Source organism: Camelus bactrianus, chromosome 20, assembly GCF_048773025.1.
Source record: "Camelus bactrianus isolate YW-2024 breed Bactrian camel chromosome 20, ASM4877302v1, whole genome shotgun sequence".
In the NCBI taxonomy this organism is placed as follows: Eukaryota; Metazoa; Chordata; class Mammalia; order Artiodactyla; family Camelidae; genus Camelus; species Camelus bactrianus.
The window spans coordinates 5502136-5574224 of record NC_133558.1 but is presented as its reverse complement, the minus strand read 5'-3'; positions in this window follow the sequence as shown (position 1 = coordinate 5574224).

Genomic DNA, 72089 nt, shown 5'->3' with positions numbered 1-72089 from the left:
GATGCAAACCAAAGGGCAACGTCAGGACGTGTGAATCGGAGAAAAGCTGTCACTGTTCCCAAGAAAAGGGCCCGGGATTACGCACAGTCCCATTCAGGGGGAAAGGATGCAGCCTTTGCAGTCAGATGGGCCTCGAGCCACTGCCAGCTGTGCGCCTCCACTCATTTGACTGTGGCAGTCCCAGGTACAACGGGGGCTCATACTGAATACCAGCCCGCGCGCCGTCAGGATTAAATGGAATAATACACTTGAAGTTAGTGACATAAAAGAAGCACTCAGTAAAGGGCGATTATGATCATTTTCACATTTTATTAAGAAGGAAAATTCAAATCTGCATAAAGAATAGCATAATGTATGCCTATGGACCTGCTGCCCAGCTTCAGTGACTAAAAATGTACAGCCAGTCTTGCTTCATCCAAACCTGCATTCACTTCCATCCCTGTATTATTTGGAAGCAAACCTTCGACATTACTTTTCATCTTTAAATAGTTCAATATGTACCTCTAAAGGATAAGGATTCTTTTATAACCATAAATAGTAACAATTCTTATTATCAAAAATCTAGTCAGTGTTCAGATTTTTAAATTGTCTTATGCATATTATGAGGGGTTTTTTTTTTCCTTTAGCTTATTTGAATCAGGATCCTAATAAATTTGGTTGATCACTGTGGTGGTCATGATAAAAGTTGCAGGCATCAAGTGGTGGAACTCTGGAATAGAAATAACTTTTATAAGTAATACTAGCCGTTGCTAGAGAGTTTAAAGTTGTAAGAATATAACATATGACTCATGGACCAAGTCAAATCTCTTCTTTCTCTTTCATTCACTTCAAAGGAAGGATTAACTCAGTTGTCTTGGCAAAAGCCCCCTTCGTGATACCTGTGCCGGCCTCGTCCTGCCGTTTCTCTCGGTTTGCTCTGCGAACAGGCGCCGTAGGGTCAGGAGGGCCCTGGGAGGTCTGACTGAGGAGAGCTGCGTAGCTGCAGGTGAGGCGAGAGTCTTAGCGCTCGGCTGTGCTGGCGCCCTGAGCAAACCCAGTGTTTGTTTTGATGCTGAGGTTTTGGGTGTCAAGCATCGTCTGCTCTCCGTCTGTAATCGTACCCAGCGACAACTGAGTTCCTGCTAACAGTGTTTTGCAAAGTCTAATTTCCTCTAGAGACACAGTTATTTATAAAGAGCAGCTAAACAAGGAAATGGCCCAGATCTTGGTCTTGGGCTTGGGGAGCAGAGTTCTGTCATGGACTAGCAGCTGGCAAGTAAGTCAGGGTGCGAGAACTGAAGAGATAACATGAGACTCATAGGCGTGCAGTCCATAAAGCTTGTAGAGATGACACTTATCTGTTTTGTTTTCCTCCCATCACTCTCCAGATAACAGTGACCTATTTACATATAATAATGCAATTTTATAATTAATATCAGTCCCCCTGTGTGCAGTATAATACATATGTATAATATAAGCTTTATATATATATATATACCTGTCTATCGCTCTATCTATCTCTATATCCATGTATCCCCGTGTCTTCAACTGGAGATGAGTAAGGTGGCATACAGGTGACAAGGGATCGGACATGTCTCCAGCTGTGGCAGCTTCCTAAAGCCAACTGTGTCTGGAGTGATGTGGTTGAAAGGAATAAGAAAGTTGTTAAAAACTGAGTCAAAGAAACAGATGGAAAAAAACATGCCTTGTTACTACTATATTATTCTGTAAGTGATTAATCCTAACTTATCTACAGATAGGATTCTTAAATATTTGTAACATATCATGTATTAAAATTTCAGTCCCTGTTGAATAACAAGTAATAGATGTGCTTAAATAAATGAAACCACCATGCAGTTAAGTTCCAGTTTCACTAAGGTTGATCCAGACCCCGCTGAATTAAGCTGTACATAAGGCATTATTTACATCTGTCCACAGTTGTTCAAACAAAGCTGAAAAGGATAGTGGTTCTCTTACATTTTGTAGAATTGCAATAAATTATACATTTTCAAAAGGAAAGTAGATAAATCTGCTTTGGATACAAATTTATTATGTACAATGATTTAATAATGGTTTTAAGTGATATTTGGGGGGAAAATATGGGGAGAGGTAATCAAATCTGAGGAAAGTCCTATTAGAATGAGGATTTTGTCTCTTTTTCATCATACAGAGAAGTTTCTGGTATGTGGTGCTCAATGACCATTTTGTCATGACTGTATACATTTAATAAAGCCATGATCTTTCTTGATAAAGATAGATTTCCACCAAGTGACCAGTATTCTGCTGAATGGCACCAATAGCCCTCTGATTTTGCAAGAAAAAAAAACAGTAAATCATCTGGAAAGACTTTCTCTCCCCAGCTCCATACCCAATTCATCACCAGGTTCTGTAGAATTTATATCCTGGGTGTCACTCAACTCCACTGCTAGACATCTTGTCCAAGGTACCATAATCTCTCACCACAACTACCCTACTAGTTTAGTCACATAGATTCTGTACACAGCAGGAGAGTGATCTTTTAAAAATGCATCTCAAAATTTTTTCTCTCATCACCCACTCGCTCACTTACATCTCTTCCTTCCCCTTAAAACCTTGAAGCCCCTTAAGATAAAGACCTAAATACTCAAAATCACCCACAGGACCTTGCTATGTCTTCAGCCAATCCTTTGCCTTGTCTCCCTTTCCTTTTCCAGGGCAACACACTGATTTTCCCATCAGTCCTCCAACTGAACACAGTCTTTTCATCACAAGGCCTTTGAATATGGTGCTGCTTAAGCCTTGAACACTTTCCCTTCTGCTTTTTTTTTAAGTTAATATTTATTCAGTTCATGCTCCAGATCTCAGTTCAAACTTGACCTCTTCAGGGGTGCCTTCTTTAATCCTCCAGGACAGGTAAGTCCCCATTATTTATAGATACAGAGTGGCTCCATTACCCCAGAATACCAGCCCTGCCCCCCATCCTCAGTCATCTGTAGTCCTCCTCAAACCAACAGCCCATGTCTCCCTCTGATCTGTTTTTTCTCCCTTTAATTTTGTTTTCTCCAAAAGATCACATAAAACACAGTATGTAGTCTTTTACATCTGCCTCCTTCCACTTAAAAGGATTCATTTTAGGTTCATCTATCTTGTCGCGTGTATCAGTTGTTCGTTTTTATCGCTCAGTTTCATTCCATTGTATGAATGACGTACGGTTGAGTGACATGGTGACTATTTCCACTTTGTGGCAATTGTGAATAAAATCAGTCTAAAGATTCACTGACAAGCGTTTTGTGATCATCGGTTTTCATTTTACTTGGATAAATACCTAAAAGAGTGATTATAAGGTCTTTCTAGAACTTAAGTTTACTAGAAACTGAGACAGCATTTTCCAAAGTGGCTGCAGTGTTTTTTATTCTCACCAAAGATACTTAAGAGTTTCAGTTGCTCCACATCCTTAGTATTATTCGTCTTTTAATTTTAGCTAGAATTCTAGAGAGTTCATAGTGGTTTCCCATTGTGGCTTCAAATTGAATTTATCCAATGACAAATGATGTTAAGCATCTTTTCATGTGCTTATTTACCATCCTTATGTCTCTGGTAAAAAGTCTAAGTCTTTTGTGCATTTTTATTGGATTCTTTGTTTTTTTTATTGTTGAGTTGTTAGAGCTCTTTATATATTCTGGATGCATGTTCATTATCATATATGTGATGTGTAAATATTTTCTCTCACTATATACTTGTCTTCTCATTTTCTTTGCAGTGTTTTTGAAGAGCAGAAATTCTTAATTTTGATAAAACTAATTTATAAAATTTTTAATAGATCGTGCTTTTGATGTTATATCCAAGAAATCTTGGTATCATCTAGGGTCACAGAGATATTCTCTAATGGTTTTATCTGGAAGTTCTACAGTTTTACATTTTCCTATTAGGTCTTTAATCCAATCTTGAGTCAGTTTTGTGTAAGTTTTGACTTATGTGCTGTAATTGTTTTTTCTTTTGCATATGTATATCAAAAATTTCTAGCACCAACTGTTAAGAATATTCTTCCTTCTTTAAGTGGTCTTTGAAATCTTCTTGAAAATTGATTGACCAGGTATGCTTGGGTCTGTTTCTGTGTTCTCTCTTCTGTCTCATGGATTTATTAGCCTATACTTTTTGCAATACCATTCTATCTTGATTACTGTGACTTTATAGTTAGTCTTAAGATTAGGTACTGTGAATCCTCTCACTTTATTCTTTTTTTCTCAAAATCCAGTATTCTTTGCCTTTCCAGTTTGTCAATTTCTACAAAATATTCTGCTGGGATTTTTATTGATCGTGATATGATCTAAACCTAATTTCTTCCCAAAGACCCCACCCATTTCCAAATGCCATCACATTAGAGATTAGAGCTTCAATATATGAAATTTGGAAGGACACAATTCAACCCATTTTCATATCATTCAGCTCTTCCAGGCCTGCATAACAAAGGAGGCTTTCTGGAGACTCTCACTCTGCCACCATTCTCATTCGTGAGCTTCCAGTGAGGTCTGTGGGTGTAAATCACCTGGGGTGAACTGCTCTCAGAGATGCTGGTTTCTTGCTCTAGTCTACACTTAGCCTTTATTAATTCATTAGAAAATTCAGCTAAATTCATCTGATGGTATAATGTTGTTTGGAATCTACCCTAGATAAGAAAATGTTTGTTCTCTCTCTCTCCTTGGAGATGCTTATCTTTCATTAGATTTTGAGTTAGTTTTTTGTTCTGTAATTCCAGCTCTCTGACTGATTAAAATAAATTGTGGTTTTTTTTTTAAGTTATCTCTATCTTCTTGTTGTAATTTTGGGAGCAAAGCTTTTCCAGCTTTCTACATCCTAAGCAGAAGGTAGAAAGTCCCCAGCATTTTAGCAGATACAAAAGATTTTTAAATCCATTTTTAGATGTTATTAAAAATATACAGCATAGAACCAAATCAAATGATATCAGAGAGTCTTATAAGCAAGTACAAGTGTAAATTAGTGATTATCAGTGAAATACAGATCCAAAAGTGAGAGATCAGGGAATGCATGGTAAGGGTTACTTTTTAAGAGGAAGGGCTACTCATTATTTAGGCAGTATCTGAAACTACAAAATTTAAATGTATGAACAATGTATGTTAATCTCCTCAAGAGCAGGCATATTTTGTTAAAAATAGAACACACAATAGTCTGCAGTTTAATTGTTAGTTTCAACATCTTTAACCATGTATGAGCAATAAAAGCCAGCAACATTTTGTTAAACTAGGCCACACATATTTTCCCTTTCTTGTCCTTTGCAATAAAAACAGTGATGAAAAAATGAATAGGAAGACAGTCTGAATAAGATGGAATAAAAAGACCATCATCCTCACAAATGTTGATTAATTAAGGATAAGGCAGACATCAAGCTGTACTGCTAAATGTAATTTTAGAGAGGGAGTCTCAGTAAGAGATGTCACTGTTGTTATTTGGTTACAGAAAATACACTGAAAATTTCTCAACATTCCAGTATGGAGTACAAGACAACAACGGTTGTTTTGGTAAGCAAACAGTTTAATCTTTGTTAAAGGGTTTCAAAGTCCTAAGTCAAGAATGAACTATAATTCATCATTCAGTTCGAACAACACAAAGTATTTGGAAGGGAGAGAGAGAGCAAATAAGCTATCTAGCTTTCTATTCCTATGAGTAAGAAACCAGTTATCAGAAATTCCATATTGGTAAAATCTTCATTTCACCATAGGTCAATACAGAAGAAAGAAAACATTTTTCTACAAAGGTCTATGTTGCTGTCAGATGGCAGCACATTAAATTGTTTGAAAAATCCACATCCTGGCGTGTGAGTATTTCTCAAAGCTAACTATTCATAAAATGTTGACGTATCATTACTGTAACTGTCAACAGACACAGATCCTGGTATGATCACATGAAATTCTATTCTCAAGGAGACCAGAAATCATAAGACTACACTGAGAATTTTCAGAATACTAGTGCTCAAAGCAAGGAAATGGTCAGATTTATCTAAATATATAAAAACATGATTAAAAGGAAGAGCTTCAAAATAAGAAATTCTGAAATAGTCTCTAAATCAGAGATTCACGTAGTATCACAAGTCACTAGAGGGTCCTATTGTATTTACCAAACTTAGTAAAGCATACAACTTTGCAGGGTATAATTCCTTTTTATATGTGGAAATTTCATATAAACTTTGACTGCCTTAATCATAGTTCGAAACAGTGATACACAAAGTTCTTTGATGGTCTTGGAATATGACGCTTTGCCCAATTTATTTATGCTATATTAAGGTGGGGATTTTAATATTTGTTGTTAGACACTTTCAGAGAAATGTAATTGGAGGAAAAGTATAGATTATAGAAATAGAATTCCTCTGGCTGTTCTCCAGAAAAGGGGTATATGCACAGAGATGCTCCCCAGTATCTGCATGATGATTCACATAGCTGAGGGCTTGACTGAATGTACACAACACAAAATTTCAAAAGAGCTAGAAGAGATCATATGTAACAGGGCTGAGAATGGTACGAGATTATGCAAAGCTGAGAAAATTTGAAGTTCTAGCCCAGCCTGAAGAGATAGCTCAACAAACGTCATAATTAACTAGTGGAGACTCAAGAAGAAATGCCTAAGAAGTAAGAGCCTTAGCTTATAAGAAGAAACTTACACAACTAAGTTCAAAAGTAAATAAATCAACTCTAAGAAAATTAACATAAGCATGATGGGTCCAAAATGATTGTTCAATAACTTAATTGCCCACCAAAACAAAACTCAATACTTCTTCAAGGGAGATACCATATTCCACACTGCTTGCATTATTATAATTTCTAATATAAAATAAAATTTGGTAGATGTTAAAACTAGAAGACAAGAATGTTAAGGCAGATACTATAAATATTTTCAAGATCTTAAAGGAAAATATGGTCTTAATTAATAAACAGATGGGGGTCAGCAGACAAATAGAAACTATAGAAAACAATAAAGGTGAAAATTCTGCATTGGGAATTAAAATACCTGTAATGAAAATTGACTGGATTTTATTAACAGCTGATCAAACACAGCAAAAGAAAGGGTCACTGAAGATGAAGATGCATGAGTAAAGTAACCTAATATGAAAATACAGATTAAAAATATTAAAAAGATAAATAGACTTGTATGACAGTTAAGTGGAATTCCAAAAAGAGAGGAGGGAGAGTTAAGGATACATATTGTAATATCAAGAGCAACAATTTAAAGAGTATGAAAATGAATATATGTATATTCATGTATGACTGAAGAATTGTACTATACACCAGAAATTGACACAACATTGTAAACTGACTATACCTCAATTAAAAAAAAATAAAAAAATAAATGCACAAAGTATAGCTAGAAATGCAGTAGAGAATTAAAAATTGAATACTAAATTTTTCTTATTATCCTAAAATAAGAGAGAAAAATAGAAATAGAGAAACAACAGCAACTGAGATAGATGGGACAAACAGAAGATAAATAGCAAAATTACATAGATTTAAATCAATAATATCAATTATTATATTACATATAAATGGATTTCCAGGAATAAAGGTTGATTGTTGATTCATTCTTAGTAAATCCATTAATGTAATCAAGCATCTAAAAATATCAAAGGAGGAAAAAAAATCATATGACTGAAAAACTGAAAATCCTTGACAAATTCCAAGATCTGCTTCTGATGAAATTTTTTTTAAATTGAAGGGCATTTTCTAAATATGTATATGTATATGTATATGTATGTATGTATATATATGTGTGTGTGTGTATATATATATTCCAAAGGTTTTTCTCCAAGGTGAGCTTACCCTTGATTACCTGGAATACTTTTTTGGAGTTACTACTGGCTTACCATTTATGCTTACCCTATATGGGCAGTTTCCCCCCAGTTGAAGTCATCCATTAGAATAGATGGTTCAAGATTTGACCTTGACTTTAGAAGAAATGTTCAATGATACTATCACATCCTTGCAAGGCATGTAGGTCAGCATCTACTCAAAGGTGAGAGTTGTTGTGGATCATAGCACTGGCTCAGACTTCCTCCTAGTTTGTCAAGGTAGAGTCTATGCAGTTGCCAATACAACTTTCTCAACCTGGTTTGATTCTTAATTGGGTCAAGTGGAAAAGTCAGTACAGAAACGTAAAGAGAAATCCACCTGGCTATCTAAGGGAGACTCTGATGGTTTATGGGATTTTTTTCAGTTAACTGGATCTGGAACCCTATAGGAAATTACTGAAGTCAATGCTGCAGGCTACCCTCAACCTGCTGTTTGGAGTTCTGTTGAGTGTAGTCTGAATTAACTATTGCAGGAGACAAATTGAATGGGTTTGTTCCTAGCCTCTGTTGATCAGATTAATCAGAGTGGCTGATGACGTGATGTACTCATGTGGAAATTTGCCAGAAAGCAAAACAGAGCAAAGTTCAGGTAGGTTTGCTAGTAGACCATCAGGCGAGAAAAAAGCAAAGAGAAAACTTCAAGTTCTTTAAGCTCAGGGTTCCTCACTTATGATGCAAACCCATATGCAGAATTCACTGGAGTCCCTCTGCATTGCTTGCATGAGGCTGGAGTACTAAGGGAACTAACTGAAATACGATACTCATGCTTCTTGCTGTGCTGTGAGTAATGAATGCCTTTTTAATGAACTGGGATTCTTGTCTTCTGCTAGCATCCATGAAACAATGGCAAGATAATTTACCACCTTGCAAATGGGGAAAAATCCCAAATTCTTCACAGTTACTGATACAAGGATGCAGGGAAAAATCCTAAAATTGTATACCAACAGACACTAATGAACTGAACCATGTTTCAAATCAATAGTATCACCACAGTTAAGGAACTGGGGGATGAACTAGTCCAAGTAACTTTATAACACAATATTTGACTATGTCCTCAGGCTAAAGGCAAAAAACTTACTATTTTATTTTTCTTTTCACAGAAGCGTAGATTAGCATTGCTGAAACTACTTCCCGTGTATTTTAGGATTGAGCAAACAAATAAATATATTATGGATAATGAAAGCCAGATTTCTGACTGTCGAAATGGGGAGTTAAAAATTAAATAGGGAGTTACTGAAATTAATGCATCAGTGTGAACTCATGGGTTTTAATATACAGCTATTAGATTGATGGGTAGATAAATAGATGAAAATAGATATGAGTGCTTATGTACATGGGTATTTAGATGTTTATGCACATATATGTGTGTTGTATGCATATAGATGCGTCTTCTATTTCTCAGCTCCATCCACTGACAGGGCCTGAACCCAGTGGTATCCCATGAGCAATGAACACACCTAGCCCCCAGACCTTGGTCGCTAAATACCCTTCCCCAAATTAAGTCACAGGGATCCATGGTGTAATAACTAATGCCAAGTAATACATGTTGTCACAAATAGCAAAATTGTCTTCATCTCTGTGGCTGGCTGATCTCCCGTTGCGTGTGTGTGTGACCACTGATGCACACTTATGTTGTGTCTTGGCTATGGTAAATGATACTGCTATGAACATAGAGCTGCATGTATCTTTTCGAGTTAGGGTTTTCATTTACTTTGGTTAAATACCCAGAAGTGGAATTGCTGGATTAAATGGTAGTTCTCTTTTTAACTTTTTTGAGGAACCTCCAGACTATTTTTCCACGGTGGCTGTACCAATTTACATTCCCCACCAACAGTGCAGAAAGGTTCCCTTTCCCCCCAGTACTTACCCACGCTTATCTCTTGTCTTTTTGCTAATAGCCATTCTAACAGGTGTGAGGTGATATGTCGTTGTGGTTTTGATTTGCATTTCCTTCATGATTAGTGATGCTGTGCACCTTTCCACATACCTTTAATCTTGCACGCTGGTCTCCTCTTCCTTATCTCAGTGAGCCTGTCAGCTCAGTCTGCTGGTGTGTAATTCCCGCAGCCCTCCTTTGCTGCCCCCTCCCTACTACATCAGTACTTAGGGATGTCTCTAGTGGTCTGTCCCCTAGGTAGTAAGCTGGTGAAACTGTGGAGATCATCCTCTCGTTTTCTTTCACTCAGGGATCACCATCCTGTACTGCCAGCTATCCATTGTTTAAAATCCCTTGTTTCACATATTTTGCCCAGTTCAGCCCATTGTTCAAAGTTAGAAGATGAATCCAGTCTCCGTTACTCCATATTGGTTAGAAGAGGAAGTATGGTGCAACCACTTTTGAAAAAATGTTCCCAGCTAAGCTAAATTTATTCAAACACTGTGACCTAGTAATTCTACTCCTAGGTATTTTCTCAAGATAAATGAAAACATATGCTCACAAAAAGACTTGTAGGAGAATTTTCATGGCAGCTTCACCCATAGTAACCAAAAACTGAAAACAACTCAAATTCCAAAGGACATGGAAATGTATAAACAGATTGTAGCCTATTCATACAAGACATGTTCCTCAACAGTAAGAGGGAATGATTTACTGATGCACACAACAACATAGACAAATCTCAGAGATCCTGTGCTCTGTGAAGCAGGTCATAAAATACTACCTACACTGCGATGAATTCACATGAAGCTCAAAAGCAGACAAGACTAATTTATAGTAAAAAAAAAAAAAAAATCAGAAACTGATTGCCTGTGAACGTGGAAATTAATTGAAAAGGGAAACAGGGGAATGTTCTTGTGAGATCAAATAACCTGTCTTTACGGAGGTGTGGGTTATGAATTCCTGAATTTTGCAAAACTCATCAGATTTTTAATTTAAAATATGTGTATTTTATTTGATATAAACCTTCCTTTAAAAGGAACTTCCATCAGATTTTAAAATTTAGGCATTAGAATTGCCTTTCACAATGAGATGAGTTGGCAATTCTGAAATTAATGTCTTTAATTTCTGTATATTTCTATATATTGTAAGCTTGGGAAAATTGTTAAATATACTGAGGATAATTGGATCTAAGACTCTCATTGTTGGAGAAGAAAGTTGTAAATACGGAATGGAGGAAGGTTAAACTCTACCCTGTGGTATTAGATTATACCTGGAGGTATCAAAATAAATCCACTGTTTTTAATATAAATATAGAAAAGAGTAGATATATCTACATGTTCTCTGCTGAAGAAGCAGTGACAAGTCAATATTCCTGGCAAAGACCCAGCACCCATCTTGGTTTCCAAACATGATTTTTCACTAAAAGGAAACTTAGTTCCTTGAAATAAAAAATAATATCCGTGCTGGAGTATGAAAAGTACACAATGATTCTAGAACATTCTATTGAGCCAGAAACCCAGGAAGTGCTCAAAGAATGATGGAGATATGTCAAAAGGATATAGGATACAGTTTGATGAGGCTTCCACTGGTCAAATCAGACAATTTGTGAAGAGATGCTTAAAGTTCTCATGTGTGTGAACTGGCCACAGAACACCATTAATTATAACTGTAGAATTAAGTAAGGCTTCATGCATTTACACTTTTAGCAATACATGGATAATTAAATCATTTAATGGAGAAGAAGGGAAAGCTCTTGCTTACAGTAAAAATTTAACTAATAAATGTAGAAAGATTGATGGAGTAGAAACCAATCAATGGATGCCAAACTGGTGAGGGAGGGTTTGATGAGGAGCTTGTAAATGTACACAATCTCAAAAAATCACTCTACAAATTATGTATGAATTACCAAGAGGAAAACAGTGAGTTCACAGTAGAAAGATCTGATGGGTATCACTTTAGCCAAGTAATCAGTGCTAAGATCTGTATCACTGGGGCAGACTGACACCATGTGCCTCTGGTTAGGATGCTTTAGGGAGGACCAGCATCACTTCTCTGTCATACCTTCTGTATCTATTTGAGATCTCCAGAGAAACAGAACCAATAGGATATAGGATATATTTACATAAAGAGGGTATATTTACATAAAGAGATGCATTTTAAGAAATTGGTTCATGCAGTTGTGGGAATGAGAAGTCCAAAATCTACAGGCTAGTCTGGCAGGTTGGAAACTCTGGCAGTATTTCTATATTACAGGTTTGAGACAGAATTCCTTCTTCCCCAGGAAACCAAAGTTTTGCTCCCAAGGACTTTAATTGGTGGGATGAGGCTCACTCACGTTATCTTGGCTAATAGGCTTTATTTAAAGTTGACTGACTGTAGATGTCAGTCACATCTACAGAATACATTCATAGCCACGTCTAGATTAGTGTCTAACCAAACAACTGTGCACCATAGTCTTGCCAAGTGAACACATAAAATTTAACCATCACATCTGTCAAAACTTCATAATCTGAATCTAACTTTAAAAATTAGATAAATACAAATGGAGAGATATTTTATAAAATAACAGGACTATATAGCCTTCAAATATGTGAAGTAAAACACGGAAAGGAAGAAGAGCTAAGGAACTGATTTAGGTTATGTGGACCAAAGACACATGACAGTTAAATTTAAAGTGGGATCTTGATTTCATCTGGTATTGTATGATGAACATTGCTGGGACAATTTGTGAAATTAGATTACAGAGCGCGGCTTAGACAATTTTCTAATTCTGATAATTCTATTGTGGTTATATGAGAAAAAGTCCTCATTCTTAGGAAGTCCACACTGAAATACCTGAGGTAGGGTGCACACTGTTTCCATTTCATCCTATACGCTAGGCAGAATAATGGTCCCCCAGTGATGTCTGAATCCCAGCACCTGTGGACATGTTTCCTTACGTGATGAAAAGGGCCTTCGCAGATGTGGTTGAGTTAAGGATCTCAGGATAAGGAGATCGTCCCAGATTAGCTCAGTGAGCCCAATGTAGTCACAAGGGGCTTGTAAGTGAAAGAAGCAGGAATCCGAATCTGAGAAAGAGAAGTAAGGGGAGAGGTGGGGCTCAGAGTAATGCAATTCCTAGCTTTGAAGGTGGAGAGACCCCCAGCCAAGGAATGCAGGCAGCCTCTAGAGGCTGGAGGAGTTATGGCACCTTTAGAAGCCAAAGAAGGCACGGGACAGATTCCCCCGAGACCTTCAGGAAGACTCTGCAGACATGCTGGTTTTAGCTCCAGAAGACCCATTCTGTACCTCGGAGCCCCTGAACTCTAAGATAATAAATCTGTGCTGTTTAAGCAACTGGCTTTATGGTAATGTGTTACAGCAGCAGCCAAAAACTAATACACCCTCAAATGAGTCAGGAAAAGTGTGCGTTTATTTGAAACTATATACAGAAATAACATAAAATAAAGAAAGCAAACATAAAACATCGGCAAATTTTGATCAAGTCTCTTGGAGTTCTTTGTATTACTCTTGCAAATTTTCTTTAAGTTTGAAGTATTAAAATGAAAAGGGATATGGATGTCATTAGCTTTTAAAGATGGTGAAACATTTACAATTAAATGGGTCTATAGAATTCGCTTCAAATAAAACAGGGAGGAGGGAAGAGGGGGGCTATGAATAGACCAGTGTTTACTGTGGGTTAATGCTTGTTAGGAGCAGGCCACATGGAAAGGAGTTTGAGTGTACCCTTTTGTCTGCTTTTGCATGTGTTTCAGATTATTCTTAAAAAATTAAAAAACAGGATGATTTTATCTAAAAATCTATGAAAGGGGAAGTGATGCAACGCAAACATTGCGTGTATCAGTCAGTCAGTCTGGGGAGTTCGCAGCCCCAACTGAAAAAAAGTGTTCTGAACTTAACACTAGTGTCATATCAGTTTAGTATATCTTATTTACTTGAACAGATAAAGCAGGAAACAAGAGATTTTCCTCTGAGTATGTCAGCCAGTAGGCACGAACCTTCCTCCACTGTCACTGCTACTCTCTGCAGCGTCTACAGTTCATTTTGCTTTTTCTTATCATAATTGTAGGCACTACTGGGAGTGTTTAGAACACTCTTGAAAATAGCAGTGCTTGAAGAAGCTGGATGCCACTTAAAATACGAACCTTGGATAAACATCACATGCCGCTGGCCTTCTTACAAAATGAGTTTGTTTCTTTTTGGCTGCCAGAGCCAGTTTTCTTTTCCTCGAGCCTTCTAGTTAGCAGGTAGTTTGAGGAGACCATTGGGAAGGGACAGATCGCATACATTTGGATTACCGTCTTCGTGTGCTTCACCTGTCCCCTCTTTTTTTGAATAAATATACTCAATAAATATATTGAATTTGAATAAGGATATATCTACATACAATTAAAAAAGAAAAGTAAAACAATTGAAATAGGTGGACCTAACTCTTTGCCCTTTCCCCAACGAGAGAAACAAGTGAGAACACGCATTTCTGGGCCAGATTCAAAGAATTTGAATTTTCCATTAGCATATAATAGGTTTAGAATATAAATCCCTTTGAGCGTGGGAATCAGTGAGGAAAAAAGCCACCACTCTGCAAGCTATTGCTCAAATAAGCTCAAACTGTTATTTTAGAATATATCGTGCCTGTAAAGAGGAAGATAATACGTTTTATGTGTGTCGATTTTCCTTTTTTTTCAATAGCAAGATTTTTTAAAAAGCCATTTCATCTCCGAGAGATTGAATGACCACGTTTGATGACGAGCCAGATGGCAGCCGCTCTCTAGCCCCAGTGCCAAGTAGCATGACAGGAGCTGCAATTTACCTTCCGCGGTGAGGCTGCGCCGGAGCACGCGGCAGCTGCGGGCGAGCAGGCGGCTGGCGGTAGGTGCAGGCACAGTTGGTTCCCTCCCAGTTTGGATGGAGCAGGTACGAGGCTGAATCAGTACCCAGCAATTATGGAACTGGCATGCACTGCATTGTTTACTCACAGTAATATTCCTACTGGACTTTATTAAAACACCATCTGTTGTCAGGGCAGACAAAGAATCCAAACGCAAATACAGAGCAAGACACAGGCAGGGAGTGAAGGTGAGAGCGTGCCTGTGCGGGTTGGAGTCCCGCTACAGGACGGGGGCCGTTTCTAGGAGGCCACGCTGGAACCTGAAGGTTATCTTTTAACACGACATCCCCCCCACCCAGATTCCTGTGTATCAGTCTCCACTGTCAGCTAGGCCCAGACAGTCTGTGGTCCAGATGAAGCCGGCCGTGTGTGACTCAGGCTGGAATGGAAGGCAGCGAGTGTATGCATAGGGGCGGAACCCAACCACATCAGCATTGCTACAGATTAAAGCCAAAATGAGGGGAAGTAATGCTGTCCCAGTGAGTGATGCTCCGAGTGAACTTCTCAGATAGTGCTCGGAATATGGGCTGAGTAATAAAGGAGATCTGCCAATAATACTCCCTTCAGGGCACAAGGAAGAAGGGCTGTTTTTTTTTACAATCAGCTGTTTTCTCTCACTCTTTTCAGTCCTGCAGATGGGGATCAGATATTTCTAATACACAGCTGGTCTCTACAAATGGCCAAGTGTAATTTTTCGTACACCCGCCTACAATTCCAGGTGAAATTAATTAGTCAGAATTCCTCGTCGGATAATATACTAATAAAATGTGATGCAAGTAATTAAATATGCAAGTATGAGAAAGACAGCATTAAAACTCCGTTGTGTCACTTCAATTTTACAGAAAGACATCTGTCTATTTAGAAATTGAGTGCAAAAGAAGGCTTCACAAAACCTTAAAATGAAAGTGTAAACAAACGCCAATCCATGTGGCAAAATGAAAGATGCAGAAAACAATGGTTCTAAAATAAGCATTCAGTACCTTCTGGGTAAAAGAGTTGGCTCCTTGAAAATATATATTCAAATATTATAGATTAGATGAGTTTGGAGCATTTGGGGGAAGCCAAAAGGAAAGCCAATGCAGGGTATGATGTCATAGCCTGCTCTGCCTGACACTCAGACCCCTGAGATTCTTGCCAGGATATGAGCGGTCATTTTAATTTACAGAAATGCTGTTTACCACTTTGCAAGCCGTACCAATATTTACAGAAAATTCAATGAATGAGTGAAAAGAAACAGCTGCGACTCCTTCCACCTCATTGCCCACTTCCTCTCTAACTCTCCTCCTCAGTACTGTCTTATTTATCGTCATTTGTTGAGCAGTGGATTGGATTGGCAGCATTCAGTACACCCGCACCTGTTTGCTAAATAGTTCACGATTCCTGTTACGAATTTTTCCTTTCCCAAGTGGACTTGGGAAAGTCCATCCACCGTGATCGATGGACCATATTCTGGATTTATATTTTTAATAGGCTTCAAAAATGTGTGAATATGCCAGTTATGCATTATTTTCCTAAAACTACATTGAAGATGGTTTTAAGCCTGTCCCAAAGACCATGGTTTTATACCAATGATATTTTGTTGTTTGATGATATACGTATGCCACAGTATCAGTTACTATAGAGGATGTTTAAAAAGACACGATTCTTACTTTCTGAGAACTTAAAACTTAATTGGGAGATAAGATGTACACTGAAACAGTGGGAAACAATATTAAGTTACATATGATGAAGATGAAGCCAACTTGCAAAACTGCAGGAATTCAGAAGGAGAATCAACCAAAGAAGGAGTTATAGCATGTCTGGCTTACCTGTCTTTTGAAGGTTGAAAAGATTATGAACAGATAAAGAAGAAAGAAGAGCTGTGCGAAGTCTAGAGGAAAATGAGGCAGGCACCCTTTGCAGAAAAGAACTGGAAACGAAGGAGTTGGGTCATCAGGGAACACTAAACTGGGTTGTTGACCAAAGCAGCAAAGGCAATGACAGTTTAATGAGAAATACTTTTCAAGAAGCCCCGATGGTTTACCACACCTCACACAAGGAGACCTGCCTTCTAGGGAGCATGATGAAGGTTTTCATGATGAAGAAATGGAATATCTTTGAAAAAAAATTTTAGGCTCAATCAGCTTTTAATGTACAGTATTATCTGCAAAACAGGCTGTATAAATATTTGAAGACCAAAGTTTACCAGGAAAGAACGGATCAGTGAATTGATCGTAACAGCTGCAAAATATGAACATTAAGAAAATGGTGCAGAAGCCAAATGCCCGTGTTGTAAATTTGCTCCTGCTCTATGGAAAAAATTCTGTGCAGATTCTACGCCAGCAACTGTGTCAAACCAAATGAGGCGGCATATTTGATGGTCATCATGACCTGAGCTACAGCAGGTGAGCTCTTTACCAGGGCAGCAGAATGATAGATGTTGAGCTGGAGCCATGCTTGAAAGGTCAGTGTCTAAGGTCAAAGGAAAAATAACCACCTCTAGTGTAAGGTCTAAGGATGAAATCTCACCGCACACAGAATGAAGGTGTTGTGACGTCTGAAGGCAGGAAGAGCTGGAGCAGGTCAGGAGATGGGCGTGTGAGTAGACTGAGAGCAGAGGCCGTGACAACTACGTGGTCATCAGAGCCTTGACTTCACATAGCACTACATAGAGATCCAGGCCCAGGGTTTCCAGGAAGGGAGGGAAGAAAGGAGAGAAGTATGTTGCTGTTTTACCCTAGGGTATATATTTAATAAAGGTTTTTCTTTCATCCTGATAGAAGTTAATCCTACTTAAAAGCACAGGCTACCTGTCCTCACTGTCTTTGAATTATATCACTGTTTACTCCATTAGCATAAGAAGTTAACAGATAGATGGACATCTACATGGAGTGATTAGAAAGATTAAAAGAGATTTTTTTTAAATAAAATATTACAAAAGATTTCTTTCCACAAGATAGTATTCAACCTCCCACTCCCATTTCCCCCTGTGCTCAATCTCTCTAATGCTTCTCCACTGGGAAATCCAATGGGAATATCTTCTGGTTTAGGGATCATGCTCGGAGAAGAGCAAGGAAGCTTCCCTAATCCTTTAGCCACCACAGTTCCTTCCATCTTCCATGCCAGATGTGGTTCTCCTTCATTAGAGTTGGTGTCTTCATACATCAACCATTGGCTTTTGACGTTAATTCATAACACGGGCTCATTCCTTTGCTTGCAAGAAAGATTTAGTTTGAAACCTTCAGAGTCTAAAGGGAACGCTGGAACAAAACATACTCATTAAAATGTCTGCTGGCTTATGGCAAACAGCTATGCAAACAATGTAGTGTTTTCTCTGGGGTAGTCTCTTCAATTTCAGTAATTCTTTCCTTACATACATGTGCCCATGAGCACACATGCGTGCACGCACACAAAGACATGCACACACACACATGCTGCCCTGAGACTCGTAGCCTTTGGTCAGAAGCAAACCAGAAGCCATGAATGCAAGGGGGCTGTCACTGGTCCACAGCTGTGCTGTCGAGTAGCTCAAATAGTGTGGAGATGACAACCTTGGGCTGTTACCACCCGCAATCCCCTGTCACTGGCTGGCTCCCCTGGGTGAATAGTTTTGGAAACAATGGACTAAAAATATTCCAAGGTTTATATTTATACCAGAGTAGAAAGTTGAGAAAGCCTCTAAAGCTGCTCTTCATGTCCCTTTGTATCTTGGACTGCTGGAAGAAATCTCCTCTCTCCATGATGCTGGGTGCTAGGAGGAATTGCAGGGCTTCGGTGTTAGACAATTATGCAAACTGTGACCGTCAGACTGCCACGGGCTCCTTCCCACAGCCGCTCCCTATTATACTGATGTGCCAAGAGCCTCTGGACACAAATACAGTCTTCTTTTCTTGTGCTCTTTTTTCAATGGTAGTGGTGAGTATTTAGAGCAAGGGGTTCCATGGTTCTCTTGATAGAAAGACACTGGATTGAAACATTACCAATGTGATGATCAGAAGTAAATTCTAACACGTCAGCACAGAAACCAAGACTGTCAGGGAGTAGTCCAACTGTCATGAAGGCAAAGTTTCCAGAAACCTCCTTTTTGAATAATTGCTCAGAAGTGGGAGTCTCTGAAAGTAGTCTTCAAATAAAGTTATAAAGTATGAGAATATGTCTTTATATTTAGGAGACTTGAAGCTAAATCTCTGTTCCTGGCATTGCCAAGTTACTGCAGTAGGGAATACACTTTTGCTGTCTTCCTCATCTGCTGACTATATCATAAAAGCAAAGGAGTATTCTTGCTTCTGGGGCTGGAGTTGGGACATCAGTCTCCTTATATCTTGAAGTATTGGAGAGTAATGAGACCTCTTGGAGAGGACTGAGTGAGTAAACAGCACAAGACAGACTTAGAAAAAGGTACAGATTTTTCTAATGGGAAGAATGTAACACAGGAAGGATAAAAGAGGACTGGAAGGCACAACTTCACTTGGACCACGTAGCAGATCTGAGTATGTTTTGAAACAGTCCATTAATGTGTTCTCAGACATAAGCAACAACCTTAGAACATGATGTTACCTGGTGAGGACTTATTCATGGTGTTTGGAGACCCTCTGTTGGGAAGGACGAACTTGGGCTTATGTAGAATGACATGGCTAATGCAGCGATAAACCGAGTCACTGGGGCGGTCCTGACAGGGAGTCGTCTTCAACATAATAAAGCACTTCCTACATCGGATGAGTTATAAAGAAAACCTGGAATGTTATCTCTAGTCACTTTGAAGTCCTGGGTGGAAAACCCAAATATATGAAAGCAACTTCAAATGGAATGTTGTGAATTGAGAAGGAAAAAGCAAAAGGATGTGGAAACGAACCACTGATTATGAAGATGTTATCAAAGAACAGGATTTGGTTTTTTGGATTATGCCAGAATGATTGATTCTTGGCAGGGCTAAAGAATAACTAGCAAAAACAAGGAAGAGAGTGACCAGATCAAAGGACTTTTAAATTGAAAATGTAAGCAAGTATAAGAAGAATATTCCTGAGAAAATTTTAAGGCCAAAAAGTGTAGAGCGGATGTGCAGAGTTATGCAGACGCCTCAGAAAGCTTCTATATGAGTAAATAGAGAATACATAATTAATTGGGCTTGAATTTCAGTGGAAAGAATTAAAGAAGACTCCAGAATTCAAAAGATAGGATAAGACCAAAGTTAAAATATGGCTGCCAATGGAAAAATACCTTATTTGAAAAATAAAATAAATAGAGTTGGAAGTAGAACAAATCCCTTTAATAAGAAATATGCATAGATGAAAAATCCCTTAATGTAGAAAGCACACTGAAAAGCAATGTGGTAGAGATCAAAAGCAATAAAAAAGATTTTGGTACAGAAGTAGACTGCAGAATATCTTGTCTGATAAGATTACAGATAAACTTTCTCAAATACAGATTAAAACCTGGTGCAAATGCAAAATATATTTAGAGTCAGAGAATTCAACTGCTGGGATATTTATTCAATCTTACTCTTCTAAGAGCAGAACCTATGAGAAATTCTCATCTTGCATACAGTTCCTTAAGTCAGTAATAAGGGAAACTTTTATTCCAAATTTAGTTCTAACCATCATTTAATAATTTGAAGTAATGGGGAACTTGGAGGAGAATGTCCATGTCATTTTCATCTTTAGTTATCAAGGAAATAAATTAATGATGAAGATAGTCAAAGAAAATTCAGACATGATCAGGTTGGGATGAAACAACATGTCACAGATTCTAATGAAAGGTAGATTTGGTTTTAGACCTCCTGAGCTCAACTACTTTCTATCTAACTGACCTTGACCAAGTAAACACTTTTTATTCATTTCTAATGAGTAGTTCACATATATGCAGAATAGAGTTTTATTACTGTATGCTGCACTAGAACAGAAAATTTGACTTCAGGAATTCTGTATTTCTTATACCAAAAATGCCACTGAAATAGAAAATTACTGCAATAATTCAAAATGTGGCAATTAACTATGTCTGCATATGGGAAGAGGGAAAATGGTCATACTGGGCCAGTTACTAGGCAACCACGTTGCAGCACCCTATCTCACCAGGCTGGGGAGAGAATAAAGAAATAATGCTTTCCTATGAGACCTTATTAACCCCTTTAAAGGGACACATCACCAATGCAAAGATGACAAGTCATTTCTTTAACAACTTGTTGGTAAATGGTGTTTTGCATTTCTGTGATTCTTCTTCCCATTTTCTGGCATTAAATTTTAACACTTCTTGAGACATAGACCACTTTGGAAATCGTGAAAGCTACAAAAAAAAAAAATGAACAAATGAATATATAAAAAGGCTACCAGGTAGCTGTGTATGTACTGTGCCATGGCAGCCCCCTTACGGATCACAGGATAAAACTAAACACAGAAGCGGATTACTGCTGATTTTTCAAGTGTCCACTCAAAGTCTAAATAAAAATATGTATCTATTAAAATACAAGGCATATATCAAAAGCCAGGGAAAATATGAATGTTTTCTAAAAAAAAAAAGATACATAACATATTCCAAAAAACATTACTGGAAGGAATCTCGCAGTTGCCAAGACCTAGTGGGGATGTGGCGGTCATCCAGAGAAGCATGTTATTTTTGCCCAGTTCTGTTTGAAAAGTAAATTAGACCCACAATTTCATAAAGAATGATTACAATTCGTGAGGGTCAACATGTATTTTATAAGCCTAAAGAAAAAATAACCTCTGCTTTGGAAGATCTACAGCTGTTTTCTTAAATATTAATCCACAACCACCTCATCAGAATTACCCAGGGGGCTTTTGGAAATGCAGATTCGTGGACTTCCTGCCATAGTTACTGAATCGAACTCTCTGTGGTGATGCCCATGAATGCATACTTTTTAACAAGCAACCTAAGTGATTCTTAGGCAGACTAAAGTTTGAGAACCACTTTCCAGAATCTTAAAGGTCTTCATTAAGAATTTCCTGATACCTAAGCAAAGCTTCAATCCCATAATGATGTGAAATTTCACTTCGCTAAATGAAATATACGCCCAACCCAGATCGCCCTATTTTGGGGGTACAGATACTTTTTATAAACTTGACTGTATTGTCTATGGGAAGTTAAAAGAGCTACAACCCTAAGGGGTATAAAAACTACACCGACCTATGATTGTCATCTTGTCCGGTTAATAAGAAGTAGTAACAATCATCATCTGGGGAACTGACATGAACTGTGGTGACCATATTCACCTTGACAGCTGAGCAGTAGGATCTCCAGAGATTATTCTCTGAGAAAAGCGTAATACTTCAAAATGAGTGGTATTCAAAGTTAAAAAAATTTTTTTCATAAGCATGTGCACAGTGTAAGTCCAACAAAACTTGAAATGCAGCTTTCATTTGACTTTGATGATGGAATATAAATAATGGAATAGAGTGGGATATATTTTTTTCTCTTCCATATCACTTTAATTTTCCAGGTTTGTATTCTTTTCCTTTTTTTTTTTTTTTTTTCCCCAGGGATAGAATAACATGGGGAGGGGAGATTTGAGAAAAGAGAGCAAACACAATGAGGCTGCCAACTGTTCCAGAAAGGAATGTTTTTGTGGTACAGGAGTCCATTAGGGATTCAACAGAGGCACGTAAACTAATTACAAGAGGCTGAACAGCCCCCCTCCCCTGAGGACGGCATTCAGTATTGACCTGCTAAAAAGATACACCCCAAACACACGCATTATCACAGGCGTCAGGGCCTGCTCTGGACCAGAACACTCGGGAATCCACTGGCACTAGCCTTGTCCCGTGTGCTACCTAAACGGAAGCATCAGTGCATCCGAGGAGCAGTGCCCCATGCCATGCAATGCAAACATGCTGAAGCTGTGTAACATTTGTGCCAGAACTTTTGCATCATTATAAATCATCTCCCAGCTCTTGCTGGGGCAATGAAAAGAAATTGCTGGCATATAAATGTAAATCACTGCATGTCCTCTGGAATAGAATAATAATCAAGTTGATTTACCAGCAATACACAGTTCCCTGAGAAAGTCGAGAGGGAGGAGTGGTTTTAATGGGGTGGAGGGCTTAGCTTTTACTGAACCATGCACGTGTAATTAAAATCATAGGCCGTCAGCACTGTCTATCCCAACCTTCTGTGTAGAAATTGCATCAATCTCTGGAAATAGACCGGAGGGAGAGAGGGTAGAGAATGAATTCCACAGCCCGTATCCGTATGCTGTCTGATCTCCTGTCCTATTGCGGCCCAAATAAAAGTATTTGCTCTACGTCAGCAAAGCAGATAACTGCTCATTTCTACTGTTCCTATAAGTGTGTGTTAAGTACTTAGGATGGGAAAATCCCTCTGGACTTTAGACTCAGAGTCTTGAGAAGTGATGTTGCTTGGCTTAGATGGAAAGAAATATCTCTCTAAAAACAATAAACGTCTTCATAATTTTGGTGCCTGTGCAAATCTGAATGTTTCCCTTTCCTCCTTCTCTTCCTCCTTCCCCCTACCTGCTTCTTCCTTTTATTCTTCTTCTTCCTCTTCGTTGTTTTCTTCTTCTGTTTTTCTCCAGGACTGTGCTTTGTGTTCAGTCCTAATGAACAGGTAAATAATTCAAGAACATGGAACATTGCTTACTTTCAGTATTAGGATAGCTCTGTCCATAACACAGTGACAGATGCAGTCATTCTGGAAAGCCTGCTCTAGTCTGAACACTAATCACATCAACAAATTAACAGGGGAACTACAACGTTCTCAATATCCTAGAAATTATAAGTTTAGGATCTTCATTTGACAAGCCACATTGGAATGGATAGACTCACGAAGTTTACCCACAATTTCCCAGAAGATAGTAGAAGTTCTAAGTGATTCTCTTTCCACAAAAAGAAGGTCACCATGATTATAGACCAATGAACCAAACTATTTTATGGATAAAAAAGCAGTCTGATAGAATGTTTACACCTATGCTCAGGTATCCACATTTTCGACTCCCCCTCCTAAAAGATACATTTTTTTTTTCTGAAATTCAGCCATCAATTCAACGAGGAGGTAAACATAAGTCATAGGCCTTATAGATGTTTGAAGGACCTGTGACCAATTTGCCCCCAAATTCAATTATCTTACTTGGATATATCACCTTTAACAGGTTTAGTGAATTCACTTTTTAAAAATCCCTTTCTCCTCATTTTATATTCTCTGGCATTTTTAGTAACATTCATGGGTTTTTATCTATCTACCTACTTATGCATCTGTATATGTACATGCACGTACATAAATGTACCTAAGTACATATGAACATTTATAGTAAGTTTTTATTACCTTTATTATTACTACTATTATTAAACATTCTTAAATACAATTCCATTATTATACTTGAGAATCATTTGTTAGAATAGCTGACACTTAACATTTCTGTTATTTCCTTGCACAGATACAAGCATACAGTAGCTTTGTCCATTAACATTTATTTCTGTGTAATTAGATCATGTGTAATTAGATGAAATGGCGTACTTCCTGAATGAGCAATTAATTAAACTTTTGGAGAGTATAATATTTATTATTTACTGATCATGGCTCTAAAAATATCTGCTGAGGTGGTTTTTATCAGCAAATAAGTCTTAAAGGATTTCTCTTAGGAGAACTTCTACGGTATGTGGTTATAGTAACCCTGCTTTCCACAATTTATTATGAGGAAAAATCCAAAAACATTGAAGCAGCCCATGGAAAAGACATTCACTGCAGTATTGTCTTCAGTAATGATAAGTATTCAGCTACTAAGGGAAATAATTGTGACTTATCATATTCAATAAATATACAACCTCTAAAAGAGTTTCACAGTACTAACTTTGAGAACTGGCTAGCAACTGTGAAAAGAAAGCAGGTGAGATAACTATGGAAAAATAAGAGCAACAGGTAAAAGTGTATATTTTTGCTATATTACACACGCCTGTAGTTAAAAACTGTGCAAGTGGCAGGAAAAGTAGTAGATTACTTACAACTGGTAGTTTTTACAGCTTTTATCTCCATAATTTTTAGTCTATTTTATATAGATATACATAAAACAAAAGTTATGTAACTATTACATATTATAATATATAATTCATATTATATATGATATAATCTGTATAACATAATAAAAATTTAATATATGGAATCTATATATATAACTATTTCAGAATATCAGGCATTCATTTTTGCAGCAGGTTAGGGCACCATCTGGGCATGTCTTTAGCAACTTCAGAGGCCAATTATCTTCTTGAGCTCATACAATTTTTTTCTTCAAATGCTGTTTTAATAGATGAAGTTGCACTTTCTTCTCTTTTTCTGCTCTGGCCTTTACGCTTAGCAGCAGATTCCTTGTGTTTGGGGAGTTTCGCTTCTTCATTTTCTCACCGCCACCACATCCAGAGTGATTTCAAAGTATCTGGGAAGAGAAAGGCAGCGTCCCTCAGCAAATGCTTAGTGCTGCGTTAGTGCTCTGCTGCCGTGTAATAGACAGCGTCACACCGAGTGACTGGGAACACACACATTTTGCACCTCGCAAGTTCCCAAGGGCCGGAGGTTGGGCCTGCGTTATGTGGTCTTCAGTCCAGAGTCTCTTCAGGTGGAGACAAGGTATCCAGTGGCGCCGCCATCCCCCCTGAGTCCCGGGGTCCTCCTTTCAGCCCCACTCAGATTGCTCGAAGGTTTGCAGCTGTACGACTGAAGTCCACACTTTCCTGCCCCATGTCAGTCGCAGGTCGCCTTTGGCTCCTACCATTCCCTGCCCCGACCCTGACTTGGCTCCTTCAAGAACAGCAGCCGGAATGACCCCTCATCCTCTCTAACTGAGTCTTATATTGCATAACGTTGTCATGAGAGTGACTATCCCGCCGTCTCGCTCAGGTAAGGGCACCTAATCATCATGTTTGCTGAAGGCAGGGGTGGTCCATGGGGCCTGCCAATAGCAGGTGGGAATCTTGCAAGTCATCTCAGACTTCTGCTGCCTCTGTTACTTCTGTGTTGACTACACAAAGAATAAAGACATCAAGAGCTTTCTTTTCTTTCTAAGAGAAATAAATTATTACATATGGTATAAACTTTAGAAATCAGAAAACTACAGTCTTTTTGATTTCTGTGGAGCAAAGAGGAACAGAAATGTAGAATATTCTTTAATGCAGAGGTGCAACATCTTTCCATGATTTTGGGGAGGCACCATGTTCCCATAGTGAAAAACTAAGTAATGACAGATTTCACTTTTATGAAGAATTTTTTTTTATTAAAGGCATTAACTTGCTAAGAAGATGATGTCAAGTGAGTTGTTATTCTTTATCTTCAGTATTCTAGGCTTAATTCGCTTGCACTTCCTTACAGGCGAGTGTTCCTGATCAGGTGTATCTCCAGGGCAGCTTCTGCAAAATATGGCAGATGTTTCAGTAGTTAGGGGTGTGCTCAGACTAAGATGCATTCAAATCCCTTTCAGCTCTAGTCTAATACAGGATTTGTTAATACTTATATGACAGCCCATTTTACTCTTAAAGCATGCTAAGTCCATCAGCCCCCTGGGTGCACTTCTCAGACAGGTTTTTATCTGCTTTCCTCCACTGTGCAGATGAAGCCAGGAAAACTGATAGGTTAACTGCTTTTTCTGAAGCTTCATGACTCATCAGTGATGTAACTGGGATTCTGATTCAGCCTATAATCCTTTGCTTGTGTGTCCATAGCGACCATAAAGGAGAAGTTGAGCACTGTACTGTAAGTTTGACTTGTGAAAGGAATCTGAATAAAACTGAGACAATGATGTGAACTTCCCACTTAATCTCCCCAATAGTGTTTCTTTGAGGGAAAGCAGGTCATACTCTTAACTCTTTTCCTCGATGAATTTACTGAGTCTTCAGACACAAACACAGACATAGGGGGATGCTTAATGTTCCTGGCTATCAAATGTATTGCTTTAATCTCCATTTAGGAACATGTTTTTGAAAACCCGTTCTAGAACCTACTAAACAGTTTTTCCAAGTTGACTTCTTCCAAAGACAGTAGACCAACATCTGTACCCTTTGAGCAGTGCAACATCATTTAGGATAATTGCTTACCTCTCGGTGGGTTCCTGACAAGCACCCTTCACGCTGAAACACCAAAAGTTTTGAAACCTTTTCAGCTCATCTCTCTGCTCGTGGAAATTTTAGCCTAACTCCCTGTAGGGACTGACTAACACCAAGTAAGCATGCCTGGGAGTTATCATTTACTCTATTTTTGCTACAGTGCACAGAGTTTTTCTAATTTGGCAGATATTTAAATTTTCCAAATCCAAATTAAAGCAGGGTTCCAGGATAAAGGGAAATAAGCATTTCCTCTCAGGAGCTAACCAGTGCTTTATCAAAATGTTTCTTTGGCAGTGTGGGTGGTGCTCATCTTTTTATTACCATTGTTCATTTTATGCTGTTGATTTTTTTGTGGGAGATAAGTGGGCTTTTATTTTTTACAATTCTTGCGTTTTCCCCTTCCAGCCAGTAAATCCTTTCAAATAATCTCTAAAGAAATGCCCAATGTCTTGGCACATAATGGTAGACCTTGGCGTGTGACTATTTTCAACCATGATTGCATACCAACACCAAGTCAAATTGTAATATAAATTAAGGTTGTTATGAAATAATTCTGTTAAGGAAGTTTCTGGAAATGTAGATTAAAAATAAAATACTCAGCTCATCAGTGCGTAATTAATTATAGCCTCATCAGGCATCAAAGAGATGAGCTGGGTTCTTCGTGCACGTTTAACCATTTTCATCATCCTGAGAGTGTGTCGTATTACATCTTTTCTCCATCTCTGGCCATCCTGAGATTTGGATTCAGTAGGTCTGAAAGTTTTCGTGATCCTTGTTAACCCTGCACACCACTGGTACGGTGAATTTTCCACAGTTTTCGTCTATGAAGACATCTTGGAAGATTTTTATTTCAAATGTTTTTCTTCCTGAGGTAAATATTTTATGGAAAATGGAGAAATTGGAAGAAATTCACCATTATTTGCTATAAATAAAAGACTATCTACAGTTTGTACACCCTAGTATTATCTGTTTAATTTCAGTGACATTCCTTGAGAGAAAATAGAAAATCTGCAAACTCTGACTACAAACAGCACTTATGCAAGTGTGTTTTTAACCAATCATCTCTCTCTCCATCTTCTGTGTATCTGTGTATCTGTGTATCTGTCTGTCCATCTCCCTGTCAGTCTCATCTGTTTGCTAAAGTTTGATTTGGGCTACCTTTCCAATAATGCTTCTTAAATAAATGCCATGTAAGCCCATTTTATGAGCATTTATACTTCTTTGACATATTGATATCCTAAAATCAGAAAAATACCATCAACAGTCCATCAGTGTTGATTTCTTACTCTCAACACTGTCTAACTTACAAGAGTCCCTTTTAATTGTAAGCAGTGCTTGAGTTTGGTGGCCTTACATAGACTAACTATTTTGTCCCAGAACATACAGTTCCAAAAAGACACACACGGTAGCAAAAATTCTCTTGGCCTCCTAAACAGACTAGTCTTAATATTGACATGATGCTTGTCTCTGTGGGTGGAAACAGCTTTTAAGATGACCCTTCCAAGAAATGAAAACAAGGAAATAGGTAAAAAGTACTTCAGAGGGTATCTTCTCTATCCTACCCTGATGCTTCCTGCCAAGAAGTATATGGAGTAATTATAACTTGGCTTCAGAGCTCCCTTAATTGGCATTACTCAGACACACATACTCAGACATACATAATTGACTGAAAGTCTGACCTTGTTTCCACTAGTGAACTTGTTCTCCAGAGAAGAAAACTGATAACAGGCTTCTTTGTCATCAAAGGGTGAAGAAATGTGACAATCTGGGAACTGGTTTTAGGGCCCCATCTGCTAAACCAGAGAGAAATCAAGATTTTACAGTTCTATAAATATTTTAGTGTATCCCATCATTTATGGACTGTGGCAGCTATCATAAAACGTCTCTGACTTTTGTTACAACTGCATATAAGGCCAGAAAATTGCATCTCGTGGTAAACCATAAAAACCTAAGTAAAAGCACCATTCCTTTCAGTATATTCTAAAAATATACAACCTCCCTGTCAGTACATGGCAGAGTAGTTACCATCCCAGGATGCCTGTTTCTTTCTCATTTTTTTATCTGATCTTACCCTGGTCTTTTCAAGCCCTTTTGTATTTCAGTATCTTTTTATGTTTCGTAAATAATAGCCATTGCCATGGAACAGCTGAAATAGATTTTACTTTGTCACAATATACTGTAAGCAAGAGATACTGGATGATGGTAATGCTGCCAGCCAATGAGCTTTCGTTCTTGATCCAGTGTCTAATTGCTCAAGATGTGATTCTGTTTTGTCTCTGCCGAGTTTCTTTAGCTCATGGTCAGAACAGCTGAATTAAGAAGTGGTCAGCTGATTTATAAGAGGCAGCTACTCCTTAGGAACGATGTAGAAAAAAATACAAATAAAACTAGGTTCCTAGTGAGATTAAAATAGCGATTCGTGGATTGCTTCATCTCCTTATGCCATACACTCTGTTCTCTGACTTTTGAAAGTCATATGATACTTGTCATATTTTAACTCTTAACTATGTTTTTTCTTCTGATGGGCTCTGTAACTTGTAACTGCTGTGAGGACCACGTAACATTTCAAGAAAGACAAACTATTCAAATTGGCATCATCTGATCAGAGGACAGAATGTTTCTTTACTACTAGATTATGATAGCCACACTAAAGTCACAAGGTAACAGATCCCAGGGTTTGCAGTCAATTGTAGGAATCTGAGAGCTCTCCTTGTATTCTGATATACCCGTGACTCTGCATGGATCATATCTGGGGGAATTAGGTAATAATGTTACCCTTTGCTCTTCATTTCTTACACACAAATGAACACAGGATTCTCACTGTCCAAATTCTGCTGGAGCATTTATCATACAAGTCAAATATTTCTCTGCTTATGTTTTAATGCTATTTCCAACCCCCTAAAATCCATCCATCTGCTCTTGTTTTCCTCCCTATAAATAAGCCATTTTCATTTGCAGTGAACAACGCCAGGCTAATACTTGGGTTGGGAATGTGAATTTGAGACCACGTGAAGGTGATTTATGGTCCATGAATACAGTTTGAGCACACCGGCATCCATGATGAACTGCGCTGTGTGCCTGTGTTCTCGGACGTAAGTGATGAAAATAAAGGCATATCCTGGACCTTTCCTGACATGCTACAGATCCCAGCTCTGACCTGGAAGGAAGCCGGTCAGGCACAGACAATCTGAGCAGAGGAAGAATAGACAGAACCCCAGGAACACTCTTGAGGTCCTTGCAGGACCTGTGCAGAAAGATGCAGGCCTTGCTGGTGTGGGGCTGAGACCACTGCCCAGTGCTGGGGCTCCTTTCCGGTTCTATGGGCCTCTACCCGATAATAGCAGACATTAGAAGATGCCATATGGCTCACCTTTAATGACAAGGGGAGGCAATGAAAATTTGTGAACGAGAAACTGGTTGTTTGGAACATTTAACCCAGAGCTTTCTGGATACACTGACCTGTACACATGCTGTAAACATTTAATGGACCAGAGATATAGTATAGAAGTATCATATAGGAATATCTTTCCATTCATTAAAAACAATCCTGGATGGGGGCATTTCAGCTTATACTAAAATAGGAGTGAACTGGATGAGTATCTAATGATGCCAGATTTGATACTAGCACTGTCTAGCATTTACCTTGTACAATTCTCAGAGGTATGCTGTAGGTTAGGCATTTTTCCACTTTACTGATCAAGATAATAAATTTCAGAGAGGTAAATTAACTTACTTGTGGTTACATAATTGAAAGGCAAAGCCAGGACTTGAGCACAGGTTACCCGGCTCAGAACCGAAAGACAGACGGGGAAGACAACGGCAGCCTGAAGGGACGGAAGAGCTCCCGGCAGCAACCTGCCTGTCACAGCAGAAGAGCGACATTGCAACGCTGAGCAGTTAAAGTGATACCCGTCTTACTGTTTTTCCTGAAAACTCCTAGAATCTCTTAAAATGCTATTTGTGAATTCTATAGTAATAAGGTCCATAGTCTTCAAAAAATAAGTTCTATAGTCAGAGATCAGTAGCTGATGAATTCTGCATAATTTGTGCTCTTCTTCTGGACACCAGATCCTGGTGAGATAGGGCACATGGCTGTGGTGTCGCTGCAATGTCCCTGTGCCTTCTAAGGGAAGACCCCTCACCTGCTCCCACAGGAACGAGCAGCAGGAAAAGACAGGAACGTTCCACTAGTGCCTTCTTTAATTCATCGAAGAGGAACTGAACCTTATGCAAGACTTATTGTTCCTGTTGCTTCACTAGAATTAGGGCCAATGAATAGAAATCATTAAAAAGTAGATTTAAGCTCCATAAAATAAAGAACTTTCCAACCATTAGAGCCGTCTCTGAGTATCACCTCCTCAAGAAGAGATTTTAGCAATGGGCAGGAAGTTAAACACATGCCATCTAGGCTGCCTTTTGACTGGAAATTCTGATTCTGTGCAAGAAAAACATCCCTAGAGCTGATGTTCTTTAATTAATAATCCATAATCGCACTTTTAAAAGAGAAAGTGAAGTCTTTTTAAAGAAAGTCTTTTAAAGTAAAGCAGAGAGGGCTGGTCACAGATCAATTAATTCAATCACGTGACCTGGGCTCATTGAGCGCTTCGTGTGGTTTGATCAAGGCAAATGTGGTTCCATCCTTGTGAACCACACAGAAACACTGGGATCTTGTTGTAGACAATGAGTCTGGTAGATTTGAACTATATGCATAAATAAGTATCTCAAGATTTGAAAGTTAAGACATTTCAAGGCTGCAAGGGAGGGGTGAAGTTTTAATCAAAGTAGACTGACGTATTTCTGAGGTCCCTTCATCAGCTGTGCGTTTCTTCATCCTCCTTGGTTGGCTGTGATTATCAAATCTGAGTGCTGACAACACCAGTCTTAAGAGAAAGAGCTCTGAGTTCCATGTCCAAGCTGCCCACGTGTGTCAGAAAGCACAAACCGTCCTTTCTCGTCAGTCAGGAGGTTATGGTGGCCCTGATGGAATGGCTGTGGACCGTGGGAATTCATTTCCGAAGCAGGAAGTGAGACCAGAAGGAAGCACAACAAAGCATGTCTGGGTTTAATCAAAGGGCACTGGTGAGTCATGACTGGGAGAGCAGGGCTCCTCTCGGCTATAATCAGCAGCAGAAGCGCACATCAAAATGCCGCACTTGACTTCCTGCTCTCCATTGTCCCACAGACATTCTTAGCCGGAGTGGAAGATGCCGCGGAGATGGTTGCGCTTTAAGCCCTTGTTTTCACATCCCACGGCTTTCATGGAAGTGCATGCCTCCAAGCCACAGAGACAGGGCAGCACAGTAGAATTTACCCAAACAGCAACAACCTTGTTGGATTTGCACCCACGATACTGATGTTTGTCTGGAGCCTCCTGCTCCAGCAGCTCTGCGATTAGACCTACGGGAGACGCTATGTTTCCCTCTTGTCCACGTTGGCATCTTGCCTGGCTGACGGGGCCTCCCTCCCTCGTGTGAGTTATCTCTCTCCCCAAGATCTCCAGGGGACTCCAAGGCAACTTTGCCTGCGGCTTTGCATTTTGAAAGTCTGCCCCTGGAAAACGTTATCTTTCCGTGGCACATGGGCCTCTGCGGGAAGTGTTCTTCGGAGGACAAGCAAATAATTCTTATTCATCACAGAATGCTGCCTGAAATACAAACTATGAAGTGTATGGCAGGGAAATTACTGTACATGGAGTTACAGAAGGGAAGTTAAAGCTGACATTCCAAAACTGCAAGCAGGAGACTGCATCTAGTGTTACTGTTCTGAAAGAACACAAGTGGACAAGGGGTTAGAAAAACCACCATGTTCATTTACAAGCCATTTTTTTTCTATTCTCTGAACTAACTCTGTAATTATCATCCATTTATACTGCGCAGGCTTGGGTATTTGGAATATTATTTTGCAAATAGCCCATTGGCATGTCCTTACTCAAAATGGAGTTTTGTACCACCTTTGTATTTGGCATGAATTTTAAATTATTTCTTTAATTGCTTTATTTGGGATTTGAAATTTTAATTATTAGAGCTTTAAAATCTATTTAAATGTAGATATACTCAGATACTTTCTTTATTTCTCCTCTTCATTTAATTCCTTGGTGGTGTCCTATAATCAGAAAAAAAAAAAGATTGGTTGCTTAGTTAAATTGATGATCTTATTTAGCATTTCCTAATAAAAATTAATACATAATATTAAATAAATGTTCAGATGAGAGAGCCTGTAATTCTGTACCCCCGATATGATAAACTGGGCTGAAGGAGGTGTTCCTTTTGTACATTCTTAGACAACATGCACCCCCTCATCATATACAGAACAAGTTTATCCAACAAATCTAGAAGTCAATTCTTGATCAAAACCAAATCTGAGAAGAATTCACCCTTCAAATGGCTGGTGACGATTCACCCGGAAACTCCCAGCTCAGTGGACAGGTTTTGTTCACCACTTAAGGCAGCTGTTGTGCTGGGGGACATTCAGTTCTGGAAGAAGACTGCCAATGCAGGTCCTGAGTAGGAGATGTTACAGACATCTGTGAATTGCTTGTTCTTCTTTTACAACGAAAGGAATCTGTGGGTGGAGAAAGTTATTCTGAATGGGTGTCTCCTGGACATTTGAGAGAAGACAACTTTTCAGCTCAATGAACTTTTCGTAAGCCCTTCTACATACAGACGTCTGCAGAGCTATTTGTTCTTCCTGGTTACATCATTTCTTGTGTGGATCAACATGTTGACTTCTGGAAAGCAACTTGATCACATAATTGCATCCAGAACGAATACTCCTGTGACCCCCTAGGCTGGCATGAGTTTACAGCATCCTATTTACTCTATCTACAGGAGGACCACCTTACTTCAAAGTGAAACAGAGAATGTTTTTCTTTAGCTATATTTCTCAAAATCAGACTTGGTGTATCAACAGAAATTAGAGATAGAGAGGGAATATTAAAAAGTCCCCTTTGCCTGTTCCTTCTTGTTCTTTTAGTTCTTTTTTCCATTGCAGACTTAAACAACACAATGGGAAACGGCCCTGCTCTCCCATGAAACTATAAACACTTTGCAAACCCTAGAACAAAAAGGAAAGAAAAGGACATCAAAAAGGGTTTTACGTTAAGGAATTGATTTTGCTGTGGTAGAAAAAAAAATAGTTTTGTGTTCACGAAACTTCTGTTCTTGTCCGTAATGCTGTCAGTGGCCCTTCCTGCTCTTCTTAATGTCCAAGTGAAGAATCACTTGGTGGCAGTGAGCACCATTAACCTAATGACTTGGAGTGCTTTGCCCTGGGCCACAATTTCCATTCTTACTTTCTCAGGACATAATTTGGTTTAGCCATGACTTAATTTCTTTAGAGGCTTAAGCCCAGGGGCCTCCAGTAATTTCCATGTCCAGGGCACCATGTTGTTGGCAAAAACATCCAGGGGTAACCAACAGACATACTATACTTTATTAATAAAAGTTTAGACTCAGTACCGCTGAGAATTTTATTCCATAACTCCTCCTTCTAGTAGGTATTTCTATACTTAATAATCAGATCTGTCGTTGAAATAGGAAATAAATAAATAGCTAATAACAGCTTTACCATCTCATTTTTGTGTTGAGGGTACAGCCTAAGAACAAAACTTCACGGTTGTAAACGTTTGCATTTTGAGGTACCTCATGGAAGAGCTTGTTATGTGCCGCTCACATGCTGACAGTAACAATATGTGTGCTTTTCTTTTACGTTATACTGTTAAACTTAAACGTTTCTTTTTATCCGTGCTTTGGCCTGAGAGGAAGTGATTCCCAATCTGCATTCCCTTAGACGACGCACAGAACATTTGAGAACAGCTTTCACATTCTGACAACCTTGCAATTTTATTTAAACAAATTCTTCTCCCCCAGTTCCCTACAGAGCAGCTATTGTGCCCTTTTGTTGATCGTAGTGGACGCACTGCAGAGCTCCAGTTACCTCCCAGTGGACCACCCACCACAGCAAGGTTTTGTCTTGCCAGCACAGCAGCCCTGCCGGTCTCTGGCCTCCTGGAGACAGGAGAGAGGCCTTTGTCTCAGCCCCAGTCTCCACTGGCCCCACATCTGTGCTTTTCCTGACACACAACAACCTAATCAATTACCCCAAACCATTTAGGAGTAAATACATTGTCTAACACAATAATCATTAGGTGGTAAAAAGAAAACATCATAATGTTCTTTCGGATAGGAAGTTGACAGCTTCCAGACAAATGGAGAGCTTTGTCAGGATGTGAAATCGTAGTAATGGAGCAAGCGACTCGCCTTCGAAGAGAAGCAGCTAAGTATGGTGGGACAGATGACTCCAAGTGTTCTCATGAGTCTGAGTATTTACAGCCAGTACCTTACATTCAGCACTTCTTTTGTAATCTTCGAAACAGATACTTTGGTTAGTAAAGTCTCTCGTTAGTAATGCAGCATTTGAAAGCACTATTTGTATTATGTGCCTTGTGGACTGAAAATAAATACATCGTTTTGGGTAAACAATGTAGGTTCTTGACTCTGTGCTTTCAATTCTTCTCCCAGGTAAGTCTGGTTTACATGAGTGTGATTTCTGGAATGACGTCCCACCCTGTATTCCCGTTTCTTCCTGGTACTTGCAAAGGTGAGGATCGTTCCTTAGGTTTCAGTAAATCAAATGCTTTTTCGATTAACATGCAGAACTGCTTTGAAAACAGATCCCTATTGTTATAGCCGCCATTTACCATAAATTTGTCACTCAGAGTTTTGAAAAATGAACAGCTTCTACAATTTTATGAGCTAATAGAATAAAAGAATAAAAAGTAAAAGAACCCAATTTAATTTCAATTTGTCAGTTTGTCTTCACTAACATAAGACTAAACTGTTCTGTGATTCACTGTTTTCATCGAAAGAATTATACATAACGCTGGGTTTATATTTCAACACAGAGATGTGGAAAGAATTTTGAGTTTATGTGTGAAAAATATTTTAGCTCTTTCAAATATGTATTATTTAGGATGCAACAAAAATATTAATAGCTTCTTTTAAAAATTAGTAAGAAAGAACCATAGTTAAACAAAATGTGTTAGCTGACTTGAGGCATTCCTACTTTTCATTATCACTCAAGAACCAGATTTATTCCTTAGTATTTGGATAGTTTTGAATTGTATACCCACAATTAGGGTGGGAAATATTAGATTTTAAATTCATGTTCTTTTTTTAAATTTATGGATCAGAATTAAGTATTACTATTATGCATAATAGAGGCTAACTGATACCCTAGTAGCCTTCCTCCTCCTCCCTTGATTCTACAATTTTGCTCACCCACAACACTGTGCACACATGTACACACACACACACACACACACACACACACACTCCAGGATCAGGATTGTACTTCATATTGACGAGTTTTTTTATCTTGCAGTGTTTGAAGACATTTACTGTGGGACAATAAAAAAGCTGGTGGTTTATAGTTTGGAAAAGAACTGATGGGAACAATAGTACACCTACACCCACATACACACCCATCCAGTTCCACTGTTGGGTTCCCTGCTTCTGTCACCCCTTGGGGAACCATCAAAATAAATTCTTACCCATTCTTTACGTAAAACTGAAGTATAGCAGACATATGGAAACATACATGAATCATAACTGTACTGATGGATGAAATATCATAAAGCCAGCAGCCAGATAAAAGACATGGAATAAACCCCAAAGTTCTCCTTATGCTCAATATTTTCCAAAACGTACCCATTATCTAGCACCATAAATTGCTTTTGCCTGTTTTCTGAACTTTATATAAATGGGAAAAAGTTTATATTGTGGACTTTTTGTCTGGCTCAGTATGTTGTTGCATAGAGCAATAGTCAGTTCTTTCTCAGTGCTCTGATAGTATTCCATTCCATGATAATATGACAACTTACCTGCCCTACCTTTGGGTGGTTTTCGTTTGGAGCTAACCGAAATAGTGCTGCCGTGAGATCTGACACGGATGTTGCTAGGTGAACACATACGGGGTAAATATGTAGGAGTGGAATTGCTGGATCAACAACATTTATAATCACTTTCAGGAGATGCTGCCAAGTGTTTTCCAAAACGGTCGTGCCAGTATGTACTTCCGTGTTCAGTTCACGAGCGTTCCAGTGGCCGCACATCCTCACCATCCCTGATGCTCTGATTTCTCATTTTAGCCATTGTGATGTATGTGCAGTAATATTGTACTGTGTTTTGAATTTTACTTCCTTCAAAGCTAATGAGCCGATGATTCAAAAAAAAACATTTTTGGCAATTTTTGTAATTATTTTTATTACAAAGTGCCCCTTCAAGTATTTTGCCATTGTCCTGCTGGGCTGTGGGGTCGCTTCCCTTTTGACATGTAGGAGTTCGTTCTAGAGTCAGACTGTGAGTCCTTCATTGGGCAGAAGCACTTTGAATATGTTCTCCCTCTCGATGGCTTGCATTTCCACTCTCTTAATAGTGGCTTCTGAGAAAAATGAATTCTTACCTTTAGAGTACTCCAGCATCTGATGTTTTTCCCTTCAGAATTAGGAGTTTCCATGTCTTGTTTGAGAAATCTTTGATAAATCACATCATGAAGACAGCCTTATCTTTTCTCCTAAAACTTGCATTGCTTTACCTGTCGCGTTAAGATCTAGAGTCTGTGTAAAAACTCTGTTTGTGCTACAGTTTGTGTTTGTGTGAGATGAGATATGGATTAGGATTTATCATTTTTCCCGATGATCTCTCATGACTCAGCATTATCAATTGAAAAGACTACTCCTCCTGCCATGCTGTAGTCTTGATGCCTTTATCGTAAATACTGGGTATGGGTGGGTCTGTTTCTGGACCTTCTATTCTGTCCCATTGTCTATTTGCCTGTCCTTCCACCAAGGCGATCCTTTTTATTACTGTAAAATGGATTCACGTAGGTCCAGGCAGTCCTCGGCTTTATCCTTCTTATTCAAGACTGTCTTAATTATTCTTGATCCCTTTTATTGCTTCATCAGTTTCAGAATGAACATTTTAACTTGTACCCACGCATGCAAACACCTAAAGCCCTGCGATGTTTTTTACCCTCCTCCATCAGGCAGGCCTTCTTTAATTTTCTCAAGAATATTTTGAAGTGTTCCATGTAAAGGTCATTTATTTATTATTTTAGCTTAGCTATTTGATGATTTTTCATGCCATTATAAATGACATTTTAAAATTATGATTTTTTGTTTATTACGCCAGTGTATAGAGATATTATTGACTTCTCTACATTCACCTTTTATCATCCGATCTTTTTCTAATCCGCTTACTGGTTTTACTACATTTGTAGATTATATGTGTACAATTACATCATCTTTATTTCTTCCTTTCGAATTGATCTCCTTTCAATTTTCTTTGCTTTGTTTCCTACATTAGGTAAGACCTCCATTCAAATATGAATGGAAGCAGTGATAATAGGTATCTTTGTCATGGTTCTGAACTTCAGGAAAATATTTCAATATGGCATTATTAAGCATTATTCTCCACACATTTTCATTGTTAATGCATTTGTCAGATTAGATAATCTTTTTCTATCCCTACTTTTCAAGATTGCGATTGTGAATGAGTGTGGAATTTAATCTTTTTTTGCACCTATTGCAATGACTGTGTACTTTTGCTTCTTTTCCCTATTAATGTGATAAATTTCCATGATTTTTCAAACGTTAAACCAAACTTGCCTTCCTAGAAAAAATAAAGAGGGCTGAGTCAGTCATGTATATTGTCATTTTTATGTATCTTTACATTTGATTTTTCTAACATTTTAAGGATTTTTTATTTGTGATAATGAGAGAGATTAGACTGTGATTTTCCTTTATTATAAGCTTTTCAGTTTTCACATCCAGGTTATGCTGACCTCATAAAATGCTTTGAGAAGTTGCACTTTTGAGTATTTGGGGAATTAACTGTTGAATTGATACAGGCTTAGGTTTTGTTTTGTGGGAAAGTCTTTAACTACAAATTCAGTTGCTATGATTGATGTAGAAGAATTCAGATTTTCCATTTTTTATTATTATGTTACTTTTGGAAACTTGCTTCTTATCTAGGAATTTTTCAATGTGTTCTATATTTATAAATATACAGACACTAAAATTGCTCACGTGGACCTCGGTGTAAAATATTTTCTTGTTTTGTGGTTGTTTATACTTTGACATGTAGGTTATTTCGAAGTATTTTGCTTCATTTCCAAACTGCTGGACATTTCCTAAAAATTGATTTATTATTGATTTCTAACTTACCTCCACTGTGGTCAAAAAATATACTCTTGAATGGCTTTGGTCATTAGAAAGGCAGTGAAGTGTACATTAGCACCCTGCGTGTGACCACTCCGGGTGAGATCTATGTGATCTTAAAACATAAACTTTGCTTTCTCTTGGGTGCAGTGTTCTAGATATGCTACCTAGATCAAGTTTATTAATCATGCATGATAGTCTATATTCTCACTAATACGTGTCTGCTTCTGCAATCAACCTTTCCCTTTGGCAGGAGACCTATCCTATTTAATTCTCAAATGATCCTGTGAGGTTGGTATTTAAAGATGACAAGTCTCACGTATGGAGTTTCATTAAATTGAACAGAAGTACTAAAGCCAGTGAGTGACAAAGCTGAGACTCAGACACAGGTTCCTTTGTCTGCAAAGTCTGACTTCTCTTTCCTCCGCACAACACTGCCTCCCTCCATTGCCAAGCAGACGTATTTTAGGGTGTCTGTCCAGGCCACGATACATTCTGTTTTTCTGAGAAATGTCTCTCTTCCATAGGGACTAACGTGCAGCTGCTCTCTGTGTTCTTAATGTACCCCTGAGCTATGGGTGATTGGAAAAGAAACGAGCAGCACTTGACCAATGTTGGGCCCCAAAATCTATCTCTTGGAATGTTTAATTTGAGATAAATTGAGACTAGTAGTTGGAAGCCATGTCAAATGAAGGACAGAATGATAGCACAAAGGTCAGTACATTTTTGCTACCCAGGTTTGCCCTGGTTTCCATGCTTCTTAATGTCAGGCTGCATTTTCATTAGCTAATTTTAATGATTTGTTGTACTGGCAGCTGGATGCTCTCATTTTTGCTACAACCCTGCCTTCCAGGCATTTGCCAAGTTTTACTTGTGTACTGTGTTCATATCCAGAATATATACATAACTTCTAGAAGTCAATAAGAAAAAGATACATCAGTGGAAATATGGGCAAAAGACTTGATCAGATGATGACAAGATGGTCATATTCAATGTGTAAAACTCTATCAAGCTGGATCCTGTGATTTGTGTACTTTTTTTCTGTTAGGCTTAAATACAAAAATATTCTTTAAAACTTAGTACTTTCTAATCGACTTAAAATGTACAGAATCATCTAAAATCATATAACGTAGCCCATTTAAAAACTTGCCATCAGAAACAGGAAGCATACCTCAGTGAAACTTGGAGCTTCATGTATTACCTGCTGGTAAAAACTAATTTGGCAGAGTTATAAGATTTGTACTCTGTTTTCTTCTAACTGAATGATTCAGATCTGTGGTAAATGGGCTCAACAGTGACCCTCATTGCCTGATAAATTTTTTTAGTAATTTCTTTCCTTTGAGTGAGGGCAGGACTTGTGACTCACTTCTACCAAGAGAATATGGAAAAAAAAAAAAAAAAAAAAGGAATGCAACTTTTACGATTATGTTACATTTCCTTAGACCCCATCTCGTTAGAAGACACGCTCTGAGATTTTCTCCCTTTCTGGCTTTGAAGAAGAAAGTGACCAGGTTGAGAGGCCCACATGTCAGGAAGCGGCAGGTGGCCTCCAGCCGAGAACTAGCAAAACTCTGGGCCCTCAGTCCTAAAATGCAAGGAAATGAATTCTGTCAACAGTGGACCGAGCTAGAAAGTGGACTCTCTCCCAGTCAAGCCTCCAGGTGAAAACCCAACCAACACCTTGATTAGAACCTTTAGAGAACCCAGTTAAGCTGTGCCTGGACTTGTAACCCACAAGAGATGCGGATAATAAACCTGTTTTGTTCTAACCTTCTGTATTTGTAATAATCTATCATGAAATAATGAGTGACTAGTGTAAGACCAAACTTCAATTTTGCGTTTATTGGTTCATTAGTTTTGAGAATGTCAGTGCTTTTTCTCCTCGACATCTCATAGATGAGTTTAAAAAGATGATATAATATAGAAAAATTCTTTGTTTTCTATTTAAAGTCTTATTTCCCCCAAAAGTTCACAATAATGATATCATAGTGACTGCTTATGCAATAAAATAGTTACTAATGAATTATATAATATATTTATCATAAACATAGAAACCAGTTAAAAATTTGAAACAGTACAACCCTTTGGTGATATGACAAAAAATTTTTCATATCCTCGATTGCCTAAGCACGAATTGTTCATTTTTCTCTGCCATGCCTAGGTTTGAGCAAAGAGCCATATCCTAGAGTTAGCAGTTTCAAATTGCTACATCATGGGTAAATATGAACTGTTGCAGTTAATGCCCTGTATCATGGAGGAAAATTAACTTATTAATAAATCATTTAAAAATTTTTACTTTTATTGCTATTGAAAATTGTTTAAAATTCTAAATAAAATTAATATATATGTTAGATACGAGCTCAGGTCTGAAATGGAACTCCTTTAAGGTTATGGAGACCTGAACTTAGTCCTAGCTCAGGTCTGGCCATCGAGAAACCAAAGCTTCTAAACAGCAGCTCTTGAAAATGGAATTTTTCTCCTCTTTAACCGTATTTACCTTTGTTGAAAGCAAGCCCTGAGGACATTAGGTAGTGTTCTGGAGGGAAGTATTGACTCATTCCACACTTAACTGTGGGCCTTTCTATTGGGTGATATGTAAGTGCCCTCGGGTGCACAGCTGAGTTAATTACACCCATCCGTTCCTGGCTGCCCATGGCCACTTGACCATGCGAAGCTCCTCTCTTGTTTGAGTCATTTCTCCTCTTAGTTTCCTTCTTCACTCCCATTCTGCTTTCCTTCCCACATGCACCCATTCCTTGTGTTTGATTAAATCACAGACTCAGTATGTTTCTTTTTACACTCAGCACCACCACAAACAGCAGTACTGTGGTGAGTTTGTATGCTTATGCCCTTTAGGAACTTGTTTGAGAATCTCACTGGCATGTGTCATCAGTTACACAAGAAATTAAATCTAAGTACAGTGTATTAGTGAATGCTTCAGTGACATGCCAAAAATGTGTTCCTCTCGTTGACTGCCTAAGCGTTGCATTGCTAGTGTGGGGGTGGTCTGATCCCCATTCTGCATAACATCCAGTAAGGGCTTCATTACCCGCACATCCCATCTAACACTGGACATTATCCTGCTTTCCAGTTGTTCTCATGCTAGTAGGTTTGAAGGGGTCTCACTGTTCTAATATTTGTCTATCCAATGGCAGATGAATTTTTGCATGTCTTCATATGCTTAGTTGCTTTTTTGGTTTCTTCTTTTGCCTGTTTGTATATATTGTGCCCATTTCCCCATTAAGCTTCTCTTTCTTTTTCCTGTTGTTTTACAAGAATCCCTTATATAATCTAAATATTTGTTCTTTGTTGATTTTAAATATTGCAAGTAACCTTTCTCAAATCTGTCATTTTTTTTCCTGTTGCCTTTGTACACAGCATGCTTTGTTCAGCTGACATCCTCACTTCAGAAAATCCATTAATTTGCAATAAGGACACAAAAATTATAAAATCTGTGCAAATAATATGTTACTAGAGAAGAAATTATGAAACATCACAGAGAAACCCACTTATAATAGCATGTTTAACACACTGCTTTCTGGTTTTGATTAATGAAATGCAAGGAAAACAAACAAGTAAGGATACAAACAACTTCGTGCGAACAATAAGGTACATCTTATGAGTATATCAAGCTTTACATCCCAGTAACTTATTTATTTTTATTGAAGTATAGTTGATGTACAATATTATATAAGTTACAGGTGTATAATACAGTGATTCACAATTTTTAAAGGTTTTGCTCTATTTATAGTTTTTATAACATGTTGGCTATATTCCCTGTGTTGCACAGTACACCCTTGTAGCTTATTTCATACATCCTAATAATGTATGCACATTGAACATTCACAATTGGCTACATACAATGTCACAAAGAAAAATCTCAACACATTTCATAGAGTATAAATAATTCAAACAAAGTTATCTGTTCAAAGGAACTCAATAAAAAATAATAAAACTAAGTTAAAAAATCTTTAACTTAGATTTAAAAAAAAAGGTCTCTATTAAGTAAATCTTGGGGAAAGGGGTTAATCAAAAACTGCAGAATTCATAACACTAACCATAATGAAAACTGTATGTCAGAAACTATGGGAAATAAAGTAGTGATCAAAGAAATATCTAAAGCTTCCAAAATTTACATAACTGAAAGTTCAATCATAGAAATAAATAAGTTAGACTTTTTAGTAACAAAGCTGTATAGAAAGGATCACAAAGCAAAACAGAAGCAAACAGAAGGAGAGAAATAATACAGACATAGGCAGATTAAATGAAATATAAAACAGAATAATGAGGAAATAAATGAATCAAAATGATCATTATTGATTTTTCTTACATAACAAATTAGTAGCCAAACTAATCAACAACTAAAATGAGAAGCGCAGATACACAAAAGAAGAAATGATGAGGGGAAAATATACATTAAAGAAAAGAGAATTTTGAAAAAGTCATAACCGACTATTACAACTATTTAATTAATTTGAAAATCTAGATAAAATGGATGATTTCCTAGAAAAATTTAATATACCAAAAGTTGACCCTCATATAAATAGAATGCATAAATATCTCAGTTTCTTATACAAGGGAACAAAAAGCTTTATCAAAGAACCACCCCAAAAAGAGCAACTGGCCTTCAATACGCAAAGGCCAGGTAGTCCTAAAGCTTCTGTAGTACGCATGAAAAAAGAAAATCTTGATTTTAAATAGTGATTACAGATAAACCTGATACATATATCACAGAACAAAGAAAAGTATAGACCAACCGTACTTATGAATATTGGCACAAAAAAATCTTAATAAAAATAGCAAGAAATTCCAACAATACATTAAATGACATGATATAAGTAAGCGGGATATATTCCAAGAATGCAAAGAAAATTCGATGTTAGGAAACCCATTAATATAATTCACCATTTCAATTGATTTATGGGAAAAAAAAATCATACCATTTTCTCTAGTCATCTACAAAATCTCGTACCAATCCCTGATTAAAGCATTAAACAAAATAGGAATAGTGGAGACTTTTTTAACTTCAAAAAATATATGCACAACAATTCTAAAGCCAGCATATTATATATTGGGAAAAAGTAAAGGCATCCTTCTCAATATAAGGAATAAGCGAAATATCCACTGTATCTAATACACTTAACACTATTTTGGTGCATTCCGGTGCAATGAAAGAAAAGAAAATATGTAACATAAGAGTTGGAAAAGAAGAATTAGAAATATGTCTATTCACAAATTATAAAATCTCACACCTGAAAAATTTTAAAAATACCAAGTAGACATCAAGATGTGATAACTGATGTACAAAAGGTTTATTGGGGGAAACATCTTTGAAGGATGAAGGGGAAGAGAGAAAGACTAGTCATGAGAGACATTCAGACCCCAGTACAACTATGACAATGGGTAAAGGGGAAAGGGAAGGAAGGAATATGGATAGGAAGTCTCCGAATGCAGAGCAGCTCTGTTCAAGTCTGGCCAGGCTGAGTGAGGGAGAACCTCAAAGCCAAAGCTGCCTGTTGGTGGAATTTCACAACAGACTGGGATGCCATTACATATTTAATACATTTTGAACAGAAATTAACTTTTAAATAGAAATTTAAATAGTGAAGTATTTTACAGAGTGAAACAAACAAGCTTCGAGACATTAATCACTCAGAGGAATGAATATGAGGCTCACAAAGAAAATGCATATTTTTCTAGAACATTGACCACTAGCTAGAATTGAATTTCCAAGAACTCTGTTTTAAATCAATTGAATTTCCAAGAACTCTGTTTTAAATCAAGTGAATTTGACGGGTTCTTCTTTAACAGCAAGGTGTGAGAGGGTGAAAGAAAAAAAGGAGGGAAGGAAGGAAGGAAGGAAGAGGTCTCTGTGTGAAAATGCATCATGTTAATACAACCCCCTAGAACCTTAATAGAGAGCTTTATAACTACAGTGATAGCTGCTGGTAAAATATTTTAGCAGATTCGGAACATTTTCTTATACATCCACTTCTTCCCATACAAACCACCACAAAGTTCTCAATATATTAAAATTAATAATTCCTAAGGGACCCAAATAAAGAACACCTCAACTGTAAGTGCACATTAAACTATTTAATGCAAAAGTCCGTCTTCTAAAAGGATAGTATCCAAATGGTGGCCCCAAACCAAGGCACCTTCCTCAGTATCTTCCATAGTTCTTGCCATTCTGAATCTTGAGAGTTGCACTTTTTTTTTTTTAATGTGAGAAAACTGTGACATAACTTGGGCTCTGCTCTCTTTCTCTGTTTATTCCTTCTCTTCCCATTCCAGTATATGATCCCATGCTAGCATTCGTATTTCACTGTTTCCCAACATTTTACAAATGGTTTTGGGAGGGAATTTGCTGAGATTATTTAAGATGATGAGAAGTGCTTCTAACTCATGGATTCAAGAATGAGCTTCTTTGAAAAGGTAGAGGGGAGAACTTTACTTTTTTATACAGCAAAGTGAAGGAAGCTTTTATACAACTACGTATAAACAGGATAAAGCTCTATGGATTTGTTAATTCAGTCAACACATATCTGTTACGCCTTTATTACGTACCCAGTGCTATTGCATAATAACACTCTTAATAAGCAATGAGTCTAGCCGTGAATACTCAGCTATGGATTTTTTTCAGGCTTTCGTAGCAAACATGAGCAAATTTCAGAGGCTCAGGGATAGGTCAAGAATTATCTTGTGAACAACCACGTCGTATTCTTACTTGCTACTTTTATGTACAATTGTGCTATTTTTTAAGCTGCTCCAGGAGGGTGTAGTAACCACAGCTAAAGTGTGTCACATGGCAGAGCTATGCCAGACACTAGGGTAGATAATTCCGTTTATAGTATTTCACTTACCCATACTCCACCCAGTGAAGCTGATAATATTGTCCCTGCTTATGGGCTGGTGTGATGGAATTTCAGGGAGTGACATTAGCTTGCTGAAGTTCACCTAGGTGATAAAGGATAAAGCTGAAATTCAAACCTGGACCTCTAGGTCCAAATCACTGGATGTACTGAATTCTGCCCTTTTGTTGTTGCTATAGCTAATGGGTCCCTTACTTTTCAGGCCTATTATTCAGACCAATTCCAGTTAATTAAAATAAACGAACAAATGAACCATGGAACAAAAATCCAAGGCATCACTGAAAGGGGCCAGCCAGTGCGAGGTGAGTGAGGCAAAGCTTTGCTGCTTCTCCAGCAGTTGGGATTACTTTACCCCTGGGTAAAAATCATCTCCGGAGGATGTGTCAGCAGAGCTTCACCGTGTTTCAATTTGCTCATTTGCTAAATGGAAATAAATTCCCAACTGCCCTTCTTTGTTTTTGTGACTTTATATCCACTCTTTGGGAACCAAGATTAATCAACAGGAAGCTTCCTGGAAAGAAGAGTTAGCTGGGAACCCCAAAATACTCCAGAACACCTTGAAGGAAGTGGCAGAGAAGATGACCATGTTCAACACTTTAAAGGAGGAAGATAAAAGGTAAATTATTTATGAAATTTTAAAAAGCACCAAAAAAAAAAAAAGCCAAGGAATTTGACTAAGAGACAAAAACAATAGTGCCTAATAGAGAGCATGCTGCTAATATGACAAGGAAAGGTGCTGGGTTGGGAGGAAGAAATTTGGAGCTAGCGTAGTGATAATGAACACATCATTCAGCCTCTCTTTGCCTCATACTCTTTGTGGGAACAAAAAAGGTCGTGGGGAGCATATTTATTATTCTAAGTTGTTCTTACTGTATTAGTTAGTTGCTCATATCCTCCACAAGACTCTAGTAAACTGAAAAGTATATGATTGGAGGCCATGCTTTATCTTTCTTTTTCATCCCTCTGAAAGGTAGATTCCAACCCCAGTCATGTGTCGCTATGTATGTACTCTAAGGTTTGTTTGTTTTTTTTTTTTTTTTCTGGTGTTCTTTTGGTTTTGGTTTTGGTGGGGTTTTTTTGTCTTTTTAAACCCTAAACAATTGGCTCGGGGCTCTTCGGTAAGATCTACTTACTATTAAAACGCCCCGGGTGGCAGACTGCTATAAATGCTTATATCTTACCTGTGAACTCTTTAATCATATCTCTGTCTCTTCAGATCTCTCTTCCAGTCTTTCTGGTGCTCTCCGGAGTTCCTTTAGACAGTCGTCGGGCCTGACCTTTTCATGAACTTCGAAACAGTTTTCTTTTCTATCAAGAAGCAGAACTGTTCCCTCGTCTTCCAATGTGAGTGAACATACAGCCATTTAAAGCAGTTCTTGCTTTATGCATAATTGCCTTTCCCTTTCTAAAAGGAGTTTTACATGATTGCGCCATTTGTTCTCACCTTTCTGTTTTGGCCACTTGCACACTCTTTTGTTCGTTTGTTTCAGCATCCAGTGTGTTTTACGTGGAACATCCGCGTAACGTGGCTTTCAGTAACAACTTTGAGTTCTCCAAATTATAGCTTAACACACTGTAGGCTTGGTTTGCTTATATGAGCAACTAACTAATACACTAACAACAACTTAGAATAATAAATACTCTTAAAATACTAGGGAGCCTCCGGTGAAGCGTTGTTAGGTGACGTGCAGAAGAGCCTGGGAGTTATTTTTAAGGCAAAGTCTCCCTTGTGTCATCTTTGTGTCCATAGTGTCTATAACCGGGAATAAAGAAGACCTATGACAATTTGTAGATTTTAGATATATATTTTTTGTATCTTTGGAACAAATTAATATTGAATTAAATTTAATAACTAGATGTGCAGCAGATAGTAGAAAATACATGTGCCTTTGGGCCAGATTGACCTAGGCTCAAATTCTAATCAGCTGTTTACCAGCTGTATGACCTCGTGCGAGGAACAATCTCTTGGAGCCACACTACCGTTTCTTCTGCAGAATGGCAGAGATCGGTGTTACTTGTACCTGAGGAAGCTTTGATGAAAATAGTGATCATCTTTACCAATAAAATAAGAAGAAAAAATGTTAGTCTTGCACCAGGGGGCCTACAAAATCTCTGGTCATTTTCTAAGTTAGTAGTTCTTTTGTCAATAATTTATTGGAAACGTTTTTTTTTTTTTAACTTTTACTAACCCTATACTTTTCCAGACAAAGCAAAACCAACCCTGAGATACAGTTTACTTTTTTGGGGGGAAAAAAAAAGTTGTACGAAATGTATGTACTGTTATATGTGGCGTATTTTATAGTTCTCATAACTCCTTAATTACCTTTTAGCTAGAGAATCACAGTGGAAAAAAGCGGAATTGAAATTGGACATTCATGACCCGTTTTATAATTTGAATAATAATGGCCTGTAACTGGAGCAACACAGTACTATTCATTGGCTATTGGTAATAGCAAAACTTCTTAAGTATGTCTCTGGCTTCAGTGCTTGGAATTGTCAGACCGTTTTATGTGTGACCATTTTATAAACAAAACAAGATATCTTTCCTCTGTATTTAAAGTCGGTTTTTTCCCGGTGTGTGTGATTCCGCTGGTAGAACGAGCTCAGTGGTGATACTGAATGAGTTGGGTCTCCTTCAGTATGTGATGGCAACACTTCAGCACAGAGACTTACGATAAGGACACAAACAAGGGTGTTGTGTTACAGAAACGCTTTGTAGGTTTCTGCACCACGGGTCCCTGATGAGACGGAAGAAACAGTGGAAAAGCAGTGAGGTGGCCGGGCATGCAGCCTCGCTTCAGCCCCTCCTGGACGTGACACCCAACGTTAGTCACTTAGCCACTTCTGGCATTAGCCTCTTCTTTCTTGATGAGGTCGTGTGGACTGTGTGACCTCAGAGGGTTTCATCAGGCCTCATACAATCTATGATTCTTACTAGGACCTGGCTGTTCTGGAGAGTTACTTCTTCTTTTTAAACCCTGCCTCTAATATGTCAATCACAAAGTCAGCTCCTTAACCAGCATAGTGGTTACATGGATGTTTGTTCTGTAATTATTCACTAAAACCTACATTTATGTTTCATATGCTTTCTGCATAAATATGTTATAAGTCCATTTTTCCATGTTTAAAAGGACTAAACAAGTACAGGAATGTGAAAGTTAAAGTATATATATTTTTCCCCCGTAGGATGGTGCCAAATGCAAACGTTATTTACATTGTTTACTATTTAATCTCGTGTCCCCTTGACAGTCTTGCGGTGTTCTTTGTTTTCCTAAACTGTCCTCCCCAAAGCTAAAAACAACTGCATCACTGGTTTACTATAAACTAATCAGACACAGAGATTTGGAAAGAAATTCCATCTTCTTGAAAATCATTTTTATCACCAGTCTATGTTGTCTAAAGGTCAGAATCTTCCAGCTTTTCAAGCTCTTCTGCTCATTAACGTTTGTTCCGATTGAAATGTGTTTATTTCTGTGCCTCTCACTGTGCTTAGACATTTCTCTTTGTGTTGGAATAAGATGACCAAAAAGCCTTTTGCAATTTCCCTTAACATAGGAGTGGTTTAGATTATGTTCTGGGTGTATTCTTTTTGGTTGTTCATTTGTTCCATTTGGCTATGGTCACAATAAATCTATCTGGGTGCATATAACATTGAACCAAATCCTCCAGACACTCCAAAATCACCTGCAGGCTTATGAACTTCGACCACCTTTGTCTTCACCACGTGGCTCCCCAGCCAACATAGACTTAGCCTCAGTTATAGGGCCTTTCTTCCTACTTAATGAGAAGACTAGAGGCCTTGGGGAAGAGTAGGGTCTAAGAAATGTTACGATTTGTGGAAAACCAACAGAACCAGAAGGGGTTATTTGTGATATCAAATAATGATATTTGAGTTACTTTTACCCTTTGCTAGAAAAAGCATATGCCTCCGACTTAGAAGGGGCGGGTTTCCCTATTCTTTCTACAATTTCCCTTTCCCCTTCCACCTCCAAGCTCCTTTCCTTATAACTTTCTTTCTTTTTTTTTTTTTTGCACTAAACATTAAGCTCATTGATGGCCAGGATGGCACACAGTGACCTAATGAGGGGTCAGTCTTAATGAGAAAAGCGGCTGCCTGTGATGTGGCCGGGCTTGGCCACCCCCAACTGTGTCCCGGCATGTCAGACTCAGTCCCCTTTAAGAGAGGAGAGCATGGAAAATCAACAGAGACCCGCCCGGTGCCTCCGCACAGAATGGACATGTGCATGGCTATTTAGCCTGTAAAAGAGGGAGCATTTGCACAAATGGGAGTGAACATAAGGAGTCCTTCAGAAAAGAAAGGGACCTTGGCAAATTTATAGACTCCCCTGAAAGAAAGTGATTACAGATCATTATCCAATTGAGGCAGATTGATGGGCTGGGGTCAAAGTAATATTGCAGATCTCACCAAGGGGACAATGGCTGCTTGTCACAGTGAAAGAAAAGAAAGAGAGGGAAGAGCCACACAGAGAGGCTAGGCTTAAGCTTTACCAACTGCTCTGAAAGGGCCTGCGTGTATATGGCGTTCCTTTTCTTGAGCACCATGTTTTATTTTATGTTACAAAGGACGTGCCATTGAGATCAAATTGGGCATTCAAACATACCCCAATGACAAACATCCAAATGGCCTTAAATATGGACCACGGCGTTCACTTTTTTTCCTTCCAAAAGGCAATCAAGCAGCATAGATGGGAAGAGGATGGGCCACATAAAAATGCTTAGCTCCTTCTCTGCCTCTCTCATGGAACTGTCTCATAAGATATGAATATGCAAAAACAAATAATAGTAGACAGAAAGTCTTAATGCTTATGAGGGCAACACCCTTTAGCTGACAGCCAGGAGATGAACAGATCTGACTTTGAAACTCTGCAACATCTGGTCAAGCGAAACTCGGCAGCCCTGAAATGGCGTAAAACAGGACTAAATGTGTTCCCACTGCTTCCTTTGTATTGACTCCTGAGTGTTTAAAAGTGCTTTGCAGTCATGCGTTTTACAAACTGCATTACAAAAGGCCGAAGAATAGTCAGCACACCCGTGTGCATTGGCTTTTCATTTCGCAATAGGTTTTTGAGTTTCTAAAGATTTAGAAGTATCAGGCAAACATTTATTCGGGGGAGATCCGATTTTTGTCTACTTTGTCAGGGTCCCGCGGGTATCAGCAAGGAAAAAAGAACAAATTTATATTCTGAATATGTTTTACCAGGAAGAAGCATAGTCAATTTTTTTTCCACGTATAGGCTGTTCTTAAACAATAAAATTATTTGATTTCTCTAAGAGAAAGCCAGCTAGAATTGAAGGATAGATAGATGATCGACAGATGATAGATAGAAAGATAAAATTTGGGGAAATGAAAAGAAAAACTCAGTTTGGGAATGTGGAATTTCTTTAGCTTTTTCCCTCCTGATAAAATTAGAGTTATGAATTCTATCACCTTTATCATCTTTTCTTATTAAAGCAAATAGGCTAAGATGTAACAAACGGTAATATTATTTTCCTTTTGTGTTTTGTAAGTATGTATATATGTGTAGCTTACTTGCCTCCACCATTAGATAGCATAGATGTATCTCAAGTTCTTTTGAAATATTGAGGACATTCACAAATGAAGACTTCCTTCTCAGCACTGCTGTTTTTTTTTTTTCTTGCCTCTTTCCCCTGATCACAGGGTCTTTGCTGTTTCCTAATGAGCTCTTAATGAGCTGTCAATTGCTTATGCAAATAGAGAAGGAAACAGACACTGAGGGGTTGCTAGATATTCAGTTAAAATATGACACTGCCTAACCTCTCAAAGTTATTAAAAATGTAAATTGCTCCAACTGAATAACTGGCCTTGACTGTCCTTTGCTTTCACATCTCTTCTCTCTTTAGGTATGTGATTTGAAAGACTCAGAGATAGCCTCTAGATGACCAGTTTTCTGTTTGAAAATAGTGGGTGCCTAGTTAAGGTGTCGTGTTGAACATTCTGTGCAGATCTTAGGTTGAAAGAAGAAACAGGGAAAATGGTCTGATCTTTCTTGTGATACGTATGCTAACAGACTGGACGGATATATGCCAGACTGACACAGCAGTTACCTCTGGGGAAGAGAACTAGACACAGAAGCTGTTAGCAGGACCTTTTTTTTTTTTTTTTTCCGAATAGGTACATATTGCTTGGATAAATTAAAAAGAAATTAAAGATAAAATCGAAAACAGTTCCTTCTCCCTGAAAATGATTTTCTGAAAATGTCTGGGCTTCATGAACATTTACAAAGAAATTGAATTTTTAAGTTTATTTTCATTGTATATGTTACTCAAATTTTATTTTGAAGCCACTAATGTATAAATCTATGTTACCTTTTTTCCTAAATGTGCTGTGTTCACGGACATGTTGAGACTCGAAGGGATTGTAAGTAACTCCTTAGGAACTAGAGTCCTCAGCCAAGGTTAGACGGGGCCGTACAATGCTGGTATTTCATTGTCCTCCAGAGAGGGCACCTCACTGATGTTTGGAGATCTTCACATCTAATGCAGAACAGGCCAATGAGGCCAGTGACGGGCTGAGCGCCCCGGGTCAGGAGGGGACTGGGGGCTGTGGGATGACCACTGCACTAACTTTACGCCTAGAGAAGGATCGGGCTGACTTCACAGGCCTCCCAAATTCCTTTCCCCGATGCTGGCTCTGAGGCTTGAATTTACTGGCAGTTGGAAATTACAAACCCAGAATGTGAATGTGGCATCCTTTCTAGGATGTCCAGACAATTGGACTTGTCAGGGGTACTGAATTCATTAAGTATCTAAGGGGGAAAATGTTCTGAGGGAATGAAGAAGAGCCAGGAGAGATGGCATTAAGTGAGAGGTCCCCATGTAAGTGGAACTCCTTTTCCATTTATTTGGGGTGGATCCTGCCTTGGAGCCAGGGACATGCAAGATACTTGATGCCCCTTTAGGAACAAAAATCTACCTGACAATACACTGCTGTCAAGCAGGTTTACTGTGATGGTAACTCACATGTGCCTGATGGCTCTTTTCCCTATTCTGTGAAATTGTAACTTAGAAAGTAACCGCGGTGGTGTTGGTGCAGCCTGAAACCTGTCAGGGCTCTGCACTGAATCCAGTAGGAGGTGAGCTCGCCTCAGGTATCTTGGCACAAAAGGATTGGCACGTTTCTTTATAGCCTTGTATCATCTTGGCAAGATTCCCTTCTTTCTATAGGGGGCCCTTTAGACACTGTGAGGTTCCATAGTGAATCCAGAAATTATGAGACTTTCTGTGAAAGATTGGCTAAATTCAGACACAAGGTTTTCCCCCATCTCCCTTTCCCATTGATGTCCTTTCCTTGGTGCACTGCGTCTATGCATCAAAATTAGGACAGAAAACATCAATCCACAATCAGACAACAAACAGACAGGCATATGCCTAGTGCTTTGAATTTTCCAAAATGTGTGTTGGTAAAGATTTTTCTTTAATCCCCCAAATGCAATGCAAACATAGTGAGGATGATTTTAAAAAGCTGTCCTTCAAAACTCAACATTATGAAAACAAACAACCCAATTGAAAAATGGGCCAGTGACCTGAACAGATGCCATAAGCTTATGTGAAAAGATGTTCCACATCATATGTCATCAAGGAAACACTAATTAAAACAACAATTAGGTAACAGTACACACCTATCAGTGTGGCCAAAATCCAGGACACTTATAATATCAAATCCTGGTGAGGACATGGAGCAGCAGGAACTGTCATTCTTGGCTGGAGGGAATGTAGAATGGTACAGCCACTTCAGAAGACAGTTTGGTGGTTTCTTACAAAACTAAACGTACTTTTACCGTACAATCCAGCAATCACACTCCTTGGTATTTACTCAGAGGAGCTGGAAATACATCCATACAAAATCTGCATGCAATCTTAATAGCAGCTTTATTCATGATGGACAAAACTTGGAAGCAGCCGTAAGTCCTTCAATAGGTGATTGAATAAATAAACTGTGGTACAAACTAACAATAGAATATTATCAGCAGTAAAAAGAAATGAGCTATCAAGCCATGAAAAGATATGGAGGAAACTTAAATGCATTTTACTAAGTGAAATAAGCCACTCTGAAAAGGCTATATGTATACTGTATGATTCCAACTACATGACATTCTGGAAAACACAAAAAACCGTGGAGAGAGTAAAAAGCTCAGTAGCAAATACTGCTTCTGAGGCAGGAGGAGGGAAGAATCGTTAGGGCAGTGAAAATACTCTGCATGTTACTAGAATAATGGGTACATGTCATTATACACATTTGTCCAAACTCATAGAACTTACAACTTCAAGAGTGAACCCTAAGGTTAGCTACAGACTCTGGGTAATAATGACCATTCAGTGTAGGTTCGTCAGTTGTAACGAATGTACTGCTCTCGTGGGGGATGTTGACAGTAGGGGAGGCCGAGCGTGTGCGCAGGCGCAGGGTATATGCGAAATCTCTGGCCCCTTTCTTTGTTCTGTGAACCTAAAACTACTCTAAAAAAATAACGTCTTTCAAACAAAGCAGTCATCAAGGTGGGATGGAATTGAACATCTTGACCTGGTCAACCGAGGTTCCTGCCCCATAGGAGAGGTATAAAAACAAAAGTAATCAAAATGTAGACAAAATTTCCAACTTGAATATCATTTTACTTCGCTTTTCTCTTATAAAAGATACCTATTTAAAATAGATTGCTTTATTCACATGTACACTACGAAAGAGGAAATTACAGCTTGTACAATGTTCTCTAGAAGTAGGCTATGTGTGAGTAACAAAATACTTTAAGAGGATTGCTGCTCAATTCTGAGAGGCCAATTTACCTACCATGTGTGTACTCCATTCAGTTAACGTAAGTAAGGCTTATACTGTTTTGGCAGAAAGAGTAACTGTTTCAATAAACTGTATCTGTGTATATAGATATTCTGTAAGGAAAGCAGAAAAACTTTTGGGAGGCTGTGATTGCTTTTGACAAAGTGGAGAAAAGGTTACAATTTTTATCAATCTGTTTTATTTCTGTAGCTAATCTGGGTCATGCCAGTCTGTAAAGGAAACTTGGGGTCTGGTTGATTTAGTTCCGATTTCTACAATTACCCATGATTGCCCAAAATACTACCTAGAATGCCATAAAGAATTTTGGGAAAATAAAAAAAGATGACAAAATCCTAATACTTAAGAGTTATTAATCTGAATTAAATTGCAATAAGTACACATTATTGTCATTTTGTAGTATTTGTTTTTATCATATTTTTTATCAAACTAGATTAAGAATACATTGTCTCTCATATTCCAAGTATTTTAGGAAAGTTCCAGCCAGTTAAAGTTAAATATCTCTCTAAACTTTCCTCATAGTTCCCACAACTTAGGTTGACATTTATAAATTTAGGGGAGTACTATAGCATTGTTGTTCATTCTTACAAGTGTTCCAAAATTTTTATAATCATAACAGCTAGATTTTCAATATTATTTAGACACATTTCATTTAATCCTTATAGAACATTATAGATGACTTTGAGGCTAAGAAGAGTTAAGCAATTTTTCAAGGAAATACAGATGCTAAAGGGAAAATGACCTAATGCCACACCACGTTACTCACAGCCTCGCTGAGTCGTCTGGATAACAAAAGGCCACACTCTTGAATAGAACTGGACACATTCGTTCTTGGGATGGCTTCTAGATTTCTAAGTTTAAAGATGTTTGTAGCACCTCACGGTTGCCCACGACAGTCCTGTCATGTTGTAGCCATTAGACATCTCAGAGGTCTGTAAGGTAAAAACAGTGAAGGACCCCAGTTCCACCTCTGGGCTCTTGTTCGCCGACTATTAAGTGAATCAACATAGAGAAGCAGAACCCAGTCCACATTTTTGGACTCAGAGCTGAGCCCCTTCCTATACGTGCAAGGTGTTCAGGCCAAATTTGACCTTGTCAAAGCCAATGGCATGCCATTACGTGCACCTTCGTTAGTCTAGTAAAGCACTTCCTGAATATTAATTGTGTATAGAGCACTGGTAAGACAATTTTAAGGAAACTTAACAACTTCACACACTAGTTGGACTAGAAGAATTCATGTAGCTTCCAAGAGGTGAATAATTTGTTCCACGGAGGTAGCGTGGCTCATAAAATGTGGCTCACTAGTTAGTGGCAGAACAGAGTAGCATTTCTCTGCCTTATTCTCCACATAATATGGGGAAATTTTAACAATGTCTAATCCTGCCCCAATTCTCCTCATCTAGAAATACCGGTATCTTCTCACGGCTGTGACGTATTATTTTTTGTATCTTCACCAGTGGACATGTCTTTTCATAAAATTGACCCAAACATTTCTTTTTCTTCCCCCAAAAATAAGTCTTCACAATAGAACATCAGTTTTACTCATACAGAAAATTGTATTTTTCAGCCATGAAAACTGTTTCACTTCTTTCTAAAGTCTTACATTAAACTTCAAAGTTTAACCGCAAGATCTTTCACAATTTTGCAACACTACCAAACTTAGATTTTTTCCCCCCAGTTTTGCCAGAAAATAAAATTTGTTTTGTACCAGAATTGTTTTCTCAAAGAACTGTCTCCCCAGAGATTAAAGAAAAACAAAAACAAAAAAACCCCAAAACCAATTGTTGTAGTGTATAAAAGACAGCATAACACAAGAAACATGTGTCAGAGACATGTATCAATTTATTGTGAAAAACTGATTATGCCAGATGCCTACACAAGGTAACAGATTGTTGCATCAAAAAGAACAAATTGACTCCACTTGGACCAGAGTAAGTGCATTAACCATCCTTTGCCAGAAAGACTTTGCTGAGTCCACCCTTAGGAGGCTATTCCCTTGAGTTACTTCCCCTCACTGATGGTAGGTTTGACCAAATCTAAACAGGTTTGTCTGGGTCCACCCATAATTCCAACAATAGTTTCAAAAAGATATTATGAGTACAGTCTTGCAAAGGTAACATGGTGTAAAAACGACTATATTTCTCTTTTTAGTGATCTAACTGCATAAAGATAGGATGAATAAAATACTCTTGGGAACAAATTTTTTCCTAATTAATAAGTATCCATTTCAGCATAATTTTATCATCATTATGAATATTCATTTATATCACGATACAGTACCTTTCATTTACACAGTGGGTTATAACTTTCAAAGTAATTTTGGTAAATTCTCCCATTTGATGTTCACACTGCTGTTCAATAAACTAAGATTTTAAATGATTCATTCCAGGTGACATGGCAGTTAATGGAAGATCCAATCCTAGAGTGTGGGTCTTCTGAGTCCTCTAAAGACATCAGCTGATTCTGTTGTGGTATGTGGATATTTTAAAGATGTTTACCTAGATTTCAGTTGCCTGATAATGCCTAATAATGACTATTTCATCAGAAAAAGCCCTCGCTTGTGTCTGTTAAAAACAGGACTTTATTGCTTGTGTTATTAGAATTACACAGAAAAAGATCTGCCCAAATTGAGCTGGAAACACCAATTTGAATGCTTTGTGTATTCTATGACTTTTGCTCATGACGGACAGGACCAGTATTTTAAATTCATTATTGAGATCGCTTTAGTCTTCGAATAGCAATGAATGCATGAATTAAATGGCTCTTGCTAAAGAATGACAGCTGGGAAAGATATTGGACAAAATGGCAGAGCTTTCAAAATAAAATTAAATTAACTCATAACATCTCATAGTCATCGCTGTCAATAATGTAAGATAAGAAGCAAGTGTTTCAATAAATAACATCAATAAAAGTGATTGCATCATTCAATAAAGGTTTTTGGCAAGTGTCATACGACCATCAGTCTGTTTCAGGGATGTGCCTGGTGACCTAACAGTGATATCTGTCCAGGGCTCTGTTCATCTAGCAGAAGAGGTGAACCCTGCTTTGACTGCTAGTGTAATAAACCTCCCTAATCCACTCTTCTCCATTGACCTCTGCAGAATAGATGTGAAACTGAAAGAAACGATGATTTGTTATGATTCGCAACCTTATGATAATGTAAGAAAAGAACTGTAGAAATTCAGAGCACAAAGGGACATTAGACGTCATTTGGCCCGAACTCTATCTTGCACGTGAGGAGACAACCTTAGATACGACCTGGCTAAAGTCACAGAGCTGGTTGGCAGCAGAGCCATTCTAGGACCTGTCTCTTGAACAGAGTACTAGGCTCTTAAAATTTCATTGTGCTTGTTACCGAGTCCAAACTTGTTCTGCTCACCGCCTGACAGCCCAGTAAATGATGAGATGCTGGGCCAAGGAACAATGACTTTATTTGGAAAGACCGAGAAGATGGCAGGCTAATGTCCTGGAGAACCATCTTCCCCAAGTCAGAAGTCAGGCTCCTTTTATACTAAAAACAGAAGGGGGTGTGGTAGGTTGTTGCAAACTTTTGGTGTCAGAATCCTTCGTGCTTGCAGCCGTCCATGTAGGTCAGGTCGCGGTGTCCCTGTAAATCATAACCAGGACAAATGTTATTTTCTGTTCTGCAACTTCTTATCTCTACGTGAATGTGAAAGTGTTACGCCCTTGAAGGTCAGAGCCTTGAGAGTGGGCTGCCCTGTACATTTCAGGCTCTAGGCAACATTTTTTTTTACAAAAGCTTTAGAACCAGCACGACTAAGCCCAGGAAACAGCGCAGGGTTAGGGCGGAAGGAACAGATCTCATATGGAGTCAGGTCTGTTCTTTCCTATTACATGTTTACCTAAGAAGTCCTACTGACCTTCAGACTGAGAGGGGGAGAGAGAGAGAGAGAGACAGAGTGCGTGTGGGGAAGATCTGTAGCATGCAGGGCAGGGCTGAAAGAAATTAGTCATTTATTCATTTCTGTTTTCGTCTGAGCTCTCTCCAGATTAGTAGCTTTTGTATGGTTTATTGGGCTTACTATTTACACGTTTCTCTCAAAACTGGTAGGTGATAAAAACGCTCGACTAGTACTTAGCAAATAATACTCTGCAGGTATATAGGCAACGTTGTCATTGAATATCTCCCTCTAAGAAATTCTCTCCCCCGAACTTAGCAATTACACTAGGTTGCTGACGCGTCAGTGTTTCGGGAGGACTGGCTGCTCACCTGCTTGCCTGAGGATGCGAGCCTGAAGCCCCCAGAGAGGAGAGGGCCGCGGCCTGCGCTGCTCCCGGCCTCCCGGTAGCCGTGCGCGCTTTGACCCTGCCTCACGGGGCTGCATTTTCTGTGACGCCCAGCCCTCTCTGCCCGTTAGCACATCTTCGAGTTGTCCTAGCTTGGTTAATAATTGCATCACGTTGTCTCTCAAATATATTTCCCTGAGACAGGAAAGATGACTGGACTCTTCATCTGACATTTGGGCACATCATTCACAGGGAGGTTTGCCGAGTCACCTCTTAGGAGGGCCTAGGAGGTGGAAATGACACCACACTATAAGGTACAGTGTTACGGATCTGATGAGAATGGTCTAGAAATCCACCTAGAGATCTTGTTTGATTAGCAACTGGAAAACAAACAGCAAAGCAAGAAAAGTTATTTAGCTCTTTTGCATGAAGACGATTTCTACGTCACGGACAGTTGGTGCGTCATGACTTCCCTGTCGACGTGGGACGCGTCATTCTTTAAGCTCCCAGTTAATTTTCCTTGCAAGTGACTTCTGCTTTCTAACGCACGTCCTATAAGTATTTTCAAGTAGACAAATGGCAGCTGATAACTGCACTGGCACCACGAGAAACAGAGAAAAACATTTGCTAATAATTATACTTGTTCACCAGAAAAATAAAGCTGATTTTTTTCTTTTAAAATTGTGACATCAAGAATTATTTTTAAAAAAATATAATAATGCTATCCAGACTTGAGATGCTTTTTTTTTTCCTTGAGCTTTGTGAGGGGGAAAAAGGCTCGGACGGCAAAGATGTATCTTTAATACCCTAGAGGAAGTGTAGGCTCAGTCATGCACCCAAATTATATTGACCATAAAGACTTCACTGGGCCATTTCATTAGTTTATTAGGTAAAATTAAATAAAAGGGACCTTAAATGAATTATAACCAGCTTGTGGAATAACAAATATATTGTGTATGAGAAAATTAGCTCCATGTGACATGCACAGCCACCATATGTAAAACGCCTATTATTTGTCCTGTCTCTTTGAAAATCATTTTATTGGAATGTATCAGCTAAACTGAAACACATGACCATCCTTCTTGGGACATGAAAGGAACCACTGAAGAGAAGTTTCTGCCCAGCCCCCACCCCCAGCATGTGAGCGCTCTGGGAAAGCAGCCTGAAGGACTTTTTTTTTTTTTTTTATCAGTGTCTATGCAACAGCAAGTGCATCACATGCACCCTAAGCCATTAGCTGCCTCTGTCTAAAAGAATTTGGTCAACATTTAGGAATTCACTTAATGAAAGGCTAGCCTATTAAAAGCTCTGTTGGCCAGAAGAGCAGACTGTGTCTTTCTTTCCCGCTTCCTGGATCACTCCGAGTGATGCTCGGCAGTTCCTTCATGTGATACAGCCCAGGCCCTGGACAACAAGACAGCATTGTGACGTCAGAATCCGCACGTCTCTCCCGTGGATCCCAGGCCTGGTTTCTGAGACGCCTTTTATTTTGCATCCTGTGACATTAGGTTGCACATTTTATTTAATGCACAATGTGGAGTTGCTTCCGGAAAGCGCTCTCGGGTGGTCTCCAGTGAGAGGAGTGCATCTTTGTGATACTGCAAAGCGTCAGGTCACCCAGATTTCGCATCAGAGACAACGTACCACAGACCTTTGTTAAAGACGACCCCCTGCAGGCTGACGCTAGAGGACTGTCACCCAATCCTGTTTCTGAAGATTGGTTGAATGGAAATATGAATCTGGCATAAAAGAAGCCCCTTGACCAGAGAAGCTACATCACATCATACGAATGAGTGTTTCTACAGGATCGCATGTGCCGTGAGGGACTTTCCCAAGTGTTCATTCTGACTTGTAGTCCCTATTTTCATCAGAAAGCACTTTTATTTTTACACCATCTGAATTATTTATAGAAAGTGATACATGTAAGAATAATATTTTTATTAATGAATCAAATAGTTAAATCATAACAACAAACCTGAGCGTATGCTGCTCACAATTTGGCTACTTTTAACCAGTACTCTAAGAATCTTATGCATATAATTTCATTTAATGTTTTCAATATGCCAAGGGGATAAATACTATCGTTATCACATTTTGTGGTTCAGAAAAATGAGGCATCAGCACCTTTGCTCACAGTCACAGAGAACAGTCTACTTCTGAACCCCTTCCTCCTATTCACTACACCCCCTCCCCGTGTGACCTTCAAAGAGATCTTTTATCTGAATGACAGGACTCAGTAAAAGAGCACAGATTATTCTGACAAATATGACAGTAATGCCTTTGAAATAAATACAATTTTATCCCAGCTTCCAAAGAATCCAAGGCACACGTTTCTTTCATGATAATTCAATGTGTCTGAGGTAAACAACATCTCATTAAATGCCACCACCAATCACTGCTGACTAGGATCATAGGGAAGGACCTGGAGGGAGGGGAAGCCACTGGTGTTGGTGTTAGGTGACTCCTGTGGCTTCAGTCCTCGCTTAGATAGGGAGCGGTGTTTCCCAGAACTTACATAGATGTATGTTTACGACGGAAAATGCTAGCATTGATGATCGTTAAGTCAGGACCCAAAACACACAAATATGAAAACTCATAGACTTCTTTATGGCCATGAAAGAACAGTTATAGAGCTGGGAGAAATGTTTGCCATGGAAACTTGAGGCCTTAAAAAGATGATCTAAAAGTCTCCTCATTTTTTAGATGAAAATCAAAGATTCAAAGGAAGTGATGTTATATATCCAATCACACAGATTTTTAGTGACAAAGATCACTTAGAACCTAAATCTTTTTTGATTAAATGAAAATAAAAGAGTATTTGTTAAAAAAAAAAAAAGAAAGAAAGAAAACTCTTGCTCAGTGTTGACTGCATGGAATTATGCTCAATAAATATTGTCCTCTCTGGCCTTCTCAGTGACAATCCAGTGCCCACTGTATCTGTCTGTGATTGACATGAATAAGCAATGAGTCAGCAATTATCTACTGAATGTATTTTCTGTGTAAAATGTGATAATATCAAATTCTTTTGAAGTGGAACTGTTCCAAAGTCCAAGAATATAAGGGCTAACAGGGTTAACAGGGTATTCTCAGCTCTGCCAGACATCTTAAGTCAAAGAAGAAAAATCTATCTACATGGAACATTCTGGAGAAACAAGACAATTATTTGACAACTGAGATTTTAAAATGGCCTAGTGATCAAAGCAAGAGTTCATACTTTTGGAGGAAAATTTCTTGGTTTAAATGCTTGGTTTAAATTTTCCAAAAATGTGTATTCTTGTTTGCAGCTTTATTTTATGCTTGTAATTATAGCTTATCTGGGAATCATCAAAGCTTTCCAGATACTATTTTTGCACATTACTAGACTAACAACTTCTAAATCTACAGTTGTTTCTAGATTCAGACCCAGTCTTCATGGGTTACAGTGACACAAACAGTTCTTACACTTCTGCTTTGGAAAAAGTTTTGGTCACACGTGTTTGGTACCGCAGAGCTCGCAAGGCAGCTGAAGACTAGTTCACAAAATTAAATCTTTTGGGAAATAACATTGCCCAAATTAAAAACTTCATAAACTGTCACTGTGAAAGGCTGTTTTGTTTCATTCAGTGATTCTCCACAGCAATTCAGTTTTTAAATAATTAACCCAATTGCCTTTAACCTGTTGCCATAGGTTGAATTCATGTTTAAAAAATCTAGCCATTTGGTGAAGCCCTTGTCATGATTTCTTCTTTATATTAGAAAACTCAAAATACTTCGCCTCCAGGGATTAAAAAAAATTAGTTCCTGTCCCTGATAGTTTGTAACATCTTTCATCTGAACTTCACAAATTTCATTATAAATACCAAAAGAATAAAACTTATTATAATCCTGTGTTGAAGAGAAGTTGAGTTCACTTTATTTCATAATAGATGAATAGAAATAAAGGAAACTATGATTTCTTAATGGTCTTACGTCAACTCACAGCAGAACTGAAGTTAAATTTGATTCTCATGTCTTTTTTTTTCATGATTACAGCTATAGAGATAATTAGCTTTATTTTTACATAATTTCAGAAGGATAAAGAAAAGTGGGAAGAAAAACCTCCCTCTCAGCTCATCTCTCTTACTGTTCAATCAAAGTAAGTGTAAATGGAGAAGCAAAGTACTGGATCTCTTAGGGGCAGAAATTATCTTTTTTTAGTTAAAATAGGGTACATGTGGGGCTCATCCGTTTCTCCTTCTAGCCCCTCCCCCCATGCAAAAGCACAGACAGATACCCACAAACTTACACATTAGAAAGTATGGGTAGCCTCTTGCCTTACTGGAAATCATGAGAGGAGAATGGAAAACAGGAGAAACAGGTTTTAAACACTAAAATAAACCTATTCCACATCTATGATAAATGGGCAAAAAAATACCCCACCTGTCTGTGTCAGTTAATGGAAGGCATTCAGATGATTAAAGCCTGCATAAATAAATATAAGCAATGAATGCTAATGCTTTTATACAAATTTGCAAATGTACAGAGCCCATCTTTGTGCTGAATTGAATCGCTCTTTCTAGAACAGGAAAATTCTAAATTACAACTTCCCCATGAACTAATACACAATATAAATACTAAACAATTATTTGTAGCAACAATAATAATAAGATCTTTATTAACAGGAGTCTGTTTATCCTTCCACAATCTGTAGATTACCTAAACACTAACTAGTAATTAACACGTCTCGCTAAAGTCTGCCATGTATTTCAGCAAAATCTTGATATTTTTCTTTTGCTACACGTAGCTGTCAAATCTGTTTTCAGGTTTTAGTAGTTTAATTTCTTTTAATGTTTCCATAGAAATAGCATTAACAAGATGATAGATTAGAGACAATAACGTGATTTCCCTGACATGCGGTCGAATTTATCTTCATCACATGTCTGATAATGCCCTCTGATTGTGTAATGAACCCTGCTATTTGTATCTATCATACTTTTACTCATTCATCTTCTGAGCTCCTAAAGATAGAATTCTCATCCAGAGTCTCTGTTATAGATGCAAATTTCATACTCCTCTCTGTGTCCTTCGTTATTTGTGGTCATCTAATAAATTGGCTCTTTATATACCAGTTGGAGTGGCATCGGTTGGAATGCATATGATAATACAGGAACATTTTATATATCAGTAACCCAGCTGCAGGAGAAATTATTGTAATTAATCTTTTTGGCATGTCTGCAAAATATCGAGAAGGGCAAACACCTTTCCACTAAAAACATGAGCCAGGTAGAAGCCCAAGAGGAGAGTGGGATGGCACGACAGCTCTGCTGCCTGCTTTGGTACGCAGAAGGCTTCTGCGAGAGGGCTCCACGTCACAAGCTCTGCTTTCCCCTTTCCCTTCCCTTTGGTCTTTAATCATTCACTGTATTTATTCTCGCCTTGCTCTTGGCTGGCATAAATGGAGAAGAAAGCAGCAAGCAGATGTGCTTGCTTTCTGGGATTTAAGAGATACGAGTTATAATTCTAACTCTGTCCGTAGCTAACATAGGTTTATTGTCTATGTCCTTTACTCTCAGTGATGACGTTGTTTCTCCATCTTTCTCTGAAAGACTAGAACTTGAGTCAGACATACGTGAAGGTCTAACTGTGCTGCGGGAGATGTGCAAGTCCCTTGGTCTGTAATCATAAAAATACTTGACTCCTAATCTTCATAGACCTACATTCTGGACGGAGAACCAGACAAAGAAATAATTTTTACTCATCATTATAAGTTAAGTCAAATTAATTTTACACTGTTCAACAAAAAGAACGACTGTTGACCTATCACGTGCCATCAAAGAGCTCACAATATACCAAGGATAAGTTAGAGTTAAGAAAATGATAGCATTAAAATGTATTAAGCACTCAGGGCATTAGAACAGCCTTCCGCTCTGATAAAGGAATGACTAATAAAGGAGTAGCTAATTTTGCTGGTGTGGTGGCGGATCACCAAGAGCTTCCCAGAGGAGATATCTCAGTGTGAATCTGTGTTTACTGGCAAAGAGTGAGGGGAAGGGAAAGGGAAAGGCGTGTACAAAGAGTGAGGGAGGTTAGAAAAGCTCTCAGAATAGGCGTAGGTAGGGGTGCAGTGAGACAAAGGACAGAAAGAAGACTGGACTAGTTTTCTTAAGAAAATGGCCAAAATGAGTCCTCTACTTCAGTATCCTAAGAATGGATATGATTTCTATAGCTTATGTAGGGAGCAAATTGGTGATGGGATTCCTCATAACATACTGCAGAAAGAACCAGGTTTAAGAAAGAAGATGATGACATGTCAAGGTTAAAAAAAAATATTATAAGAAATCCAGGTATCGAGTAGGAATGTAATGGTGGCTCGAGTCTAGATCTTCCTTTTTTTTCCCCCCTAGAAATCATATAAAGCAAAATAGAGAAAAAGAACAATAATAGCAAGTCACTCACTCGAAACAAATTCACAGTGAAGTAGAAGAAAACAAATCTGCAAACTCTAAATTGTCTGCAAATGTAGCTCAGAGTTCCTGAGATCAGCAAGACTGGCACACACACAAATGAGACAAGGGGCTGGGACAGAGAGAGGAGGATGGATGCGGGGCGGGGGGAGAGAAATGCAGCAGAACGAACACTGATGGGAAATGGGTCGGGGGACAGAGCTGCCCAAGGGTGGCAAAACCTTGGAAACAAAGGCTGTTTCACACAACTTCATGGAAATTAAATTGGAGCCATAGATGAAATGAATATTTTTTGAGGAAAATACAATTTACCAAAGTGACTTCAGAAGACATGGTACCTAGAATGTGCTTACACAGAAAGACTCAATATCATGAAGGTTTTCATTCTCTTTAGACTGACTTAGAAATGTAATGTGTTCCCAAGAAAGACCGAAAGGAAAGTAAATCGGCAAGACTAGCAGGAAAAATCCTGAAAATGAAGAGCTTTGAGGATGGAGCAGCCTTACCAGGTGCTCCAGCGAGAATCCTCCACAGCCTAGCAGCGTGCTGGAGACACCGGGGTGGCAGAGAGACCAGCGGAACTAAACAGAAACTCCAGAAGCAGACCCCTGCGCACACAAAGTGAGGCAACGTACAATAAAAGAGCGGCCTCCAGCTACTGGGGTGCGGGTGGAAATTTAAATAACTGGTGTTGGAAAAAGTAGGTAATCATTTGGGGAAAGCAAGATAAAATTAGAATCTTATCTCTCTCTGTGAATAGGATAAACTTCAAATGGATCAAAATTTAAAATGTAAAAAATGAGGCCATATAGTTACTAGAAGATAGAAGTGAATTCCTTCATTACCTGAAGGTAAGATCCAACTGCATTTTTAAAAGGTTCAGCATAGTAAAAGAAGAGAGGGAGATATACCATAAATTACTTCAAAATTAAATGTAAGATGTGAAAATATTTGCAAAAATATTGATAGAGTGCTAATCTTTCTAGTAAATAAAGAAAATTCTTGAAAACCTAGAGCAAAAAAAAAAGCGCCAAACAAATAAACAAAAAAACCAACTCAGCAGAAAAGGACCTGAAAAGAGAATTCATGAAAACAACAAATATTAAATAGCCCTTACACATGTGAAAAGATGGCCAAATTTACTCAAAAAGAGACAAATACAAATTTTAAAATTATCACTAAGATAATTCTTTCTCACCCATCAAATTTACCAGTCCAGAAATTTATCAAACTTTTTTAGCAGGGGTGTGGAAACACAGGCAGTACTCCGCACTGCTAGTGGGCGAATAAAGAGTAAACTGTATAATCACCAGGAAGGGAAAGAGGGACTTATGAATCATGTCACCACATTGTCCATTAAAAATAAAATTTTAAATTAAAAAAGTAAATAAACTCAAAAGTTATCTCCTTCCTCCATTAGCTGTGTGATTTAAATAGATTGCTTAACGTCTGAGCTGCAGTCTCCTGCTACATAAAGTAAGTATAGTAGAAATACCGACCATCCGGAATTGTCGTGAAATTTAAATTTAGCAACTATAATTGTGAAAATGTAACTCTCTGGTCAAAAGTCATTGTTATTTTAAGTGCCTTATTTTGAGGTCACAGAACTTGTTTTAGACTTAGGGCCAGAGTCTGCATTCCTGCTCCAAGGACAGTGCATGCTTCCTTTGTACAGTGTGGCCGCCTTCTCTCCGGCCTGCAGTGATGCACAGTGGTTCCACCCTGACCTTCACTGATACGTCTTTAGGAATGTCCTTGGGTTAGACAGAAAGAATGGGGAAGAAATGAGTCTCCAAAAACATACCACTCCAATCATGGCTTCTGTTTCATTTGTTTACATTTCCAGATGATTAAAAACAAATGTCAGCTTTTACCCAAGAACAGAGTTTTTCAAAGTCTATTCCCTGGACCACATGTAGCAGAATCAGCTGGGGCTGTGTATTAAAAATATGCAGATTCTCAAGCTCAACTGGAGACTTAAAATCAGTCTCTGGTGACAGGGTACAGGGTTAGCACATTAAAAAAAGGCAAGTTCAGAAAGGAAGCAGAGCCTTCTTACTCACGAGGAAAATTCAGCAAAAAAAAAAATGTTGCCACAGAATATATGAAAATCATAACTCATTAGCTTCATGTGAATTTTGAGAAATTGCTGGGGAAAAAATGCTGATATAAAATATAATCACACAGCAGAAATGTGAGATTTAGAATGTGGGTGGCCAGACAATAGAAGGACATAGTCAAACAATGAGGAGAAGTGAAGTGGGATCTGGGAGAACTTGGGAAAGAAAAAGAAGAAAATGCAAGATGTTTTCCAAAAAATTAAGCTACAAGGTACACAAAGATGAAACAAATCATTGAAAATACATCAAGGGATATAAGAAAAATAAAGAGAATGGAAGTGAAGTGATAAACTACAAAGACGGAGATGAAAGGATAAATACTGAAGAAAGCAGAGAGAGATATGGTGGATGTATAATGGAGTCACTGAAGAAAGCAGTAAAATAATGGACTAAAATATTTCTTAAATGAAGAAGAAAAACTATTTTGAAATAAAAGAACTCTTATATTTGCATAGAAAAAGAGTATCCCAAATTCTTGTGAAAAGGGACCCTAAAGACTCAAACTTAAGAAACATCCTAGTAAACGTATCTTTAAAAGATAATAAAGCAGTACTTCAGGTCGACAAAGAAAAGAATGCATACCTCACCTTGTAAAGAAAAGAAATTGCATCAGATTCCTCGGAAGCAAGACTCTTCAGAAGAGATTGAATCAAAACCTGCAGAATACTATACAGATGCTAAGAATTTCATATCCAAGTAAGATCTTCAAATACATGGTCCATACACTAAAGTTTTGAACACAGAAAAACTAGGGCAAGGTGTTTCACATCAGTGCAACTTGATGAAACCGTTGGAAAATAAAGCCCAACCCAGCAAGACATTAAAACGTGAACTTAGGGCTTACAGGAGAAACTTGCCATGAAATATATTTTCTTGTACATCTGAGGCAAAAACAAGTTTGAGGATAAGAGTGACCAAATGGAATCTAAGCACTATGTGCTATGAAAATGTAAAGATAATAAAATGAGCAAAAACAGCAGAAGAAAAGGTGACAGAAGATAAAAAATAAAATAACCTTGCTGATTGCCTAGTGTTTAAGGGCACATTAAGAAACAAGGGAGTGAAAGAGGATTTTTCTTAAGTTCCGTGAAGGCCAGAGCTTGTAATTTCTAAGTGTCATGTGGTATCACAAGGCTTAACAGAAATTCTGGAAAAGCAGAGGCCCTCATTCAATGTTAGATGAATAAACAATTAAATTCACAACAACAACATGAAAATCTGTGCTGCAAACTGCAGAGTTAGCCAAGAGTAAAATTTTAACCACTGTTCTCAAGTTTTAGTGTAATTAGCCTGTTTCTCAAGGCCAAGGGCCAAGGAGTGTTTCGAATGACGAAACGAAGAACTTGAAACGCAGTAATTTGCACCGCGACCCTAACGGGTTGGCAAAATGTGCACATAGATGTGTATTCAAGTGCACAGGCGCAGCTCTAGTGCAAAGCCATAGCTGCAAATTTTGCTGTCTGCTGGGTTCACAGTGAAGGCTGTTCACGAAAGCACTTTTGAGCCCTGAATTTTTAGTTTCGGATAGTTGTGGCGTAGTTCAAGTTGAAAATATTTTGGTAACTGGAAAACATACAAGTTTAGCCCTTTTTTCTTGTTAAAAAAATATATGTCTATCTATGTAACATTTTCATAAGAACAATCTTACTGGCTTTGTTATGATAAGTTATATGTATATATGTCAAGAAGGCATAGCATACTAGCTGTACAGAGGCTTCAAAATGCATGAAGTAGTCCTTCCACTTCTGGGAAGATGAAATAGATGTACTTTTCCTCATTATTCTTGCTGAGTACAGCTAAAACCCTGTTTATTACATATAAGACAAACAGAAGAAGACACTGCAAGTTGGAGAAAAGAAAACAGACTAATTAGGGACTTGAGGACATAAGGAATAACATGGTAGTTTCAACAGGAAATCACTCATCATACAAAGAGACAGGAAAGTCTCAAACTGAGTGAAAAAAGACAGTGAACAAACGCCAACTTCAGGAAGACGCAGATGTTAGAATTATCTGTCAAGTATTTTAAAGCTGCTGTCATAAAATTGTTTCAATGAGCAATTATGAACATGCTTAAACAAGTTAAAAAAAAACAACAAGTCAGCAAAGCAATAGAAAACCTTTGCCCAGTTTTTAAATTGAATTATTTGGTATTTTTGCTCTTGATTTACACAAGTTGCTTATATATTTTGGACATTAATCCCTTATCAGATATGTGGTTTGCAAATCTTTTCTTTCATTCTGGAGGTTGCCTTTTGTATACCATACAGCTACTATAGAAAGTAGGTATTTTCATTAAAAAAAAATTATATGTTTATCATACTAACTAGTAATTATACTACTGGACTTTAATCCCAGATAAATTAAAATTTATTTTCACATAAAAACCTGTACACAAATGTTTATAGCAGCTTTATTAGTAATAGCTAAAACCTGAAAGTGACAAAATGCCCCCAACAGTTGAATGAACAAACTGTGATACACACATACCATGGAATACTACTCAGCCATCAAAAGGAGCAGACTGTTGGTACATGCAACTTGGTTGACTCTCAAGGACATTACACTAATTGTAAAAAAGATCAACCTTAAAAGGTCACATTGTCTATGATTCCTTTTATATAACATTCTTGAAATAACAAAATTATAGAGATGGAAAACAGATTTGTGTTGCTAAGGTTTAGGGAAGTTTGAAAATGAGGATTGTGACTAAAAATGGATAGCACAAGGGAGATCTTTGTGGTAATGGAATAATCAGTATCTTCATTGTGGTGGTAATTAAACAAACCTACACATGTTAAAAAATGTCATAGAGCTATGCACACATATGTTACCAGTGTCAACTTCCTTGTTTTAATATTGTATTTATGTGACAAATTATGTAAGATATAACATTGGGTTATATTAAGATGATAATTCTCCCTAAATTGAGCTATAGATTCAATGTAATCCTGATCGAAATCACAACTGGCTTTTTTGTAGAAATCAACAACTGATCCTAAAATTCATGTGGAAATTCAAGGGACCCAGGAAAGCCAAAAAAGTTTGAAATTGAAAAAGAAAGTTGTAAAACTCGTAGTTTCTCAGTTCCAAAACTCCCTACAAAGTTACACTAAGCAAGGCAGTGTAATTCTACCTTAAGGCTAGACAGATAGATGGATGGAATAGAATTGAGAGTCCACAAATAAACACTTACATTTATAATCAATTGATTTTCAGTGGGGTGCCAATGCAGTTCCATGGGGGAAAGAATATTTTTTTCAACAAATCACTTAATCTCCATGACATTAGATCATGATTTCTTAAATATGATACCAAATACACAAGTAACAAAAGAAAAAATGGATAAATGGCACATCATCCAAATTAAAAACTTTTGTGCTTCAAATGGCACTACTCCAAAAAAGAAAAGACAACCCACACGATAAGAAAATGTAGTCTGTAAATCATATATCAGACAGAGAATTTCATCAAGAATATATAAAAAAAACTCTTACAGTTCAGTAAGAGTAAGATAATTAGCCCAAGAAATGGGCAAATGACTTGAATAGACTTCTCTCAAAAGATAATAGAAATGCCCCCAAAGCACATAAAAAATGCTCAGTGTCAGTAATCATCAGGGAAATGCAAATCAAAACCACAATGAGATACTACTTGGTTGTAATAAAAACCTAGAAAATTATGTATTTGGAAGAAGATGTGGAGAAATTGGAACCCTCATACGTTGCTACTGGGAGCCTAAAATAGTTCAGCCACTTTGAAAATCAGTTTGGCAGGTCTTCAAAATTATAAATATAGAGTTACCATGTGAACCAGAAATTCTGCTCTTGGTGTATACCTAAACAAAATGAAAACATTTCCACACAAATACTTGTACAAAAATGTTCATAGCAGCATTATTCTTATTAGCCAAAAAGTAGACTCAACCTAAACATCAATCTATTGATGAATGGATGAACAAAAATGGTATATCCATACAGTGGAATAGTACTCAGCAATAAAAAGGGAGGAATAATGATACATGCTACAACATGGATAAATCTTGAAAACATTATGCTAAGTGAACAGAAGACCACATATTATGTTTCCATGTATATGAAATATCCAAAACAGGCAAATTTATAGGAACAGAAATTAAATTGGTGGTTGCCTGGGGTTAAGGGTAAGAGGAGGTGGGAATGGGGAATGAATACAAATAAATACCGAATTTCTTTTTGGGATGATCAAAATGTTCTAAAATCAGTTTTATTGATGGTTGCACAATTCTTTGAATATACTAAAAATCAGTAGGCTATATACACTAAATAGGTAGATTCTTATATTATGAGAATTATATCTTAATGTAGCTATTAAAAAAAGAAAGAAAAAGTATTCTCACTTGTAGGATATGAAACACTACTTATAATGACTTATCTGTTTGAACATGTTTAGTCTAGAATTCATGCAATTCAATATTTATATTTAGAATTAAAATGTTTCTGAAGAATAATGTCTGTAACTAACCTTTGCATAATGAACATTGTCTTCTGGCTCAGTAATCATCTAATAAATTGATATTAAGGGATAATTTTCAGGCTTGAAAAAAATGTAACCATTGGGGGAAACCGAGAGAAGGTACATGACCACTCTGTACTATCTTAGCAACTTCCAGTGAATTTATATTTATTTTAAAATAAAAAGTTTGAAATGCACATGTAAAGTAAAAATTGATAAAAAAATAGAATAAATGGACAAATGCACCATCATGGTTGGTGTTTATAACACCACAACA